We start from the raw sequence: 72,089 nt of genomic DNA on the forward strand, positions 1-72,089 counted from the left end.
TAATCCTATTTCTCTCTCAGGTGAATCTCCACTGATATCATAAGCATCCCGCCCTGCTCCCCAGTGGAAGAAACAAAGAGTATTAATACACATTCCATTTTATTACTGGTACTCTCCTTTGCTCCGTAAAAATAACTGAGGTAACTGCCATCTGCTGGGCATGATAGGACACTCGCGGGCTGTAAGCCCTTAAAGGTGCAGTGTCAGTTATTATGACTACAGGGCGGGAACCTATATGTCTACATTGTCCAATTCCTTATTCTCCATTTCTTTTACAAAAGGTTTATGAGGGATATTTATTAAGAAAAAATGACGCAGCTCATGAAAATATGTCTTATTTTACTAATGATATTTTTACCATTTTAAATACAAATTTAAGTAATTGGCCAATATAGCCTCCTTTATAGGCTACAAAATGTTTTTAACAAAATTATGTCCGAGGCTTGGCCTTCCTGAACTAAGGAGAATGTCTATTCTTAAGAAGATATATTTTTAAAAAGTTGTCTGGGATCCCCACACCTGGGTGAGACTATTCAATGCTTATGATTATCAATGGAGATCTCCTGAGAGAACATAATTACCAATCCATTACTTTTTTACAACTTATCAATTTTTCCAGTCCTGTACCAGTTTACTTTCTCTATTCCACCATCCCTCTTCTTTTACCCTCTTCTCGTCCAAGACACCTTGTCAGACACCCTTTACACTCCAGTCATACACTGGGATCTGACTGTCCATTCTCTCAGGAGCTCAAACGGTGAGAGCCCAGTTATGCTATTCTTCATTGTGCAATATGTCCACACCATCTAATTGACATATTGCTTCTGACTCTCACTCCCTTCCAAGCCAAGTAAATAATTACCTTCCGAACTATACTAAATGTCTCTTGGAGACCATTATCCCTTGGATGCTATAATGATATAAATGTATGTAACTTAGCAAAGCATCCTTAGTTTTTCTGATGTTAGTAGAGAGCAGTAGCTACTAGGCATTTTGGCACCCACTTTTTACTAAAAATGATTTTCAAGAACTGTAAAAATGTTTTTGTAATAATTTGTGCCACCGTTTCTACCTCAAAACCTATAATATATTAGTTAGTCAACACTAAGAGACATTTACCTTCCTCTTCACCAAGCTAAATAAGACTTATAAAGTTGAAAGCTAATTTTCCCTATTACCGGTCAGGATGTACTATGGATAGAATTAAGGGGCATAACATCAAGGACCGGCGATAATTATCGCTAAGCGCACTTAGCGCTAGAATAATTATCACCAGGTAACGTGGAATTTTATCACTGAGATAGCGTGCTATTAGCAACGCTTATCTCAAAAGCGATAAAATTCCAAGCGCTAACTGCCAAATGTGAGATTATCACTGGAAATCCAGCGATAATCTCACGAAGTTTGGCAATAGCTTGATGATAGGGCAAGGCATACTTAGCCATGATATCCACCTTCCATAGGATATCATGGCTAAGTCAGTCTTGAAGCAGGTGTAAGGAAAGTAGCGATAACAGGGGTTGCTTGTCGCTCTGCAGGTTAGCGTGCCCATTGATAATTGGAGAAATGTCGCTTAGAGACATTTCTCCAGTTATGTCAGGGCAGGAACGCCCACTTTGCATCTCATTGGAAATGCAAAGCTGGGCGTTCAGAATACAGGCGCTAATGCAAGGTTTCACGCGATAGCGTGACCTTGCTGATTAGGCGATAAAATTATCACCGCTATTCGTCCGAAAACGGACGCAAAAGCGGCGATAATTTTTTATCGCCTCGTTGATGATATGCCCCTGAATATGTCATCTCATTTAATATATGCCACATATACCCTTGTCACGTTTTCAACACTTGTTCAAATCAGGCCACTTAATGTCATTTGTTACCCTCTTCTTGGTCTTCCACATCTCTAAATGCCACTTTTTACCTCACTTGATTGTCCAAAAAGGGACTACTTTTCATTCTCTCCACACAAAATGTTTCAATCTGTAACACCTTATGAGGAGAACCTTCCCAAATCCAACTTTTTAGTGCTTCATCTTCTTCACTCCCATGCTTGCTTTCAGAGAAACACCTTTACCTAAATGGCACTGCTGTACATGTATCCCTTTCAAAACTCTTTCCAGTTCCACTGGCACGTGCAACAAGAAATCTACTGTAACATTATTGGTTCATATAACACATTCAAGCATGTAAGAACATTCCTGAAGACACACTGACCACATGCCCCGATGCTATCAACATTGCTTTTAATGTCAACAATTTGGTCAACGGTTTATGTCCGCTCCTTATAACTAATTCAACACACACATGCACACTCATTCACACATTCACAGACAACAGAGTTTTTTTGTAGAACAGATTACATTTCTTCTGCTTTTATGAATGAAAGTGATGCAAAAACTGTCATATTGTCCATTTTACCATCTTTTTTCAGATAATACAATGGATTTTCCCTTATTTCAAGCATCATTGGAGATTGGATCTTTCAATTTTAGAGTGTATCCTTCAAAAGCCCCTCTACTTTAAGTGATCACTTGAAACTTCAAAGTTTTTTTTTCTATTTGCATTGTCACCCAAAGTTGTAATTTTTTTATGTTTTTTTAATTCATTTATTATGCATTGAAACGTATTTTTATATATGTTGCACAAAGTGTGTTGACACAAAAAGAAAACTGTTAGGTTGTGTGTCAACTTCCTGTCCCACTGCCAAAGAAATATTCCTCACATTATACATTGGTAGCACAGTATCATCTGTTAAACAAATATGTTGCCCATAATACTTCAACATGCCAATAGGACCACTGAATGCCTTTGGAATTTCCTCCTGAACCCCATTACCCACTTGTTTCACTCCTAAAACGGGTTCCTCTCAATCAACATCTCCTCTTGTCCTTAACTTACCTGGTTTCTCCATTCTAGCTTTGAGGGGCCACTATTCCCCTATACTTTAAATTCAAACCAAATTATCATAAGACAACAAGTTTGATAGACTGTCCACTTTGTCTATTAGGGTTACCATTCATGGGAACTAAGCATTCGCTCATGCTTCCCCGAAACACATTTTATCTTATCTTATGCACATTTGTAGAGCGCATGGGTACCCTTGGGCATCCGAGCACTAGAAACGCAACACAGATTACACTACAATGCGTAATGGGGCATGGGAAGTTTTAGTTGTCAAATATCTAGGTTTTTGAAGATATCCGAAATGCCAGTTCATTGTCCATTAGCTGCATGTTGTGAGGAAGGGCATTTCATAGCTTGGCCACATTGTAGCTGTATAAGCGCCAGGCGCGCAACACCCATTGGACTCACAGGGCTTCAGCCCCCCCGTCGTGTGTGGCAGCCCGGGATGAGACAGCTTCCCGGCGCACACACAGCTGCACCCGAGCGCTTCACAGGTCTTTAAAAGACCATTTGCATGTTAATGAGGCCTCGCTGTTGTTTCACCCCTTCTAAGAGCCCCTGCAGCTCCACTCTGCCTATGGCTTTAAAAGATTTAGCCCCCCCCAAAAGAAATTCTTAGCCCCCCCCGAAATTTGGCTCCAGTTGCGCCTCTGATAAGCGCCCTCCGCTTCTTGCTCTTCTTATAGTTGGGACTGTGGTGAGTCTTGCATTGGTAGATCTAAGAATTCTTCTGAGGGTGTAGGGTGAGAGCAGAGGTCAGATGATAGACCGGCCTGTAATTAAAATGCCCTATGTGCAATGCATAGGGCCTTGAATTGGACTCTCTGCTCGACCGGGAGCCAGTAAAGAGTGGCTAAAGCCTTCCGGGCGGAGTTGTGTCTAGGGATGTTGAGCAGGGTTTGGGCAGCAGCATTCTGTAAAACCTGGAGTTTTTTGGTTTCTACTTTTGATGCTCCTAAGTATAGGGAATTTCCATAGTCCAAGCAGGATATAATTAGTGCCTGGACCACAATCCTTCTGGAAAGAAACAGAAGCCAATGAACTATCTAACAGAGCATTCTGAGGATGCCGTAGCAGCTGGCCGAAGGTTTTGTTGCCGGAGTTTCCATTGTAAGCAAATTGTCCATTCATACTCCCAAACTTTTATAACCATCTTGGGGGCTGGAGGCGTGCCCAGACAATCCGATCAACCTAGGCTTAGGAGAGGATTGAAGTTGTTGCTTATTATCATGATCTCAGTCTTGTCCCCATTTAGTTTGAGGCAAGACTTAGCTATCCAGCTTGCTACTTTCTCTAGACAGGGTCCCAATGCGGGGGAGTGGGGATCATGTTCAGGGATAAGGGAGAATTCCAGTTGAGTATTATCGGCATATGATACAAAGGAAATGCTGTATGATGTCTGTGAGAAGGTGCTTGTATAAATTGAAAAGTGTTGGGTTCAGTGAAGAGCCCAGCGGGTACTCCACAATTTAGGGAGAAGATATTGGAAGAGCAGGATTTATCAAAAACCTGAAAAGATCTATCTTTCAGGAAAGAGCTGAGCTAGCTTAGTGCAGAACCTCAGACCCAGATACTGTTGGTCCTTTCAAAGAGAATGTCATGGTTTCCCTTATCAAAAGTTTCACTTAGATTGAGGAATATGATGGCTGCTGTACCTCCTCAATGTATGACATTGTTCTGCATTCTGTCCATCAATAGTTCTTTTTGCATTTGTCACCCCGAGTGGAAAGGGTATGCTCAGACGTGAGTCCCGTGCTCTCCATGCCACTGGAATCAAGCTATCCTGGCTGAAGAGGGGTGAAACCCCGAAACCAGTCCTAGGATGCTTGTTTCCAGTCCAGGGAGGACCTGGCTTGGCAGTTCGGGCTGGACTGTTCCCATGGGGCACAGGATCAAGACTGATTTGCATATGGCTGGGTTCAAACTGGAACGGCATGGTGGGCAAAAAAACGATGGATTTAGGCCCAGATCTCTGTACTGGGGTGAATGTATGACATTGTTCTGCATTCTGTCCATCAATAGTTCTTTTTGCATTTGTACCTCCTCAATCAGGCAGCATTTTTTATTCATCTACATCCGTCATAAGGGCTGTTTCTGTGCTGTGTTTCAGACAAAACGCTGTCTGGGTGGGGTGAAGAACATTGTTTACCTGTAGGAAATGTGAAAGGTACTAGTTTATGGGTTTTTCTAGTACTTTACTCAGTCCAGGAAGAAGAAAGATCAGTCTATAGTTTCCTAGGAAAAGAGGATCTAGATTGGGTTTTTTCAAGAGGGCTTTTACCAAGGCATGTTAACACGCTGGTGGTACTTATCCCTCTGCACAGGAAAGATTAACGAGTTCTAACATGCTGGGAAAAATGCTATCAGCCACTTTAGAGAGAACATGCGGCAGAGCTGGGTCCCAAGGGGATCTGGATTTGACTTTGCTCAATAGGGTTGCAGCGTTCTCTGGGGTTAGGAGGGGGGAGTCTGTGAAAGTGCTTACCTCCATTCCCTGCTTACCATTAGTTGAACTGGGGGCTGAGTCTGTATCTAACTTGTGGAATGCTGAATAAATGCAATTGACTTTTCTTTTTTTTTTATTTGCTAATTCATTACAGCCAGTTTGTGTGGGCCCAGGGGAGGAGCTGTCTGAGGCGATCTCCCATAGTGATTTCACTATTTGAAACATTTCTCATGGGGAGTTGTATGCACCATTAATTTTAGTTTCATTATATGCTGCTTGGGCTTTTTTTTTATTTCAGAGTTGTAACCCCTCAGGGACTCTCAGTACTGTATTTTACTAGCTTCCCTAAACTCTTTAGTCCACCTCCTTTCTGCTTTTTTGCCCTCTTTTTATATAGTTAGGAGGTGAAGGGTATAGCAGGGGCCAGATTTATTTTTATTACGTTAAATTAAGGTTTTTATGGGAATAGCTAGGTCAACATCGTACCATACCTCTTTTGACAGTGTGGTAAACTGAGAGCTTAAATCTACCACCATCTCATTTTTTACCCCAGCAATAGTCACACTACAAACCACAGTCTTTTTCATGCTTCCTTCTCTTCCACATTTAATAAAACATTTCCACTATCACTTTCCATGGAGATAAATATTGATCTAGAATTTTGCACTTTTCAATCTCTGTCACTCCTGCAGCCGTTTACTAAATGTCTACCATTTTTATGTGGATGGCATTGCACCTTACTCTAAGGACATATTTTACTATTTGCCATATAATGCATTCTTTCACACTAATAGCACAATCACTTGTTCTCACACTGCTCCTTTATTCTTACTTCTCTTCCTACTTTTCTATTATTCCTTTAATCTATTTTTTGGGATTACAAGCTATTTTCTCCAAAATTCCTTAGGAATCTTTCTTAGCTCAGTGGGTAACATTGTCTTAATGCAAGTTCAGAAGTAAATTTTTATATACGTACAGACAAAATGGGGAGAAACTTTATCATAATCCGTAAAGAGCTTCACTGCGGTCCCACTCCCCATCAGTAGAGTAGGTTTGTTTTAAAATATTGATTTTGTGATGATTACACCAGTGTCAACTGCCATTGTTAGTTGCAGCCCAGTTCTTTTGAGGATAACAAGATTCTTTACAATGTGTTAAGTGTAAACAAATTTAAATTTGAAGTAAAACATTATACAGTTCTGAAATTTCTCTGAAGATGAACAGAAGTAGTTCTATAAAGCATCAGTGATGTTCAGTAACTTTAATTGTCATTTGTCTACTATTCTGTAATTCGTTTTTTTTTTTTTAGATCCAGCTCAAATGAAATGCCTCTGAAATTGAGAGAGTTTGTACCTTCGGAGGAATTCCAGAAACACTTTTCCAACACAGATTGTCTTTACAAAACATTGTTGTGCTTTGGATTGAAGACAGATAACAGGCAATTATGGAATGTGTGGGGCTTTGCCTATAACAACCTACAAGGAGAACATGCAGAACATCTTGTTTTAAAAGAATTGCAACAGTATGTCAATGTAAACATTCCTAATCCAGGAGCAAAATTCAAGGTCTCTTTTTACATCTCGTATAGTCCCTGCGACAGTTGCTGCAAAGAAATATCTGAGTTTATTTCTAAGAACGGGAACCATGTTGAGTTGGGTATAAACTGTGCAAAGGTTTACAAATGGAATGATGAAAAGATTCCAGTAGGCCTGAGGAGGCTTACTAAAAATGGAGTCTCTATTAAGATAATGGACAAAACTGATTATGAAGAAGGTTTTTATTTGTTTGTTGACCCGCATGACAGCTTTGCGCCATGGTCTGGCTCAGAACTCATCAGTAAGAAATATACAGAATGGCTTTGTGTTCAGCTTACAGAGGTATGGTATTTCTTCCAATTATGCAAAATTAGTTGTAGGAAAGAAAGAGGGAAGCTTCTTGTAGATCTTACGTGACACATAAATGCACATGCTGGTTCTATTATGTTACAGCTCTAGGGGTAAATAGGTATTTTAATGTAATAAACTGTTGTGGAAGAGATTGAGGCGACCCAGAGCTATGGTGAGCTACAATCTAGTTGGTTCTCAACTGATGAACACGAGAAAATCAAGAAAAACCTGTAGACATGTATTCTATGTGATCATTTGCTCTAACTGTAGATCACGGTAGCATTGTGAAGAGTTCAGTAAAATGGTGAGGAGGTCACACCAACTGCTCGCATGCCATAAAAGGGTTCCAGAAGTTTAAATGAGTCACAAAATTGAGGGCACATAAGTCAATTTGCAATAATTTATCCATCCACATGTTCAACAAAATGATCATAGACGTTATTATCAATTTGTCAAATGTGTGGATGGCCCTGTGCATGTCCCGCAGTTTGTTGACTCATTAAGTAACATCTTTCGAGACATCTTTAGGAGACCTCTTTCAATTGTAATGGGACCGGCAAAATTTGCATGTTATTCCCCAAAAGGCCCTAAGCTACAGTACTTTTACTCTGTGGTGAGATCAATGAGAGCCCGTACGAAAACAATTTTACAATTAGATGTAGAGCATGATAATGTTCTCAAGACATTTTTAAGAAAAAGAAATAGGACAGCTGACTATCTTTGGCTAGTCTTCATAAAAAGAGTGGAAATATTTCCTATTTCAATAATAAAGGACAGCACTGTGGATTGCCACACGTGAATTCTTTTACTTATAAATCTAAATCTCTTTGTGATCACCATAGCTTCTGAGTGCTATCTTTTGCTTGAAATTTTTTTTTTGTATGAACCTTGTCACAATGGACCCACATTTTTGGCATTATTCTAATCATATTAAATTGGATTATTTCATTCACTCGATTGTAGCTCTTGAGCACATGCATGTTTGGGTATCAAGTTGTCATTGGCATTCAATTTACCTTTGCAGGAGCTCATTTGTCTTTTTCTTTCGCAGTTGACTCTCTGCTCTTGGATTTCCCCTTAAACCACTAACTAATTTGTTTTAGGTAACGTAGTCTGAATTAAATTCAGGACTATGTAGACTGAACTAGTGTTATTTGAGTTTATGGTTTAGGGCGAGCTTAACTCTTGAATGCAAAGACTGAGGTGGAGAAGTATAGGAATAATTAAACTAATGGTACTTCTGGTGCAGCCTGTTGTGTAGTTGGCTCTGCCCAAAGCACTGCAATAGATCATAACCCAAGAGCTTGTAATGACCTACAGGAGGATAGAGAAAGAGATGAGGTAAGATGGCCCCTTTGTGTGACCCTGTAACTTTCTCCATTATCAAACCAAGAGCTGACGTGAAGGTTTAGGGAGATGATGCCTTGGCTTCAGCAGTATTCGAGATTACAGGGATGTTTTATACTTAGACTTTTTTCCCCTAAAAGGAGGTCCGTAGCACCCTAACACTGTTCTGGTGTGGCTATTGTTTCCCTTAACTGAGATAAGGTGGCAAAAATATTTTCCCATTCACTGGGTATCTAGGTCTGCCTGTCTGTATGGCAGGGTGCAGGGGATTATCGAGGCTGAAGCTGTCTGGTGTGTCTAAGGATGGACGGCCAGCCATGCACTGGGTCACCTTCCAACACCTTTACGTACCTGCTGATGTAAGGCAGGCTATACGTCCTGGGTGCAGGTTTGGAATACAGGAAGTTAGATGGATCAATTGCTCTCTGAACCTGTGCGTGGTAAGCACATTTGCCTCCATCAAATTGCTTTAAATACTTCATCATGTACCATTGCCAGTGGTAAATCGGGGATATGCAATTTGCACTCTAACTGGTTTGCAAATGGGAATGCAATTTGTGATGTGACCTATGAACAAATAGGTTGTATTGCAAAATTTCTATTTGCAGGGTGTCGCAAAATAACGTCCCCAATTAATCATAATTAGGCAGGTCGTAATTTGCAACCACGTGTGAATAGCTGTCATGGCAGGGATACTTGCTTGCAAGAGACAACATTTGTTTTCTGAAACGGGCAACATTTCAGACTGTGCCCAATAAAGGCACAAAGAATGGTTTAAAAAATGTGTGAAGACAGCAGGGGAGGGCAGACAAATAGGCAGAATGTATACTAACTAAAGTTGCAAAAAGAGTAGTAAAACTGTCATAAAAAGACTAAGGGGCATATTATCAAGGGGTGGCAATACAATTTTCGCCGCTTTAGTGTCCGTTTTCCTGCGAAAAGCGGCTATAATTTTATCGCATTATTTACAAGGACAAGCTAGCGCGTGTTTATATTACTTAGCGCCTGTTTATGGCATGCCTCGCATTGTATCGTTAATGAGATGCAAAGGAGGCGTGCCTCACAAAACATCATGGAATAATATCGCTAATGGGGCATCGCGATATTTACAACGAGGCCCAGTCCGGCATAGCGATAATCATATTCGCGCTAACTCGGCCTTAACGCTGCTTTCTAACGTCTGCAAAAATCATGACTTATGTATACATTACATGGGGGGTGGATTATGGTGATACGACCACAGGGTCGTATCAGCAAGGTTATCGCCGTTTTTCATGCAACATCGATGGTTTTTCAGCGATGATGGCCCAATTCCCCCGCTATCGCTGGAATATTTATGGCCATTGCGCTATGCGTTGTTAATACAGCACTGGCATGGCGATAAATTCCAGCGATATGAAAATTCGCGCTAAGCGCGGCCAGTGATAATTATCACTGCTGCTTGATAATATGCCCCTCAATATTTAGTGGCTCAAAGGTCACCTTAATTGCACTTGTCCACTTTATGCTGGAATTAGGAATCTTTGAAAATATCAGATTCAGTTACTGGTGGGGTGATGTATGCTATTAAAAGTTGTGAATTGGTCACATCTTTACTGTATAATTTAGTTACAGCAATCAGCAACACAGTTCTTAGAAAGATATTTGAAAAGTAGCGACCTATGGCTGTTTAGAGGTGTGAATGAGTGTCCATGGGGGAACTTCTTCAGGTGTCAATGAACAGTTGAGATTACTAGCCCAAATTTATCAACCCGACCACTTACCACTGGTGCCCAACACTTTAACCTTACTCTTGGACCCAAAACTGACCACCAAGCACACCTCTTTAGCACACAACTCTCAGGGTAGCAAAGTCAAACAGTTCAAAGTTTACTCAGGGGGGTGGGGTGGAGCTACTGTCTCAGCACACAATAATCATTGGGGCAACAAGTAATAAACCACTTTGCAGACAGAATTTTCTTTGTAGGAAAGAAAGCACTTTAATTTTATCACGGGCAATAAAGAAGAAGGAACAGGTACACAGTGTAGCAGAGGGTGGTTAAGGGAAAACCAATGTGAGCAGAAAGCTCGGTATGTTCTGGATCCGTTTTTTAGGTCTCGCCTGACCCAGCGCATGCGCTGGTCTGGCGAGACTTATTGAAAGGGCTTCAAAAAGTGCTACCAGGCCAGCCTAGACCTACAGTGCATGTGCGCGGGCGCGCGCGCCGCGCTTTACCGCGATTACTTTCACTTTCGCGGCAGCACGGCCGCTTTGATGTTTGATCGCGATGGCGATCACTTTTGCGCCCGCACGCCCGCTTGGCATAGCCAATAGGTCTCGCTTTTGGGACCTTATAAGTATTTAGTTATGCAACTGTTGCATGGCTAAATACTTATAAGGTCCCAAAGGCGAGACCTATTGGCTATGCCAATGCTTGTTTCTGATGCAGTGCCTTGGCCCTTGTCCTGTGTGTTGGGAGCTATACCGGGACAGGAAGGGGATATTGCATAGTGCTCTGGTTGCTCTCAGAAATAGCCAAATCTCTCAGTTAGACCCTACTTGAGAACACTCTCCTCTTCCCCTCAGAAAACAATGCTAGTTACCTTACTTTTTCCAACAGTGAAGTTCATTAAGTGGTTTCACAGGCATTGCCTCTGTTCACCTCTGTTACTGGAGGGAGACCCTTTCTGATGGTGTGCACTCGGCACGGCCCACAAAGCAAATATACTTCATGCGGGCCTCAGCCCTAATGGTGGAGTTTGCCCTTCATATTGTACACCACCTGTAACAAAAGGTAGGTCAAGGCATGACAAGCATAAGACTGATGGAGGTGCACAGGTGGCAGCATAGGTCAGGGTTGCAGAGATCTTGCTTCTTGAGTCTTTCTCGGACACAATATCAACACCCCCCCCTCCCCCTCCCAATCAAGCAGGTGCACACCCGAGGTTGCAGCAGGGACACTCCTTCAGACCTTGTTGGGTTTCCCTCTGCACTCAGAGATTCTAGAAAGTCCAGCCATACTGTCATTCTCAGTTGCCTCTGTGCTTCAGTCCTTCTAGGCGATAAGTCTTACGATTACATTTTTTTCAGGATGAATTTTGGAACACCCTCAGTCATAGGTGTTGATGCAGACTTCAAAAGGGAGACACACCCAGGCTTCTAGATATCGATCACAGCCTCGTAAGAGAAGTCACAACTTGTGTCATTGTGTTGCCGTCTCCTTGCCTGCCCTCGGCTACTTGCAGCCTCTGCTTCTTCTGAGCAGCATCTTCTTCATGCTAGGACACCTCTAGTGTCGTTCCTGAGCAGTCAGTCAGCTATATTCCTCAAAGCAGGGTGCATGCAGCCCTCCTAGCAAGTTCAACAAGTCTTCCCCAGGTTATTGGTGCAGAACCTGGCTTGGAGAATTGCTGGCCAGTAGCCCAACCCTGGAGCTCGGCAAAAGCTCCTGGTCATCACGTGTGTAGGACCTAAGGATTCTGGTCAGGAAATCTTGGTACACTGACGGAAAATGTCTTCCTCATCTTCTTACCCAAGATGCAGAGAGGTCTTGTGTATTCCATCCAGTAGTCCAGCTTTGTGAGCAGTCCTGGGCAGTTCTACACTGTAGGGAATTCCTCACAGGCTGGTCCAGCCATGGTCTTTGTGACAAGTGTGAGCAAGAAGAAAAGGAATAGTTAGGACTCTTCTCTCAGGAACAACTCAAAACAAGAGCGCACCGGCAAACGAGGCTCTCCAGTTTAACTTCCAGTGAACCAGTTGGGGATCGCCTCAACTCAGGGAACAGTGGGCCAGGAAAGGGCTACAAGGTTACCCTCTGTCTCCTGCCTCAGTTCAAAACTCTACTGTCAGACCTTCTGAGAGAGATCCCTGGAACATTCTGGGGAGAAGCCCTGCAATATACATTTGCCATCAGGTCTCTTCCCCCAAGCCTTCATCTTAGGTAGTATATTTAGTATGCCCGATAGAAAATGGAACCCACTGCAGCTGTAGCTTCATGCGCTGTCCCACTCTCCACATACATTTCATAACACGTAGGCAACATACGTACATGCAACATCCACACGTCGGCAGTGTGTGCACATGTAACATCTATTCTTCCTATGAATGGGAAAAGGACCCAAATATAGGGAACAGGCAGAACAGTTTTAAACAAGGAGAGGACAATAGGTTGCACTCCCAAAGCTGGCAACAGGAACCAAGGTCTGACCTGCACAATGATCAATCCTTTGCACCACTGCCTGACCTCTACAGCCGTGGTAGATGACACTAGTCACTCTGCTAAAAGTGGGAGGGGCACTCGGTGTGCCCTCCCGACCACAAAGCCCTGCTTGGGTCTCATTCCACATCCCAGAAAGGCCTTAGTGTACATGCATGGCCGTCATGTGTGCTGATTTGGGGGGTCAGAAAAACTAAAGCATGCTATGGGAACTTCAAGGCAGGGATGGCGCTCTCCAGAGCCATACTACATCCCAATATTCAATTTTAGTGTTTTTTGTAGTTTTGAATTCATTATACTGAAAAACAATATACCCTCTGACCCAAACAAGTACAGAATTCCTTGCCTGAGGTGATAATACATTACATAAAACTAGGCTAATAGAAATCAATAAATGTGTCTAATTTTTCTCCTTTTTCATTAAATAAAAAGAAATTATTTTTTAAATTAAATAAATAAAGTAATTATCTAATTTGCTTATCAATGTTACTCTTTAAGTGTTGCTCCTCCAGTATATCTATCAACATAAGCCCGCTCATGTATTTCAACATCACCACTATTTCCTCTCTTTGGATAACAGGGGCAAAATTACCTGATATCCCAGCAGTCAGTGCAGGCGAGACCTGCATTGCCTAAAGACAGTGCTGTGGAAACATGTTCTGTATGCCTGCTCGTTGTTGTGTCGTCACTGGGTCTCTTACCATTGGACATGTGCTATGGCAGTGACCTCTGCTGAAATTGCTTTCCTCCAGTTTGGAGTTCTTACCCCTGGTGACAACGATGGAAGAGGCCTCTTCAAATGTTTGTACTTCACACCATTAATGATTAGTTTTATGTAGTCGTGTCTGGCTCCGTAGACTAATCATGGTCACAGGTTCAAATCCAGGCTGGTCCACTCAGCCTTTCATCCATCTGAGGACGATAAAATGAGTACCGTTGGGTAACATTAAACATCTGTTATTCAGCGCCAAGCAGTGGTTAATTTGTAAAATAAAAAGTGCCGGGGCTCTCCTCAGGAGGCAGCGCTAACAGGAGAAATGTGCTGGTGCAAACTGTCTCCTGACTAGAGCCCCGGTACTTATTAACCCTTGAGAGTACTTGGCCTAATGGGTAAAGCTGCCGATTTAGGAGCTGGAGAACCCGGTTCGACTCTTGGCATGGCTCAACATCCTGTGAGTCTGGGGAAAATCATGTGCGTTCTAAGTGTGTCCTTAACTGGTGCTAAAAGCCCTGGTGCCGAGGATTATGTGCCGGTGCTGAGCACCGGAAAGCACCGGCTCAAATTAAGCACTGTCGCCAAGAGCCCAATGGGGTAAATGTGAGCTTTACAAATACACATATTATGTTATGTAGTGCTGCATAGTACACTGTAAATACCAATTGCTACTGTTTCTCAGATTTAATGGCTTTCAGTTTACGGACCTCGGAAGGCTGAAATGTCCTTGGCAGGATTCTCACTTGTGATCTGCAGATCACAGCAGCTATTAGCAACAAGCTTTAGCTCGCTAAGCCATCTGTTAGAAAGATTTAGAAGCAGGTGCGTGTTGCCATACAAATGGGATGATTCACTATAGACCGTTATACCAAGGGAGTCACTCTCATATAAACAACGCCTACAGGATTTTACATTTTTTAATATTGACAGTAAGGTATAAGTAGGACTCCAGGTTTCATGGTATTTATTTTTATAACATTTCCATCTGTGTTTATCAATATTTATTTTTTGGCCATCTTATTAGTATTTATCCATATATATTCTGTGAACAAATGAGGTTATAACTTGGATATTTCCGCATTTATTTAACGGATAAACATGCACTCAGTATTTGATGCCTGTCAAGTTTTAGAACATTACACAGCCACAAATAATAATATAACTAACCCACATTAAAAAAGCAAATACACGTTGAGATATGCAGTAATTTAAGCAAATCTCATTGAGCTCTGTACCTCCCCATGCTGTCTATATGTGCAGCTATTGGCCTGAAAGTCATTAACCCTCAGCATGGAGAGTCACTCAAAAGAAGTCAAATCATCTGTATTTTTCCTCTTTTAAAGACATATACAGATAAGGAACATATTGTTTTCTGCCTGTATTTATCTGTAAAAATCAGTAAAAATGGAAAAAGTAGAGCCCTAGTTATAAACCATGAAGATGGAAAGAATTTGCACCAAATGCACAAGAATAAAAAATGTTTCAGGGTCGCGAATAAATAGATCAGGCCTTAACTATTTTAGCATATTGCCACTTATCCAGGCAGAGATAGTCGAAGCTCTTCAGATAGATAGATATGAAGAGATTTTTAGGTCTCGGCTAGACAGCGCATGCGCTGTCTCTTCGAGACATTTTGTTTACAGCTAGTGGGCTACAGTTCAACCATAGGCTTACCATTTGTTAGCTTCAATGTCGCTCTCATATTATTTGCTCCCATTTGTCATGGCAAGCATGCGTCATGCCTCTTCTTATGTTTGGCCCTCCCCTAGAGCATGGGCCAATTACTTGTCTCCATCCTCTGCTCCCGTTGTTAGAGCTACTTTTTTGTTTGTGTCTAAGCAGTCCATATGAGTGCTTGTGATTTAAGTCAACCCTTTCCCCATCCCTGTTGCTTCTTTTCCCTCTCACCCCCTGCCCCTGTCTGTTTCTTCTTTAACAATCGCCCCCTCACACTTGTTCGCCTTTTCCCCTGTCCGTCTCCTTTCTGCTCTCGGCCCCCTCTGCGTTTTCTGCGGCCATGCCCAGCAGGAACAGTGAGGAGCTCCACGTTTAATTTTTTGCAGTTTTCTGTAGTCCAACTCAGCCTGAAGGTGTTGGAGCGCTTTACAAGAGCAACAGTTACATTACACAAGGAAACATTCATTTCAGGTCTCAGCTGCACAGCGCATGTGCTGTCTCTTCACCCCACCCTGTTGGATTCCTTATCCCGCCTCTCCTGCCACACAAAAAAGCGCTATGACGTGGCCAGCGCTGCCTCGTCATAGCACTTTTTTCCAGGACTTTCAGCTGTGCTGGACAGCACAGGGGCTGCTATACACCTTGGTTAAAGACATTTACATTGACAACGCCAGTAATTCTCATATTGCCTAGAGTCTACCTATTGGCTTTGCCAATGTTTGAAACAGAAAAAGGGCAAGACACAGTTTTCTTCTGGGTTGAAGTTCTGAATTCATAAATATAATCAATGAATTGTAAATGTACACTCAGTAAAGAAAAAAACACAGAGAAACGGATGTCAACATCGGAAGCCCAATAATTATCATTTAATAACCAAATAATCTCCCTCAAAAATTGATCTCGTCCCCATGAATAGAATGTTGCATATAATTCGTGATTGATAGATTTCCCCCATTCAACTAAGGATAAACAACTGGGTCTTAGCATTCAGATCCATTTTTACAAAGACTGTAGTTTACATTGCCTATGTCAAGCTTTTGAAAACTATGTCCGCTATAAGGCCTGCTGTTCCTTGAAAACATGTTTTTAAGTCTTTTCCATTTATTTTCGATGGGAGAACTGCATCTTCTCTGCACTTTACTCTTTCCACGTACCTCACGCAACCCTTTTGCAAACTTCCCCCCAGTATTGGTGCTTGCTTTCCTCTTGTGCCCCTCTTTTTTTCTGTCCTGTATCACTCTTTTTACATCTTCCTGATTCTTCCTTCTCTTCCATTTGGAATGCCCCCATTTTCATTTCAGGTTCCCACACTCTTTATTTCATTCCCATACCCTGCAAATTTTACTTTCTGCTCTCCCCTTCTCTCCCTCCCTCTCACCTTCCATTGGGTGTCGCTCACATTAGTGCAGCAGGTGCAGTGGCACTGAACCTGAGGGGTCCACTGCACCCCATGTATGTCTGTCTTTTACTTCCCAGCTGGGAAGAAGGTGGGTCCTGAGTTATAATAGGGCTGCAAGTACCCATCTTATGTCATTTACTCTTTCCCTGAAGTGCTGTGCTTTTATCGTTTGACTATGTTTTCCCAAACCCTTTTACCCTACATCCATCTTCCCCTTCGCCTTTTCCTCCCTAGATTTTGCTCCATCATGCACTTCTCTTTCTCCTCCATTGCTCCTCTTTGCAGATTCATTCAGCTCTAGTCAAAGTAAAAGTTAAACAAGCATTTGCAATGCAATAGGTCTCGCATTTACGCGAGTTTAAGCTATTGGCATTGGAAATGGCAATGCCTTTTATTTATGTTTTAAAAACCAAACCATAAAAAAGGCATTGTCATTTACAATGCCAATAGCTCAAACTTACGTAAATGCGAGGCCTATTGCATTGCAAATGCTTGTTCTCTCTGGAAGCCGTGGAGATAATTATTTTTTGCGCAGGATATGAATGTGCCGCACCGAGAGAAGGGCGGACATTAAACGGGAGGGGCACAGAAACCGTGATGGCGAGAAAGGTTTTGCTGATTAGAGAGAGACGAAGTGAGAGGAGTGAAAGGACACGAGGAAGTGGAAAGATCACGTGAAAATAAAAAGAGGTTTAGAGACGTGCACAGAAGGGAGTTACAAGGAGAAAGAAGAGTTGCAAGAGAAAGCCAAAGAGGAGAGTGAGGGGAGGCAGGTTAGCGAGTTATGGGTGTGATCACAGTGGTGAAGCCAATGCAATCACATGAGAAGGCGAACAGCAAATACATCATCGGCAGGAACAGGAGAGGGTGGATGTGGTGAGCCGATGGCTGGGGCTGCAGTGGTGAAAGCAAGAGAAGGGGCAGCAGAGGTGAGAGCAGGGGGGAGCTACAGTGGGGAGAACAGAGGGGGCTGCAGAGGTGAGAGCAAGGGGAGGGGCTGCAGAGGTGAGGGGAAAGGGCTGCAGAGGTGAAAGTAATGGGAGGGGCTGCAGTCGTGAAAGCACAGTGAGAGGCTGCAGTGGTTAGAGCAAGGGGGCTGCAGTAGTGGGAGCTAGGGGAGGAGGGACTGCAGTGGCTGAGAGCAAGGGGAGGAGCTGCAGTGGTGAGAGTGAGGGGAGGGGCTGCAGTGGTGAAAGTGAGGGGAGGGGCTGCAGTGGTGAGAGTGAGGGGAGGGGCTGCAGTGGTGAGAGTGAGGGGAGGGGCTGCAGTGGTTAGAGCAAGGGGAGGGGCTGCAGTGGTTAGAGCAAGGGGAGGGGCTGCAGTGGAGAGAGCAACAGGGAGGGACTGCAGTGGTGAGAGCATAGTGAGAAGCTGCACTGGTGAGAGCAAGGGGCGGGGCTGTAGTAGTGAGATTAAGTTAATGGTTGCAGTACAAGTGTAAGTAAATATGCAACATAAAACAAGCTGATCGCAACAAAAAGAAGTGGATGCATGTTTGTTTTTGCTGTCAGTTCCCCCGGGGCCCAAGCAGGCATCCACTTCTGTCAGGACAGCTGATCACAGCAAAAAAGACAGAAGTGGATGCCTGCTTGTGCCCAGGGACTGAGTCGGTGCTGAGCGATTGGTGTTTCTGTATTATTTTTTTTGCAGGTCGTGTCGGTTTTCGTCTCGTTTCTTACGCATGTCCAGTAACATTGCGATTTTCTCTCCACATTGCTAGGATGTGTGCTGTTTTGTAATCGTAGTTCTGATTTTCAAGGAGCTCACTTTGTGAAAACCAGTGCACGCACATTCTGCTCAATTTGTTGTATTTAAAAAATTGTATTCTTAAATTAGATGGAAGACTGTTTAAACTTGCGCCATCTTAAAATCCTCTTTATTTCAAATAACTTTTATTTTTATATAGCGCTTGCTACCGCAGATTGTGAAGTTTCTTGCACCTATAAATAACCCTTACGGTTAACTGAAGGATAATCAATTTAGCAACTTTTGTTTGAAGAGCAAGGTTGAATTCGTTCGTCCAGGGATTGATGAATGTAACGTGCAGCTGAGTCTAAACTACTTTGCATGTAAAACAAGCAGGAAGGGGGTGGCAAATGGTGTGCACTTTCACGGCGGCTTTGATGTCCTCAGTGGCCGCACGGCTCACTGAGGACATCAAAGAGGCCGTGAGTGAAAGTGATCACGCAGTGCTTTTCAGGCTGCCAAATGGTGTGCGCGCCCGGCGCACATGCACTGTATTTGGAGGCCTGAAAAGCACTAGTTTGCACTTCCAGATCTCCCTTTAACAAAAGCTCTCGCGAGAGCAGCGCTAAAGCGCTGGCTCAGACGAGACCTAAAAACACAAAATGTAGATCCTGTTTTTTTTTATTATTCTGAAATATCTTTTATATTTAAGAATATTGTTTAATTTCAACGTCCTATTCTTCAAGTAGTGTTAGATATTTTCTTATAGTTTTATTTTATTTTACTTTTAATCAGGCCCAGTATTTATTTATTTTTACGTAGTTTTATATAGCGTAAACTTGACCCGAATCGGGTATCAGAGCGGCGGGTGTGGTTTTAAATAATTCGTTGAAATCTCGTCGATGTAGCATCACCTCAGCAAATTGAAGATTCTGCAGTCTGATTTGAGCAGACTGAGCTCCTCCAACTCAGATTTTTGTTTTTCTGTTAATTCAAGTTAACGAAACATCTTGTGTTTGTATTTTGCCATTAGATTGATTGGTTCATTGTCTCATTAACAAAATGCCGTGATAGTTATGCTATTATGGTGCCTGATACAGTGCTTCATTTGTAAAATATTAAGTGCCAGGGCTCTGACCGGGAGGCCACTGCAGCTTGCACAACCCATCGCCCTTGTCATCGCTGCCAAAACATCTACTAATCATCTTGAATGTAAATACGACTGTTAAGATTATTCCAGGTCCCAAAGCTAAAGGAATGGCTAGGAGGCAGGTAATTAGCAATTTTAATGTATATTGTATTTCTAAACAACCGTTGTTCTGCTCATCTCTAAATTAGATGAGCAGCGCCACCATGTAGTAGACTGTTACTGTTCTATGTATGGTGTTGACAATTAGGTGCCGGAAAGCACCGGCTCAATTTAAGCACTGTCAGTATAGGATAATGGGGTGACCCAGTTACGCGCAGAACCTGGGGATTTGTACAATTAAAGGAACAGTGGTTCCTCCACCTAATCGCTTCAAGGGAGCGTGTAACCTTTTTACAATTTTATTAAAGAGGGACAAAAATTGTAAAAAGGTTTCACGCTTCCTTGAAGCGATTAGGTGGCAGAACCCCAAATTAAGCACTGGCCTGATGTACTTTAAATTGTTTTTCCATGCGTTGTTATCATGGACCACTGGAGGCAAATGCTTCAGTGGCATCTCTGTGAAGGTGGTTTACTCCATAGAAGCAACTGTGTTTTGTGAAAGAACTATGGTTTTGGCCTGAACAGGCATATTTGAGTTAGTGAAGTATAAGTAAAAAATTGCTGTACTCTGTAAGAGGGCTAAATATTCCAGCAAGAAGCGTACATTTTTCAAATAACTCCAACCGCTGAAGCAGAATTTTATTATATAAAACAACAAACACACTGTTCTCAGATGATAAGATATTCAAAGGCAGAAAAATTGACACAAAATTCAAATATCAAACCAACAAGGGAACGCTTAAACAAAATAACAGTTTCAATAATCCTGCTCCAACACAGTTCATAATCAATGCAGCTGATGAATAAATATTCAACGTGTCCTCATACATTAAGTGCAAGGGCTCTCTATACACCTGGGGCCTTATTATGAAAGCACCCCGGGGGCGCAACCGGCATTTGCACCTTCTTTGTGCGCCCCCGGGGCACTTTGGTATTACAAATGGGGCCGCAGACACTTGTGTGTTCCCTTCAGTAATACCGACAGTGCTGGCATATATAAAGCGCCAATGCTATCTTCAGAGGGCATGCCCTCATTTGCATGGGGATGTGGCTGCATGCAAATGAGGGAATCCTTGTGCCTCTGCGCCTGCACCGTGTTATAAATGCAAAAGACACACAACTGATGGACGGAATGCAGAACAAATCAAAACATTCACCCCTAGTCAAGAGATCTGGGTTAAATCCATCATTCTTTTGCTCACCATGCCACCCCAGTTTATACCTGGCCATATGCAAATCAGTCTTGACCCTGTGCCTCATGGGAACAGTCCAGCCCGAACTGCCAAGCCAGGTCGGCCTAACGGCTACGGCGGTCGACCCCTAATATGGGGAACTGGGTTCGAGTCTCCGCAATGACGCTGAACATCCTGTGATCCTGGGCAAATCACTTAATCTCCCGGTGCCCAACAAAGATGAATGTGTCCTCATGTAATGCAACTGGTGCTATGTAAAGTGCTCTGATACCCGATTCAGGTCAAGTTCGCGCTATATAAAACTCTGTAAAAAAAAAAAAGGTCCTCTCTGGACGGGAAACAAGCGTCCTAGGACCGGTTCCAGGGTTTCAACCCTCATCAGCCAGGATAGCTTGATTCCAGTGGCACAGTGAGCCCAGGACCCACGTCTGGGCATACCTGGCACACTTACGGCGAGAAAGCAAAAGAAACACAATTTATGGACGGAATGCAGAACAAATCAAAACATTCTCCCCCAGTCAAGAGATGTAAGTTAAATCCATCATTCTTTTGCTCACCATGCCACTCCAGTTTAGACCTGGCAATATGCAAATCAGTCTTGACCCCGTGCCTCATGGGAACAGTCCATCCCGAACTGCCAAGCCAGGTCCTCCCTGGACTGGAGACAAGCATCCAAGGACCGGTTTCGGGGTTTCACTCCTCATCAGCCAGGATAGCTTGATTCCAGTGGCACAGTGAGCCCAGGACCCACATCTGGGCATACCTGGGGCACTTAGGGCGAGAAAGCAAAAAACACACAATTGATGGACGGAATACAGAACAAATCAAAATATTCACCCCCAGTCAAGAGATCTGGGTTAAATCCATCATTCTTTTGCTCACCATGTCACCCCAGTTTAGACCTGGCCATATGCAAATCAGTCTTGACCCCGTGCCTCATGGGAACAGTCCAGCCCGAACTCCCAAACCAGGTCCTCCCTTTCCCCTGAGGAAAACCATGAAGCCAGGCACATGGATTGCAGTCCTGGATATAATGGGGCTTAGGGATGTTACTGTACTTGCCTGCGGTTCTACCCCATGGAAATGTGGCTATATCGACCACCCTGCTACCCACTGCCCTCCGATGGCCAACAACAGATTATCACAGTTTTTTGCCTCGTTTTGACCTCTATTAGAAAGTTTACATGACCTTGCAGTTTGAACTCTAGAAATGTGACTGTAAGATTCTAGATAATAAACTAACCAGTATAAATGGATACTGGCAATACAGAAGAAGAATCGAGTGCAATGGGGCACAAACCTTTTAGAGCAGTTGGATTGTACCGCAATGGTACAGATAAAACGGCCAGCCACCGGACACCACTTCCGGTCAGGGAAGGGGCTGGGGACAGTGCCAGGCAAGCAGTGAGGAAGGAGGATGTGCCTGCGAGCACACGAGACAAAAGCAAGAATAAAGAAATAGACAACTATACCTGTGTCCTGGTCTTACTTGGGGGCTGAGGATTATGCGACACACGACACACCCTTCATGCCATATTGTGCTTACAACTTTCCTGGCCCAAATTGGAGGTTCCAACAGTGCGGCACGTCCATCTATCAACAAGTGTTGCCCAATGCGGTTTCTCACCCATTTGTGGCAATTCTGTTCAACGTGGGCAAATCCACATCGGCAGCCAGTATACCCGAAATCCCCACATCTCTCACCATATGTCTGGGTTCCTGCTCCACTCTGCTCAGATGTGACAATTAGTTACTTTGTTTGACTTGCCTAGTGACCCCCATATCTTTCCCTACAGTTGGCGTGTTGGGAAAAGTTACTGACATGTTTGTGTAAAAATGCACAATTAAAACTCGCTAAGTTGAAATGCTTCTTTAATAAGAGTCCAGCAACAGCGGTCAGAGTGATGCCAAATATGAATATGGACTGACCAACCAAAATCAGGCATTTCACACATACAACTAGTAGTTTTTTAAAAACATAGGGCCAAATTCACAGAACTAACTTAAGACAAAATCCTAAACTTACTACTTTTGGTATTCACATAAGTTAGGATTTCGTCTTAAGTTTGTCTTAAGACAAACTTAAGACAGACTTACGACAGACTTAAGACAAATTTAAGACAGACTTAAGACAGACTTAAGACAGACTTAAGTTTAGGATTTTGTCTTAAGTTAGTTCTGTGGATCGGCCCCATATAGCTTGCTTGTCTGTTTGACTAATACGCTAAGAAGAAAGGTTTACATAGGATAATGAGACTACCATGTGATGTGAAGCCTACTGAAAATACAATTGCAAAGCAAATACAGCACTTTTTTTTCCTTTCATGTATTACTTATATTCATGGAAATTAACTTTTTTTTAAACTATTTTACCAGGCTTTCTTATGTTCCTTTCTTCTGCTTTTTCTCCTTTTGACCGACCCAATGACACTTAAATTGTGCTCCGCTCCTTGCCCTGTTTTTACCACAACTGTTGATGTGCTCACATCTGGAGCCTTCAACAACTCAACAAAGGTCATTTTCCATAAACTCTCCAGGTAAAGAATCAGGACTCTTGTTACACCTACAGTCCCCTCAGGAAATAAATGGCATGCTTTTGCCCATTAACACGCATGAGCCCCGGCTCCAGCACAACTGATCAGGGCCTACACTTATGCATCTTGACCATTTACCCAGGCCACACCAGCTATAAATGCAGGCAAACTGCCTTGCATAAGACCGTTTTTCCTTTCTTTCGTAGGAAAACAGCTATCAAAAAAAGCATTTTTATTATTTATTCGTGTACATTTATTTATCCATTTCAAGGGAAATTGAGAATATGGCTTTAGGCCCGAGTGTCTAGTTTTGCCCCATCATCAAGCTGCAATACGTATTAAGATGTTTTCCAAGCAAACTCCATTTTAGAATTCTCTGACCTCACCACGCACTGTAATATGTACGCAGCTGACTGTGTGGACACTGCATCCATCGGCTGGGGGAATGACAGCTGAAGTCACAGAGGGCGTTTGTGCTAGAAAGACATTCTTATGCTCTGTTTTCCTCCGTTCCTCTCAGTTGCGGCCTTGTTTCTCGGTATTGGCACAGCGCCTAGCTGCTTCCCTAGGGCTGACATTTGATTAAATACATTTGCGGCTTGGCGACTCTCCTAGCGCCCTGGGAGAAGCCCGAAACACGGGGTCACGGAGCTCCCAGCCGGGCTGAGGGATGCAACATTTTAAAGCTATTCTCAGCGGAGTCATCAGTGCGTTTCTTAAACGGAAAACAGTTAAAGACTCCAAAAATTCCTTGTGAAGTTTTCTCACTGAAGTTAACGACGCCCTTGGGCCTGGTGCTATCATGTCATTGAATCTTATTAACGTTACACGCTCTAACCGTGTTGGTAAATTAGTATCATAAAACACTTTTTACTCTGCACAAAGTCCATCGACTTATCTGGACATCAAAACCAAATAACTGAAGAACAAGGAAATGGACAAGAAAAAAAACGTCATCCCATGCAAAGTGGCGCCAGCTCTGAACGTGAGACTCAAGAGTGGGCATCGCTCAGTTAAGGAAACTGACGTGTATGCCGTGATGACGTACAAGTGCCACGCAAATTCCACCTTCACCAGCTCAGGTGCCTGAGGAAAAGCAGGCCACAGCAGTGCTTAATTTGAGCCGGTGGTTTCCGGCACCGGCGCTTAATTGTTTACACCGACATTTGTGACAGTCTGCCACAAGGTGGCGCTGTCAGGGATGACCACAACAATAGTTTACTATTAATTCAATATACATTAAAAATTACTATTACCTGCCGCTCAAGCCATTCTTATAGCCTTGGGGCCCTGGAGTAATCCTGATTGTCACAGTTGTACTATGATGGTTAGTAGTTCTGTTGTTGCCAGGGTTTTAACTGGAATGAAAAAACTGTGTGGGGGCTCTCAAAGGGGTGTAGCCAATGTAATTAAGGGTGTGGCTTAAAAACACCTAAGCCAAAAATCTGTGCTTTCCATAGTGTGTCACCCGACTTGTATTTTTGCTGTTTCCATCATTGCATCCTGATATATGATACAACAAGTAACATCATACCTACAACAATTCAGGGCTATTGGCTTTGTCAATGGTTGTTAGTTGCATAGGATAAATAAGCAGCAACAAAGGCTTGTATATGAAATTGAAAAAGCTTCCACTTATAGCCCTGGTGGCACCACGACAATGTTGCTGCTCCTGAGTTTCAAAAAGAGAAGGGAAATCCAGGGAGAAAATGACTCTCTTTAAAGGATTTCCCTTCCCCTACAACGCTCACCTGGCATGACGTCAGGCCGTAACTTCTCCACTTGTGAGAAGTGAGCAGTGTGAGCAGCGCACAACGATGCGCCTGCTGTCACTGCAATCCTGAAAAAAATGGACCGCCTGTGCCAGGGCACAAAACAGAGCCCGATAGAGACCCGTTTCGAGGCCCCCTTTAAAAAACTGCCGGTGCTTAACACCGGTGAGACCCGGCCCACTTAAAGCCCTGGTTGTTACTATTATTGGCTGTGTGGAAGGGGCAATGTATGGTTTAAGCTGCAGTGGCCTCCTGACGAAGAGCCCTGGCACTTATTGTTTTACAAATTAAGCACTGGGCCACAGGGAGAACGACTGTTGTTGCCCGAGAAAAGGGCAAACCTGAAAAGGTCAGTCCAGCAACATCTAAGCCCTGCCATTCTTCCTACCACAAGGCAGTGAGGCATGAACAGTTGGACTCCCTCTTACAGTCTAGATGTGACAAAACGGCACTGTATAATTAATACAAATAGACACAAGAAGGCTGAATATATTTGTCTGTCCTTTCTACCTACCCACCCTAGTCTTTTTCCCTCCCCGTGGCTCCACCCAGTCCTAGATGTTACCCCACTCCCCTCCCTGGGTAACGTTTGCCTGGTTTTTCACATCTGTCCTGGCAAATTTAGCACATGTCCTGTTTTTTAGAGAGGGCCTATGGAACGCTCAGGAAAGCTAGATTTAATGTGTTCCTGTACAAAACTTAGTTAGCTGCCCCCAACAGAAAGCAATTTATTTACACAGATTATACTGTGTGCAAAGGTTACCCTTGATTTCCCATTTAGTCATCACTGTCTGGGTTTTCTATGTTGGTCATTCTATGTCCCTCGGTCGATGCTCATTTGTTATCTTGCTTCAAGGCTGGTGAAATATTCTGCTTTTTGTTTTTCAACATTTGTTCATCCTTTCTCTAGAGAGACGTGATGGAGGAATTATCAAATCGTTTGGATTTTTCTATGTGCAGAAGTGCATACCCCTCAACTCATGAACCTCTCGAGGGTGCCATATGACCTGGAGAGGAGTCTCACACCCTTTCACTCGCCAGCCTCCCTTCTTCACCACCTGGGTCACCTTGTTGTTTTTTGCTGCACAGTGCTTAATTTGATCCAGTGGTTAACGGTGTGACTCGCACTGTAGATCTGAGGCTCTGACATGTCAGGCCAGACTGCCAAATGACTGACAGTTTTAGTTTTGGGCCTTATTTAGATCTCGGCAGATCAAATACTCCGCCACAAACATGACTGATATCCCATCCGCCGTATTCCGATCTCTATAGGATATAATGGGATCGTAAAATAGCAGACGGGATACCCGTCAATTTTGTGACAAGTATTCTCCTCCATCTCACAAAAGGAAGAGACAAGGGAATGAGCCTTCTTTGACTCCCCTACCAAAACTACAAACTCACTCAGGAGAGAAGGACTGAAAATAACTAAAAGTTACCCACCGAGGACGGGGAAGGAAATTCGTCCGTTGTCAGACCTTCCAATAGGATAACTCCAAAATTAAATACAAGAGGCAAAAGGAGAAGGAAAAGACATAGCTAATCTTAATACTGCCCTCACACACTTTGCAGTGTCATGCTTCATCATAGGGCCGCATCAAACGTCCAGGCGCAGACCAACACACTGTACGGAGCGCGATTTTTTTATGAAGAAGAGTGGTGAGGGAAGTGAGAGAGGAAAAAAAAAATAATACAGAGGAAAGAGTGTTCCCTCAAAAAGGGAGCAAGAGGTGCAAATATATGTGGTTAAAACTATCTAAGGGGATAACCACAATTTGCCTTTATTCATGTGTGCCCTTGATAGGGTTAAAACTTTAGAATTGGGATATTAAGGGGAGGTAAATGCCCCTATATCCCCACTGCAGGAACCAACATGTTTCGGCCCGTGCTACGTTCCCATCCGGGTCACAATGGCCTTCGTCAGGGTTTGGATCCCTTGTCTTTCTGGTTTTCACCCCCATTCGGGTGTTTACATCAATTAAAAGATGGAAATTCTCTGATTATCCGCTCTCCACTAATTGCAGAGAGGAATCCTTTTTACGAGTTCAAAAGTACTTCTCTGAACCCGGGACCTTTGTGGAAACGTGGTCTTGTAGATCATCGGTCGACTGGCGTGCGAAAACGGACACTGGTGGTTCTTTGGAGTAAGTGTGACTACAAGACCAGGTCTGATAACGGACGAATTCCCTTCCCCATCCTGGGTGGGTAACTTTTTGTTATTTTCAGTCCTTCTCTCCTGAGTGAGTTTGAAGTATTCTCCTCCACCAAGATCTAAATCAGGCTCTTAGTTTATGCAACGTGGAAGCCTGAGAACCGCAGCCAAGGGTCTTGGATCAAAACAGTGGTACTTTCGCAACCTCCCTACGAAATATCTTTAGCAAAGGCCTGTGCGCTTTAAGCACACAGCTTTAAAAATAATTACAAAGGTAAGATAATGTCATATTAGATTTAAAAAAAGTTTTTAAATATTGGGATTCTCCCACCTTAAGACAGTACTGGCTAGACGAGAACACATCCTGAAAGCTCACCTGCCAAGCTGCTACAAAACGTTGAGAGCTGGCGTATGGAAGTACAGACCACACCCCTACAAATGAGTGTGACCTTTTCTCCATTTGGATCATCAGAACTTGCTAAGTTTGATTAAACAGCGTCTCTTGCAAAACATGCTGGACGGGGACAGGGTGGCAGGGGAGATGAAAAATTATGGCATGGGCACCATCTGGGTGGGGAAAGCCGGTATGGAGTTTGGTGTTACCTGGAGGGGCGTAACCCAGGCAAGGAGGAGGCAAGATTGAGGTCCCCCGGGGCACAAGTTGGAGGTGGAAATGGATTTATGGTGACGGAACGCCCTTACCCGAGGCTGAAGGAGGCTTATAGGTGCCACCTTGTGCCCCAGCAATGCAGCTGTTTGCATTTTCAAACACTGTATGTGTGAAACCTGGTGTCAGGGTGATTTAAACCCAGTAGCGGCCAGTATTAGGGCATAGTGGCAGTGCGGGCAGGGGGGGTTAGGTAGATAGACAACAATACAAAAACAAAAAAAGAGAACTTACCTGCTCTGCTGCCCGCCATATCGCCGCTCTTCAGCTCCTCACTGCAGCACAGGCTCCCATCCTCCCCTGCGGCCAATCCTGACACTGCTCTCATGTAAAACGCTCTGATACCTGATATCTTCGGGTATAGATTGCGCTATATAAAACTCTAAAACAAAAAAATTATGATGTCACAAGTGCAACAATGCAGTAGATCGATAGGGCATGTTTGAACATTTAAATAGCGTGCAGAGAAAGTACTTATTCAGAGTTAATTCTAGAATGGAGACTACATTCAAACATGCCCGCGAGACAAGGGTGTGGAAAAGAGTTCTACCCTTCTCGGTCAAGGTTTATCTTGCAAGTTGGTGTTAGGAAAGCGGAATAAACCTTAGATGCATCTCCAATTTCCCCTGTTAAAGAAGGTGCGTGGAAGGATCAAAGCCTTCATGAAGGAGCTGTAGAGGCAAGAGATACAATTACAAATTGTCATCTTTTTCCCATTTTAGCAAAGGAAGACGCCAGAGGAAAGGAATCAGGTCCCAAGGCTAGGCATGTGCTTTACGCGAGGTTGGATTATGGGACATGTCGGAGAGAACATAAGATTCCCCGCAACAGGGGAAGACCTCATACAGGGAGGCGAGCTATTTCGTCAGTACGATCAGCGGCATCCTAACAAATTCAAGTTCATAAATCAGTAATGAAGGTGGCCACAAGAAAGAAGCAGATTCCTAAATAGACTATTCTTGCAATATTTATAAAAAGAGGCCCCTGGCTGAACATTGGAAATCTGGCTGGTCAGAAATGAATCAAGGGAGCCAACTTTTTTCAAACTTGTCAGGCATGCCATCGATGGACACAGCAGATGTATGTATTGCATGAAGATTCAGTAGACAAGAAAATAAATTTGACTTTGCAAACCACATTTGGGGCCTTATGTAGGTGGCCTGGCATTTACCACTTCATAAATACCGAATCATACCGATTCGGTATTCATGAAGTGGTAAATGCTATGTAGGTATTTATGCGGTAAAAATTACCGATTCGTAGAAATTCGGTAATTACCGAATCGGTATTTACCGATTCGGTAATGAGGCATACCTTCCCATTGATGGGAAGGTATGCCTCATTACCGATTCGGTAAATACCGATTCGGTAATGGGGGGAGCACATTAAAGGGTGGCAGGGTGTCACATTGACACCCTGTTGCACCCCTGATACGTCCATGTGTGCACATGTGGCGTACATACATGCCCTAGGGGCATGTATGTCTGCCACATTGCACACCTCACAGTGCACAAAAATGCATTTTCACACATATTCGTCATTTACAGGCCCGGACTGGCAATGCCGGGCACCGGGCAATCCCCCGGTAGGCTGCCAGGGGTGGGGGCCGGTTTTTGGGCCGGGGGCCGGTTTTTGGGCCGGGGGCCGGTTTTGTTGCTCACTGTTTGCTCTGTACTGTCTCTGCTGCGTGACTGCGTCTCCCTCGCTCGGTGCGGAAAAAAGCAAAATTTATGAACACAATTAATGAATTTAGTGCTGACTGTAGGTCAGTGCTGGATAAATAGCGCGGTGCGCTGAAGTCTCCACCGCCGCGTCTGCGCTGCCTGCTCTTAGTCGCAGACTCGCAGTTCACCCACCTTAGGGGGGTGGGGCGGGTGCGGCTGTTGGTGGTGAGTTGACACATGCGCATTGGAGCTCACGCAATAAAAAGTGCGCGTGATCCCCAGGTTCCAGAACGCAGGCTGCAGCAGAGACTGAGACCTTGACGAGTCGACCAGAGGCCCTCTCTCGCCACCCCATAATTTAATTTATTTATAGCCCCCTAGCCCCTGCCTGTCCCAGTGTGTCCCAGTGCCGCCCGCCGCCAAGTGAGTGTTGTTTTTGCATTTTTGCTAATTGCATTTTCAATCAGATAATGCACAGCAGTAGGAGCGCGGGGTCAACGGGTAGGGATCGACCTGGTATTCTCTGATTGTCGTGTTCACCGAGCTCAGGTTTGTGTATGTAAGTTACGTAACAGAGCAACAGGAGAATCCAGATCAGAGTCTGATCTGGATTTTCCTTTTGCTCTGTTACATAACTTACATACACAAACCTGAGCTCGGTGAACACGACATATGGGCAACTGCGTGCATTGTTCCGTCCTATGGTGTGGTGGCACTGTAGTGTCAGGGCAGTGTTCCTGGTGCGGGGGAGTCGCGACTCAAGACCGGGCTGGAGCGGGCCAGAAATTTCAAAAGCAAAAGGGGCCTAAGGAAGTAAGGGGCAAGGGGGCTACTACTAGGCACAGGGAGCGAGGTGGTGGCTGGCCTCAGGCCTGGCACTGCAGCCAGCACGGGTTTAGGATTATCGCCTACTGCCTGACACGCGACGCTGCTCCCTGACACTAAAAGCCGCAGGACTGGGTGACTGTCCAGCGCTGATTGACAGTCTAGTTCACGGTGCGATGTGCGTCCCCTGTCTCATTCCTCTCCTTTCTTTTATGTGCTCCCCTGTGAAATGGATCCAAAAAAAAAAACACTTTTGTTGGAAATGTCGTATTTTTCTGTTATTTTATTTCCAAGGTGCAGCTTCGGGAATAAAAGGTTAAAATATGATAAAATAACTAAATAAAGTAAGACAGAGTGGTAGCAAGCTGGCCAGATTGATTTTATTAACACCCAAACACATTAGCGTCACTTTTACAGAGTTTGCCAGTGAAGCGCTATTTTTGTTTTCTTGTCTTTGTTTTTCCTGGGCTTGCACCTAGTGCACCAATCCTGGAGGTGCTGCAATGTGTGGATTGGAGAAAAGAAATGTGTACTGCGGCTCTGCGTCCAGGGATGTGGTCTTTTTTACCCTACTACTGCTTACATTTTGTAAGGATATAAGCAATGGACGTTAAAATGGGTCCATTCAGGGCCTTGTTGTCATGTCCTCAACTTTTCAGGCAAAAGCACTCACTGATTTCTGAATAGTGAGTGTAAAAGCGCTAAGCTAACCATGTTGTTCCTGCTTACATTTCACATGGTTTGCTAATTTTGCATTCCCTTTGAGTGTTTGCTTTTCCAGGATGTTGTTACTATTTTTTGTAGGCCACATATTGCTCTTGTCTAGTGCGTCATTTAAATTGAGCCACATCCAGGTGTTTATAGCCGGCAACAATTGGGTTGTAATTGAAGGTAGTGTGAGTTTTTCTCAGTGGGGCAGTATGGTTTTCAGTGGGGGAGAGGATGTGGCACTATGGCCAGAGCTGCTGAATTTGGAACTGGTGAACCAGGTTCAGCCTTAATAACCAGTCCATTAGACCACTCTCCTGAGTGAGCACAACCCATGCTAGACCTTAGAAGGCTTCGCAAGACCTTAGAAACTCTGGTGTCTTAGCACCAGCAGGCGGATCCTAGCAGTGGCAAGTGTGGTTTAACCTTCAAGGCTTGTCCACCACAATCCATACTGAAGTTCACCTCCAGTCTTGCGGGCAGGCCTATGAAGCAGCACACCCTAGAACAGTGACTGTCATTGAGGTCACAGGACCCTTGAAGGGCCAGCTCTAGGGCAGTGCAACCGGTGTGACCGCACCGGGTGCTGACTTTGGGTGGAGGCATTATGTTTGCAAGTATATTAAGATTTTAAAAGCGCTTGCTGCCTCCTTCCTGGCCTCCAGCAATTTTCGGCATCAATAAAAATGGCATGATGAATCTGGTGTTGAATGTTCTTCCTAGAGAGAGATCTGCATATTGTTTAGTGGAAGTTTTGACTTATGGAAAGGTAGCTCAGAGTGTTAATGTGCCTGCTGCAAAGAACATGTACCATGCAGATCACAAAGTGCACATAATGTAAATAGGTCAGTGGGCTACTGCTTTTGTCAGAGAGATCCTATTGTTACTTGCAGTTAATAAGTTAAAATCCTAACATAGAACAGTGAGCTATTAATGCAAAGGGCACCACCAGTGCTAAGGCCGTCCCTGGCCTTGAGGGCAGTCTTCCTCACTGACCTGCCTGTGCCTGAGGCTGCGAGCAAGACTCCGGCTATGCTAGCAGGCTGCACCACTACCTACCAGGCCCGGTTCTAGAGGGTGGGCCAGGCCCACCAAACATGAGCCTCCTTAGCCCTCGCAGTCGCAGTGAATCTGCCACCGATGTACAACAACAATAAAAACTGTTAACTTGTGATTTACGATCCTGCTGCAGAGCAACCATTTGTCGGTTGGTAGTTCGTAAATGCAGATAAACTGAATTTTATGGGAATAGCTCAGTGGGTTACTACCTCTGTCACAGATATCCTTGTGTTACTTGCAGTTCAGAAGTTAACATAAGACAGTGACCAATGAACTGTCATAAAAAAACTGCATACAAACTTCGCTTTTTTGTGTTGTGATGTAGTTAGAACTTCTCCATTCTTTCATTATTCTAATGTTACTAATAAGAGTTTGTTTGGGCAGTTATACATTTTTATCAGTAAAGCCAACCCTGACCACTGGAGTACTCTTTAAATCCTGACTTTGTGCTTCTCCGAGTCCCGACCAAACCCCTGTAAAATATACTGCCCACCAGAATGGATGAAGTGATTTCTACACCTTGTAATCCTCATTAGCTTATGTGACATTTCGCGTAAACTGATTTTGATTTATTGTCTCTGTATAATGTGTGCTGCTGTTATGTAAAGTACTGTGACACCTTACACTGATATGAGTAGTGCTATACAACGAATGGAATGGGTATGAGAGGGGCAACGGAGAGATAAGGGGCACTAGTGGAGGGTGGCAGTGAGGGAATACCAGGAAGAGGTCATGGGGTGGGGGGAGCTACAGAGAGATGAAGGGTGTGGGTGGCAGACAGTGAGGGAGGGTGGCAGTGAGGGAGTCAGAGGAGGAGGTCCCGGGGTGGGGGGGAACTACAGAGAGCTGAGGGGCACTAGTGGAGAGTGGGAGTGAGGGAAACCGAGGTGGAGGTCATGAGGTGGGGGAACTACAGGAGAGATGAGGGGTACTAATGGAGGGTGGCAGTGAGGGAAGCCAACGAGGATGTCATGGGGCAGGGGGAACTACAGAGCGATGAGGGGCAATAGTGGAGGGTGGCAGTGAGGGAATCTTATGAGGAGGTGGGTCACAGGCTGGAAGGGAACTACAGAGAGATGAGGGGCACTGGTGGGGGTGGCAGTGAGGGAATCCGAGGAGGAGGTCACGGGGTAGGGGGGGAACTACAGACAGATGAGGGGCGCTGGTGGAGGGAGCGGTGAGGGAATCTGAGTAGGTCATGGGGTGGGGGGCTACAGAGAAATGAGGGGCACTAGTGGAGGATGGAAGTGAGGGAATCTGAGGAGGAGGTCATGGGGTGGGGGGGCTACAGAGAAATGAGGGGCACTAGTGGAGGATGGCAGTGAGGGAATCCGATGAGGGGGTCATGGGGTGGGGGGAAACTACGGAGTGATGAGGGGTGCTGGTGAAGGTTGGCAGTGAGGGAATCTGAGGAGGAGGTCATGGGGTGTGGGAGCTACGGAGAGATGAGGGGCACTGGTGGAGGGTGGTAGTTAGGGTGTCTGAGGAGGAGGCCATGAGGGGGAGTGGCTACGGAGAGATGCTTTATTTTAGCACTATTTACAAAACTCAGGATATAAAAATCATTTAATGTTTGCACATTGTCTTGTACACTTTTTACTCTGAACCTTTGCACAATTGTTTGAAGTTAAGTGCGTTTTTAAATGTCTTTATGCTATTTTATATGAAGAATAAATTGTTTATATTTATATTCATGTTTTGTGCTCGACATTTCATTTTTTAGTGTTCTCTGTAGGAATGTCTATGTTTTATGACTGTGTATCTTGGTGCTCCTTAAGGTAATCATTTACTATGCTTTAAAAGTTAATACAATCCAATATAATATGTAATGAAAAATGTGTTGAAAAATACTTTTTTTTTTTGGCCTTTCTGTCTCCCAAATTTCTTGTGTGGGGGGGACAAGTTCAACCCCCCCAAACTCCCCCTAATAGTGGTTGCTCACTGCGCTTGCTCGTTACACACCATGTGGGGGCTGGTCTCACTTTTATTTCTCTCTGATTTACTACTCGTGCCTATTTTTGGTGCTCTCTGAAAGAATGTCTATGGGTACATATGACTGGGTGGGTAACCTGGTGCTCTTGAAGGTCATCATCTACTATTTACTGTGGTTTGAAAGTTGATACAATTGAATATGTAATGAAAAATGTGCTGTAAAATTCACCATTTTGGTCGGTTGTTTTCCAAAATTTTCTTGGGGGGAGAACCCCCCCAAACCCCCCTAGTAGCGGTCGGGCTCGCTCGCTGCGCTCGCTCGCTACGCGCTGGACGGAGGCTGGTCTGCAAAATTTGACGGGGGCTGGTCTGCCAAATTTTGCCAGGGCTGATTTCAGTTCCCAGTCCGGCCCTGGTCATTTACCACCAACTATTAGTTGGTGGTAAATAACGAATCCCCACACCCACCACACAGTCCCCCTACATCTCATTTCTGTATTCGGAATTTACCGAATCGGTAAAATTACCGATTCGGTAATTTTACCGATTCGGTAAATTACCGAATACAGAAATGAGCCCCCTACATGTCAACAGCCTAAATACCGGTCGGTAACGGTATAATTACCGAAAATCGGCCGTTACCGACTGGTATTGGGCTACGTACATGAGGCCCTTGGTGGCTTATCATTGATTTTGAGATCCACTCTTATGCTGCGTACATGCAATTGCGATCCTTCAAGAACATTGTATAGAAGTATTATGTGTAACTGAAACCTGGCTTAAACCATGTATGGAATCTTTTATAAATAAAGCAACCCCTCTTTTTTTAAATACACATGGTCGGATAGAGAACTGAATAAACACATGGAGGAGTAGCTACTATTTTTGCAAGCTCCAGATTCCGGGTGTCAGAACCCCTTTCTGAGGGCCTCGTGATAAGCAGGGGTTACTGGTTCCAACCATAGGGAATGTGGCCTTTTACTCCTGCTGTCTCTGGGCCCAACCTACCATGGGTGCTGAGGCACTTGAGTTTAGTGTCATCAGAGGTTAGGAAGTCCAGGCTTTATGAGGGGAGAGTTAGACGTATAGCATACAAAGGCATAAGCTTCGAACAGTAACAGCTATAAAATGATTGTGCAGTCAAATACTTGTTTTTATGGAAAAAAGGAGTAATGTAACCACAAAACATCGAAACAACAACAACACACTAAATAACCCCCACGGCCTCTTAAGGTCGGCGCACTAGAATTGTCCTGGGTGAAATCTTCAAGCCACTCTTTCCAGTTTAATAAGGTTGGTTATTCCCCATTCGACGATGAAGGCAACTTCCAGATGCAGCCCACGCTAGTCCTCATGTGACAAAGTCTAGGTTTGGCCCTAAGAGTCAATGTTAACATTGCTAGATGATACGTTTTTGCAAGTCCACAGCGGGCCTGACAGACTAGTACGGTCCTAACTAATCCAATGGCTGCCAGCAAGCACAGGAGGACTAAAGTGCTTCTTTGCGGGCCCGGTCTCCCGATGCTAAGGGCTTGTGAGCTTTCATGGTCTTTCCCCAATGATGCATCAGGATCAGTATAAGATGGCCGAAATCTGTGTCAGATGGCCTCTCTCAGCTCCTACGGCAATCGGCAAATATTCTCTACAGGATCCTACGCACAATCCAGGGAGATAGCCTTATCTTCACTGTGGCCTCCTCCCGGTCACACACGGATCACCGACTTCAGCTCACACACAGCGACAGACTTATCTTCATGGTGGCCAACCCTGGCATACAGGGGTCGCCAATTTTAGCATGCACGTGGGCATCTGCCCTGCCTTCACTGCGGCCAACTGCAGCCATACGGGGCAAGCCAACTTCAGCGAGCACATGGGCAGCAGCCCTAGCTTCACAATGCCCCCATCCTGTCACACGGGGGTCACTGATCTCAGCTCTCACAAAGGTGACAGCCCTAGCTTCCGCAAGGGCAGACAGACGACCTGCACTCTTGCAATGGTCCCAACCGGGTCAGATGTCTCACACTTCGCTCACTGGGATCCACTCAGCAGGATCCCTGCCTGGCCTCTCGCTCTCCAGGCACTCTCCTCCTCCTTACAGGATCCACTGGTCTTGGCAGGCAGGCAGAAGGATTGTGCTCCAGGCTCAGGGTAAGTGGTCTTGATTTCCTGAGAAATGGCTCTTCACCCAGGAAGGAGACTAGCAGACCTTGGTCCAGCAACTATAAGTCTTGGTGATCTTCTCTCCAGTTGAACTCGGCTGTAGAACAGTGCTGTTGAACAATTTGTGAGACTCATGCTCCCCCATTTATAGACCAAATCCAGACATGGATGGGATTTAGTATCTAGTCCTTTGAAATTTCTGTTGTGATTGTTGACTTCTTTAAAGGGCCCTCTTTCCTGAGTAACCGGGTATCACATCTGGCTTTCGGCTTCCACGGAAATATGCCTCATAAAGGTTCCCAGGCCTAAGCCTTCCCCTCTTTCACTATTCCACAGAACCTCAAGTCCCAGAATTCAAAGAAAAAACCTGAAATGGAGAAACACATCACACATGGACCTGGGAAACTTGACATCTAGCCTACTGACCAGTAATTCTTCATGGAATCAAAGAGACATTTGATTTGCTCAGAGGAAGCTCTCCTCTCCTTGCTCCGGTGTCTGTGTGTCCTCCCCAGCCCCCAGGAATGTCAGCGGTCCACATCACCTGTCTGGGGTTGCAGTCCAAGCCTCCTCTGTCCTTTTCAGGCCCTGTGCTTCCAAAATGGAACCCATACCAGTGCTTAATTTGTAAATTAACAAGCGCTGGGGCTGCAGATTTTGCTCAGGAGGGCACTCCAGGTTGCATCTTTGATTGGAACGGCTATCACTGCCACATGCCAGTATTAACGCTCCCCGCTAAACATCATACTCCTTTAAATGTGACCGCTTGGACAATTCTCAGCCACCCAAAGCATTAAAAATTGCCTGGAATTTGCTGTAGGAATATTTTTTTGAATGTCTTTTTCATTGTTAAACTGATGTGCTGTGTACAGAAGTAGACAGTGCCACCATGTGGTGGACTCTCATAAGTAAGTGTTGTTTTTAACAACTAAGTGCAGTGCTGAGTATCGAAAAAGACAAATGAAACACTGACCCACAGGCCTCCATGTTGTGTGCCTTGCAGAGGCACACACACATCACATCATGCATACACAAGTATCAAGTTGGCGGCCTCCCTTGGACTCTCACGCTGTAATATTAAGAAGAAATCAAGCAGAGTGTTATAAACACTTAGACAATACAAGAACTAGCTCAGTTTCAAAAGTTCACTTTCTCACAGGATTCTTACTGCTCCCTACCTGCAAAACAAATTCTTTAAATTATTAAAGAACTAATGCAGACCTCTCCAGCCATTACTCCCTCTCCCATGTTTCTGGTGAAGTGCTCGGTAACTTCTTTTTATCACTAAAGAGGGTAAACTTAGAAACACTTGGGCTTACGTACAAGCCCCATGTGCTGCCAGTACGTCTCATTTTCCCATATTAAAAGTGGCGTAAGGGACTTGTAAATAAGCCCCTCTGTCTCCTAATCTACCTATTCTGGGCATTATGGCAATGGCAATTTAACAACTATGTCAGCGCTTAAATGGTAGGAGTTTGCTCCCATTCCTAGTGATGATGTGGCATTGTGTGGTAAAAAGACTGAAGTGGACGCGGTGAGTAGTTCTGGAAACCTTTATTGTAGGCACAGATGAGACTAAAGCGCACTCTTCCAAGCAGGAGAGAACAGTAACTGCTTTGGAACAGAATGCTCATAAGCAAGTACAAGCATGGCATGAGAATGCAGGTACATTCTTAGAAACACGAGGCTGAGTAGCAAGCAAGGAATGTACTGCACATTGCTTATTGGTAAGGCTCCCAGTTTTCCGTTTTTACTGATCTTTACAGATAAATACAGACACAAAACAGTGCGTTTCCTGTCTGTATTTATTTTTTAAAGCAGAAAAATACAGAAAATTGTGTGTAAATGTCAATGTACTTATAGAGCGCACTGTCACCAGACAGCCACCTTGCGGTGTCGCCTTTTGCGGTTTCCTGGCGCTGATACTCATACCGTTGTGGAACCCCTCCTGGCTTTCCCTGTGAAGTGTCCACTCCTGGGAACCCCGAGGTTGAAGCCAAGCATCCTTAGCACTGTTGGGGCCGGTGTGGAGGCTAAGCAAGATATTGCCCAGAGTTGCAGCGTGGGGCCCGTGATTAGAATAGGCACCGAGGCGAGAATAGACAGGTCCGAGGAAATTTAGCCCGAGCCCCGCCCTGCTTCAGGGTCTGCTGCTCTAACCATTGAGCCACACTCCTCCACTGGCGAGTGACTTTCGAAGCTGTCCTTCATGAATTCCAAGCCAACATCTGAGCAGATAGATAGCATGAAAAGTTAAAAAACAGGATGAGATTTACTTAAATGTAGGCACGTGTCAACATATATTTGTATATATTGCTAATATGTACATGTGGGTGTAGTGTTCTGCTATATTGGCTGCTGAATTTGCTAAAACACAACAGGCATCAAGGTATGAGTGCATATTTTCCAGTTCAGGAAGTGTGGAAATACCCCATGTTACCATTCTATTTATTCTTAAACACAAAATAAATATGCATAAATACAAATAAGATGGCCCAAAAATACATATAGATAAATACAGGAAAAATACAAATTAAAAAAAATCCCAGAAAAAAGGAGGTCTACTTATCGACCAATGTAGATCAGGGTCTCCAATAGATCCTATTCCTATCAGGTTTTTCTCCAGACTCGTGGTTCTGGCTATGCTACAGTAGTGGGTAATGGAATCTTGGGCTGTCAAACAATTGGCTCTTTTCCTAGAATCACACGCCATCTTAGACGATTCTCTGGTTGGGTTCCATTCCATTAGAAGCACAGAACTAACCCTTGTGGCTGTTTTGGACAATCTATGGTTGTGTGCAGATGAAAACATCTCTTCTGTCCTGAAATCATTAGACCTTTCCACGGTATTCAACGCCATCGATTATTACATCTTGCTTCAACAGTTGCAGCAGATTGGTATTGGTGGGCCAATTGTTAAGTGCGTTTTGTATCTTATAATCAGTATTTCTTAGTGAATGCTAATTGACCAACAGCTGTTGATGCCAAAATAAATCAAATACAGTGATTATCTGTTCTCCCATACTTGTTTAATGTTTACTTGTCTCCTCTTGCAGCTCTGGTTCATTTCTGAACTAGAGCCGTGCACTTAAGCCAAAGACATCCACTACTTTAAAAGCTGAGTGCCCCACCCGCCATCCTTCATCCATTCAGAGCTGCCTATTGGCAGTATCCTCCTAGAGGAGCCACAAATGGCTCAAATTAAACATGGATAAAACCTAGATCCTTATTGCTGACCCTTGGGCTATTGCAGTTACAATGGCCATCTACCTGTGGCGCCTGCCCTCCTGTCTCTGTCAAAAGCCTTGGGGTGAAGAATGATGCCGCTCTTCATATGGTCGCTCAAGTTGCTTTAGTTACCTTATCTTGCACCTTCCATCTTCGGCAGCTTCAGCCAATTTTTCCCTACTTATCACCTGAGGGAAAGATGAAGTCACTCTGATATGGTGGGCTTTATACTTGAGTACTGTAACAGCCTCTATCCATCTCAATATCAAGACATCTTTGTTAGATCTGCTGCAATCAATCCAAACTCAAGGAGCTAGAATGGCAGAAGGAGCTCCAAAAAGTACTTCACCCTCTAGTATTTTGAAGACCCTTCACTGGCTCCCCATCTGTAAAAATGTTATCATTAGGGTCTTGTTAGTTGGTCATTATTCGATGTACGGATCTTCTCCATCCATTTCCCAAAGACTTGTCGACCTCTTTACGAAGAGGACTCTTAGCTCCTTGGAACGTTTTCTGTCGCAGATTCCCAGATTTCGCAAGCTCCAGCTGGACAGCCGCAGTTTATCTGTGGCTTCTTCTAAACCCTGGAACAATCTTCCATAACATCTTCAATGTTGGCCAAACCATTTGTCTTTTAAAAAGCAACTGAAGACAGATTTGTTTTGTAATTCTGCTCCTAATCAATTAGATTTTTATTATGTTTGTTGCTATATCATAAATGTCTAGTAAATCATTTGTTATGAATTACTGGACATTTATGATTTCAGTGAAATGGCATGAGCGGATGTACACGCAGTTTATATATTCAATTGAATTTCTCTTGTTCAGCAAATTGAAGTTTACTGGGGGCATACTACATATACATAAATCACATATTATCAGCAAGTAGATGGGCAGCACTGTGGAGGATTTTGTTGTAATATATGACAGATTCTTCATCTATTAATTAAATTCCTATTTTTTCCTCTAGGGGGAGAATAATTGCAATGGCTCCAATGTAAATGAAACAAAAGCACAACCCTCAGGTAAGATTATCACTTGGAAGCTGGCTATGTGGCAGTGATTCACCCAAAAAATGCCCCGAATGATTAAATGCCCCGGATGATACTAAAAACGTGTAAGCAAAGTGCAGCGAAGGTCATGTCGCCCCCCCCCTGGTGAAAAGGCCCCTTCTGAAATGGAACGCGATGTCACTGAAGTAGCTAAGTAACTTTATTTCAATTATTCTAGCATACATGCCAACATTTCGAAACAGGAAAGAAGGAGATATTGAGGATAAAATCTGGGGAATTTGTTTTCCCCATTGACTAATATTGAAATGTTGCACTTTTTATCAGGGGACAGCTCAAATAAAGGCATTTTGATCTTTAAAAATGATTATTCATCATTTATTTTACACTGTGCCCCTCGGGCACAACGGGCATGCACACCCGCTTTGTGCACCCCCGGGGCGCAATGGTATCACTGAATGAGCCGCACATGCTTGTGCATCCCCTTCAATAATATTGATAGTGCTGGCGCACATGCAGCACCGGCGCTATCATGAGAGTGCATTCCTTCATTTGCATGGGAACGTGGCACCAAGCAAATAAGGGAATCTATTTGCCTATGCGCTCATGCCATATTATAGATGTGGGTGGCGATGCAAACAGGCCCTAAGGAGATGCGCTGACAGTGTGCCAAATAAAGGGTGGCGCACTGTCAGTGGTCCTTCTAATGGCAAACCCTAATGATGGGTTTAAGGGGATACCATGAACTCCTCAGACTGCCCCTACAGACAGATGCAGTCACTCACTACACCCGTCTGCAGGGGGATATCTAAACCCTTTGTAGAGTGCAAGCGAGTTGCTACCTGCAGAGAAAAACACGGGTCAGCTTTGAAGCAGCTGCTCTGCATTTCACTGAATGCGCTGCCCTCAGGGCAGCTTGAGTTCGCAGCTGCCCTTGGGGCAGCCCATTCATTATATTAGGCTGCACTTCTTTTGTTTGCACCTTTTGAAAAGTGTTTTGTGGCACAAACAGGGAAATTGTGCCTTGTTCATAATAAGCACCTTGGAGTCTTGCACCTGAATCATGTATGATATAATAAATTCACAAGCTGTATATTATTTCAGAATTATATTTTACATACTGAGGCAAAGAACAGTTAATTTATTTTATGAGAATTAAGATGTTTAACTGTGTGCCAAGACAGGGGTTCGAAGCCAGGTCCATTGGTTCAAAGTCAGCTGTTCAGTCTGGAGATGCCACAGAATGATGTAACTTTGTGTGACATTTAGCACAGTATATCACTAAAATGCTTTTGGCAGTCTGTTTCAGTGTCAAATAGGAATTCAAATAAATGCTCAGGACTAAGAGACATGTTGTTGCCAAGCGACCTGTTGGTGTACGTGCGCTTTATAAATACTCCCTAACATAACATAACATATAGAAAGAATAGATGAAAAATCACCAACATGAAGATATACATGAAGATATACATGAAATGCATAATGTGCCACCTCTAAGTAGAGTGCTGTGCTGCAGTCTATGACTAGATGGCACCTGTGGTAATGGGGCCCGTCTTCTTTACCCCCTCAACAGAGGGGAGCTGTAGCCTGAATCATGGGTTATGTCATGTAACTCATTCTCTCCCTCTTCTTGCCTATCTGACAGGGATGTACTCATTTGTAACCTAGCCGTATTTTTACCACCATAACCAGTACTGTAATGCCCTGGAGGGTACAAAACATAGGAAAATCACCTAAAGCCATATTTAAAATAGCAAACATAAGCAGATAGCACTTTAAAATGTGTTTTAGAGGTGCCTTAATGATCCTTGGCAGATAGTTAAAGTAAACAAAGAAAGCAAAGCCATGTTAACAATAAATAAGGAAGATTTTGTATAAAGTCCTAATTCGGTATCAAGCTCAGGCCTTTGAAAAATCTTAAACAATTTGCAAATGGCTGGTATTTTTTTTTGAGAAAGGTGGCTCCTCTACTCAGGTAATAGGTAAGGCCTCAATGAAATAGTGAGAAAAATAGGACCATAGGTGCCCCCTAGGTCCCACAGCGGAGGGCCTGGGGGAGAGGGACTGTGCTAGGGGCCTCCAAAGTCATCTTCGGACTGCCTTTCCATATCAGAAAGACCGACATGGAAAGGCTGTCAGAAAATGACATCATAATCCGACGGCGGAGCCGAGGCTGGGTCTGCCGCCATTAAGGGATCATGAGCATTTCCGATGCTCCGACGAGCTCTTTCAGCAGCGGACGGTACATCCACCTGGTGACTCCGCCCGCCGCATTGTTATGCGGCAGGAGGACCTCAGGGGCAGATGTCGGGCGGGCTGCAACCGACAGTTGATCGGTTTGTGGTCCGCCCGACATCATAATCAGCCCCTTAGTCTCCAAAGAGATATCAAGACTCCACATTCCACCACCCTCCATTCACTGACCTTTGCACTTTGTTCTGCTCCCAAAGTGATGCAGGCTGAAGAGTATGGGGCACAGACACGAGGCCATTAGATCTGCTCCTCAGAGCTAATGTCAGCCAGACTGTTTATGCCCTAGCCACATCTACAGGTCTAGGACCATGTCTGCATGTATGTATATAATCTGGAATTCTGCCACTTGGGTCTAAGATGCTATGTTGAGTTCTTATGTCAGAGAGACCAGGTTGAGTGTTTAAAAAATCTGGGTAACTGTATGATAGCGTGCAAGGGGTTTGAATGCTAACTCGGGGGGAGTGGGGGGGGGGGCATTTTAAATCAGAGCCTGAAATGACAATGTTGTCTCAACTAAAGACAACACAGTAGCTTGGATTTGCTGGTGACAGAGCTTACTTCTACGGAGGATGGCATTATTAGGGGTTCATTTGTTATGTTTGTGTCATTGTTTTTACAAACATGTCTGAATCACTCAATAAGATGCACAACTGTCAGGTGGTTGATTCCATGACTGTAGTCCCCGCTGCCTATTGCTCTGTTCAGGGGACTATTCTTGTTTTTGTTTAACTGCCTGGTCACTGCTCCCATGTCATAAAATGCAGTTTAAATTCCTTGGTCGCATGAACATTCATGCTCAAGTCATGAAAGGCCAAAAGTAGTCAGAAGAAAAGAAAAACACACATAATGCAAGTTAACCAAAAGGTAGAAAGCTTGAGTCCGGGAGAAGTTTATAATGTGCTCGAGTTTTTATGTATTTACCCATTTTTTAGCAGCTTTTGTTTAGCAATTATTGGTCGATGTGTTGATCCCATGATATACTCCCTTCCTTCCCACTGGCACCATGTGATTGGTCGTATGACTTTTGAATGAATGTGGTTATTGACAAACGACCAGCACGCTGTCCAAATAGCTCCAGAGGCTAAATACCCCCCCCCCACCCCCCTCTTCACTCCCTTACATGAAGTATAAGCAGGAAATACATGACTATGTTAAAGATCTGTAGGCATAGGTGAACATACTGAAAGTTCCACCCACAATCTATATAGCATCACAGATCACACTATATGTCTGATCACAAAACTAACAGTTATTGGCGCGAGACCTGTCCTGTGCAAGTTGTCCAAGTTATATGTGTTTTTTTTGGACAGATATATCTGTGTCACATATGCAAAATGCTCAAAGCATTCCCCAGCAGGCACCAGCCAATCATTCTTTCAGCATAAACCAGAACCACTGAAATTATGCGATTTTGTAGCATTTCCCACTTAATTTTAGTTTTACTGCATTCGCACATACTCCGTCATCTGATACATAATCTGCAGTTTTTAATAAAAAATGTGGTGTTTATAGCTCAAACGGATCAAAAATCACTAAAAATGCTGGAACATATGTTGCAGCGCAGTAGAAGTCCCTGCGCAAAAGTTGATAGGTCATCTTTCAGTGCTTGTTGCTGTATTTGGTTCTTAAACGGGTTCTAATGAGGTGAAATCTTTGCCCGGACAATGTTATGTGTAAAAGTGGGGAAATATTGAAGTGTACTATCACAAAATGTGCCGCGTTGTGCCGCATAATTTACTTTTTCTTGACGCATAATTTAGTCAACCGTGTCGCACAATTTGGTCCTACCCTGCCACATAATTTCACTGAGCCTGGTATAAACTCAATGTACGGCAAATTGGGCTTCAACGGGAGAAGCTAGAATTATCAGACAGACCTTGGGTTTGCAGTTAACAAATTAACCACTGACACATATCTGCCTTGAGAAGCGAGCTTTAGCTATAGCGTGATAAATGCATGCACCTTGTCTATCCAAAATATGTACCAGGTCTGGAATGATTTGATATTTTAATTTCTTTCTTTCCTTTCAGGGGATGTCGCACCCCCGCCTCCCTGTGAGACGGGTGATAAGGCTGAAAGAACTCCCTCCAGGAGCCCTGAGTGCACACTGCTGGCAAAGAGAGAGGGTGAATCAGGGCCCGAGACACCTCAGAAACCCAGCCCTGATGGGGATAGAGCCCGGCCGACAGCCGGCGTGAAGAGAAAGCTGTTGCTCCCCGACGACTGCTGTTCATGAGGTTTCGCGCGCATTGTTCCAAAGACTGTGGGCCCGATTCACAGAACTAACTTAAGACAAAATCCTAAACTTACTACTTTTGGTATTCACAGAAGGCATTTAGTAGTAGTAAAGTTAGGATTTTGCCTTAAATCTGTCTTAAGTCTGTCTTAAGTCTGTCTTAAGTCTGTCCTGAGTTTGTCTTAAGTCTGTCCTGAGTTTGTCCTAAGATTGTCTTAAGTTTGTCTTAAGACTGTCTTAAGTCTGTCTTAAGTCTGTCTTAAGTCAAACTTAAGACAAAATCCTAACTTCACTACTACTAAATGCCTTCTGTGAATACCAAAAGTAGTAAGTTTAGGATTTCGTTTTAAGTTAGTTCTGTGAATCTGGGCAATGTGTAGAATGCTGGTCTTAAAGGAGCCACGCAACGTAGAGAAAAAAACCTGTTTTTTTTACCCAGTCCTGCATCTTTAACAATTATCAACAAGAAGCATTCTTGAGAGTTACTTTGATGATGTCAGCTCTGGGGGTTTGATACATATTGTGACATCATTCACCAGATGGCCCCTTTAATATTAATCACGCAGAAAGTTCCAGATTAGTGTAAATCATGACAGGAGACTCAAGGCACTGCTTAGTTAGCAATCTGTTCACCCAGCAGCCTTTGCTTAAAACTTAGTAAAACAAAGCAAATTTCATGCTAGTGTATCACGGCTGGTGGTAGACCAAATCTTGGAAAACATATATGAAATTTTACTGAAATGCTTTCACATTTCTGAGGGGGCTATATTCTGCAGGAAAAATCTCAGAAATCTCTAGAAACAACAAATACAATGTTGACGAATATTTCTCAGTTTGGTTTAAAAAATAAGTACACCCACCAGTTCTCACAGTTCTTCTTCCTTGAGTGCTTTGAAAAAAAGCGAATTGAAATACATAAGGCCTCGGTCCCCCACACCGTCATCTGTCTTATGCCCCTCTTTATGCGTCCTGATGTCAGTGTCTCTGTTCCTCGCCCACCCACACCTGTTGTCTCACTCTGTGCTGATGCCCTGGCCTTCTAAGCCCTTACAGACCTCGACTCTGCTCCCAACCCCCGCCCCTCCCCCACTCAGGGCCTGTGCCTCTATGTGCCATATTCATTCAGTGGTCTGAAAGGTTTCCCTGCTAGAACTCACTATGCAGGTGCCTGCTACTTTCTCAGCCTGGCTGAGCTGCCATTACAATAAATCTGTACTTCCAGTACTCAGTTTCTGCAGTGTAACTAGTTTTTAGGTTGCACAGCGCTTATGCTGTGCTTGCGAAATCTCTTGTATAAAAATAATAATCTTTAAAGGGGCTTACAGCCCGCCCAATACTTACCAATGGTTGGCTTTGAGGCCACTCTAATTTTCTTGCTTCTCATTGGTCAGAAGCATCAGATTCACTTCCTCTTCCTGGAGTTCGTCTGTTTCCTGGAGCATGGTCTAAGTACAGTTTCCTGTTGGCAGGCAGTGTCCTTCCACTGGCCGCACGCTTCTGGAGGTACTTTTTTTTTTAGTTAAGTTCTAGCACTCCATAAGACTACACCTATTTTCAAACCATCTCCCCTCCTCCCCAACAACCCTCCCGAGGCATTGCTTGCACCCAGACCCCACCTCCTTCACATCACTGCTTGCACCCTCCCCCTGTCCAGGTCGTTTCTGGCACCAGCCCCCACGCCCAAGTAATGCGAACGCTTGCGACTGCTGCGGATGTTTACAAGCATTATGCAAATATCACCCTACTTTTTGTCTAGAAAATGTGACCGATGTGGGACTGCAGCGTGACTATGAATTTTAGGAGCTAACATTGTACGCATTTTACACAAGTCTCTCTAGTGTGTTCAATGTATTTTATTGGGTTGAGTTTCTACTCTCCGTTTTGCCAATCACCCAAAGCTGGTGCTCACTGTGCAATGCCGTTTCGTCTCTAGCTACTGAACTACAATTCCCAAACTGCTGCTTACGCATGTGCGACAAACTGTATCAAGATGACAAGAGGCAGAGTCTCTCACACTCCTTACTGTCTTCCCCCGTGTTGCTTGGCGCCCGCACCCCTGTTTTTAGGTCTCGCCTGACCCAGCGCTTGCGCTGGTCTGGCGAGACTTTTTGTGAGGGCTCAAAAAAGTGCTACCCCTGTAGCCTAGAGCTACAGTGCATGTGCGCGGTCGCGCCTCACTTTTGCGGCCGCAATGCCGCTTTGATGTTTGAACGCGATCACTTTCACTTTCGCGGCCGCACGGCCGCTTTGATGTTCTCCATGAGCCAGGTTTTTTTCCTCCGGTTTATTACTTCTATGTAGTAATGGTGACACCCGTGCGCCGCCATTACTACAGAGCAGTAATAAACAAAAACTAGCATTGGCATAGCCAATAGGTCTCGCTTTTGGGACCTTATAAGTATTTAGTTATGCAACTGTTGCATGGCTAAACACTTATAAGGTCCCAAAAGCGAGACCTATTGGCTATGCCAATGCTTGTTTTATTGTTTACCTTGTTGCACAGGAGCACCGGCTGCTGTGCAACATGGCTAAAAGAAAAAAAAGCACAATGCTGGCTGTGTGATAGCAGTTTTTTTTTTACTTTAAGCCATGTTGCCTAACAGCTCTCAGTCCTGTGGAACCTTTTTAAAAAACAACGACAAAGCCATTTGATCTCGCATACGCGAAACCTAATATCTTTGCCAATGCTTTTTGTTAGTGGCGGCACAGTGGCCCCACTTCTCTGCCCAACTATTTATCGTTCCTCTCTAATGATTCTGCACACTTTCTCTCAGCCTGGAAAATCAGGCAGAGAAAAAAACCTGTAGAACATTTTTAAAATGTAAAAAAATCTTCAGTAAAGTAAGAAACTAGACTTTCACGTCCCTATATCCTTACATTCCACTCAGGCTTGCCTTCTGCAACCTGATTCTCCCCTTTATTTCGTTTTTGTTTGTACTTTTGAAAGGGTTGTAAGACAGCCTAATATGTAACTTATGGTTTTATGCAAAAAGTGATCCAATTACCTCTGGATTGACATAGATTTTCATTTTGTGCAATCACACAATTCATTTACTCACATAGGTCCTGTACACAATGTAGGCCAGGGCCTGCCACTGCCGAGCCTTAGCAAAGTAAAAATAAAAGTGCATTAATCCAGGGCCTTTCGGGCCTTCTATTTCAGTCATTCACTTGCCGAAGACAAAAAGCATCTGTTTGTCACATGTCGACCTGCAACGCAGCTTTACCGGAAGTCTCTCTTGTGACTAGGAGGCAAAATGCCATGGAGGATATTGGTGTTTACCATTTGGGTCCCGGGGCCTAAGATGCTATTTCACTCCGATTGAAAAGCCGAGTTATGGCTTCTAGCTTGGTGTTTAGATTTACCTCAAGTGTGTTATTGCTTGCAGGCCAGGATAATGGTGCTATGTAAACTCTTAAATGAAAATCTTGTTCCTGCTGTTCTTGGTTCTCCTTTGTCCAGTAAGAGTCTATGAATTTGTACAGCATATTTTTCTACTTCACATATATTGGCCTTGCCTATATGGAGTTTCCTTAGATCCACTGCCTAACCATACATCCTTGCCAAACCTCCTGTACCCTTTTGAATCAGAGGCCGACTGGCTATTAACATACTAGCACCAGTGGTTTGCTCACTGAGGCCCGCGTGGAAGTAGATATGAATTGAGTTTTAAAGTCAGTTCAGACACGGATCCCTCCAATGGTTGTTGGTGGCCCCCCTGTGTGCCCCCGACCATGACTGACTGGTCAGCCTTGGTGCTTTTCTACATTCTCACTCAAAACAGTGGTGGATGTTGAGTTAGTGAATGGACCAATTAAATACAGACCCTTTACACCCGGACTGGCCTTAGCGGGCACTGGGCGTTTCCCCGGTGGGCCGCCAGGGTGGGGTCCCGTTTTTTGGCCCCTGGGGGCCGTTTATGTTACCAGGGACCGGCAAAATCGGCCCCGGTAACAAAATCGTCCGAAACCGGCCATAGCAAACAGCTCGGCCGCACCCCGCCTCCTGGGCATTGGTGGTTAACAAAAGAAATATCAGTAAGGTATTTATAGATGTTTCCTTCACACCAAAAAAACCCCTCACTTCAAGTAGTAATGGTATGAGTAGCACAAACACGATACACTTCAAACTCAACCTATAAAATAAAGAGAAATGCATCATTTCTGTAATCTTACACTCTGAGTAAGAAAAAAAGAATCCTCCTTTAGGAAAAAAAACATATTTGTTACTGGTGTTAACAGTGTGCTGGAACGGAGATTAAATTAGAGAACATTTATTTGGACGTAGAAAACAAAAAAATGTAAACATCTTTGCAGCCGATGGATTGGTTGCCGGGTTATTTATTTATTATGTTGGTATTGAAAGACTCCCAATGTCGCCAAAGGCAAAGCACATGGAAGTGGTGTCAAATCGTATAGCGACACGACAATATAAAAGATAAAATTGCAAACAGCACTACACATATATACAATATAAATTGTCTCAGACATAATCGCCATATAAAACAAGTATTGGCATAGCCAATAGGTCTCGGTTTTGGGACCTTATAAGTGTTTAGCCATGCAACAGTTGCATAACTAAATACTTATAAGGTCCCAAAAGCGAGACCTATTGGCTATGCCAAGCGGCCGTGCGGCCGCGAAAGTTAAAGTGATCGCGATCATGATCAAACATCAAAGAGGTCGCCCGGCCGCGAAAGTGAAAGTAATCGCGGTAAAGCGCGGCGCGCGCGCCCGCGCACACGCACTGTAGCTCTAGGCTGGCCTGGTAGCACTTTTTGGAGCCCTCTCAATAAGTCTCGCCAGACCAGCGCATGCGCTGGGTCAGGCGAGCCCTAAAAAGTTAATTAGGGATCTCGGATAAACAAGTTGGTGCTATTGTGTGTTCACCACTGTATGAAAGGGAGAGACAAGGCAAAGACGATGGGACCAATTCACAAAAGTATTTATGAGTATGGGAAGTAGTACCGCGGGAGTAATATTTTACATACTCTTACCTCCCTTTGCTAATCAGCCCCTACCAATTGAACTAGTACATAGTAAAAGAGCTTAGATAGAATAATCCTTTATATTTGTTCTAATTGTCTATAAATATTCTCTAACTATTCCCATTGTTTTACAATGTTAAATATTTTGGGACTAATTCACAACGACATATAAGAGTACTTAACAGAATACTACAGGAGTACTACCTTTGCACCATCTAGATTTTAAGATAGTTTATTTAAAAATATTTAGAGATTAGTATAGCTTAAAAGAGGAGATTTAACGTCTCTGAATGAGGAGGGAGCAAACATTAAATGCATTTTATCAAGATGAGAATAAAAAACAGGACTCAAGTAAGAAATGGCTAGATAACATGAAATATTTAGTAAGAACGCTACTTATGTGCAGGTATATAACAAATCATCCATGAAACCTGGTCACATAGAAATGTCCACTTGTAAATAAGAAAAGGAAAATTTATTAATTGTAAATGCCTTATTCTGTATGACAAAGGGAAAAAAAATAATGGCCTATGTTGGATGAGCTCCACGAATGAGTGAAAGTAAGTAATTTTTACCACACATACAATGTGCAATTTCAATGAAATATTATGCAAATTACATTCTGCAGATTTCTGTGTCACAGATTATGCTAAATATGCTATTTCCTACAAAAGTCAGGAGATACCTGCTCATTTTGTTTTTAAATGCAGTTCTAAACTCATAAGACAAACATCGCTAGTGCATCACTTGCCTTCGTGGGGCACGTCCCATGCTCTCCGTAGCCATTTTCTGCTCAAATGAATCTCCTGCAAGTGAAAATCAGACATAAAGCTTAAGAGGCAGAAACAAACATTGGGTCACATATACTAAACACCCCATTGAAAAAGGTAAACTGAGATGAAATTCTAACTTTACGGCTTTCGATATTCACAAAGGGCATTTACGAGTAGTAAAGTTAGACTTTTGTCTCAGTTAAACTTAAGTTTTGGTCTTAAGTTTAACTGAGACCAAAAGTCTAACTTTACTACTCGTGAATGCCCTTTGGGAATACCAAAAGTAGTAAAGTTAGACTTTCGTCTCAGTTTACCTTTGTGAATCAGGGCCTACGTTTTCATGCAATGCAGTGCAGTCACTTTGGTTGCTGCACTGCATTGCGTGAAAGGGAGAGAGCAGAACAGAGCCATATCTACTAAGATAAGGCACTTTTAATGTCTTCCCTAGGACTGGCTCACTTTAGCCTGCCTTGAGGCAATGCAGACACTCACTTATTCACCAGTGTTCAAGGGTGTGTGCATGATGTCAAACATAGGTTTTGTACTGGAAAGGTACCCTTGCAGAACAAACTACTCTGCGTTGACAAGATACCATTGCAGTACAAACTACTATGCATTGACAAAGTTTAACACTTCCCACTTTGTATGTGTGCTGTACAGTATTGAACTCATACAAAGTTGGAAAAGTTTGGGCATAAAGGCAACTTTTTTCCAACGTTACACCTGCGTCAAGGAGGTGCATTTTAATGCAAATCTCTGTTTACCAATGCTAGTAGGTAGGGCTTTGCGTCAAAACCCCTGGATGGCTGCATGGGAACACAGATGTGTCAGCCATGGTACGCCTTCTTGACGGAGAATAACTTTGCATTGCTTTATGGCTGCTTTCCAGCACAAAACAAGTTTTGCGCTGGAAAGTAAATACCTAAGCAACACTTTTAAGACACAAACGCATGCAGCGTATTAGTACATTTTGGCCATTATCCAAAATTGGTGGACCCAATAATCAGGAATTCAGCAAGATTACACTTGCCTAGACCTACTGTGCTCCAAGATCGAAGGGCCGTGGAAGGCTGACATAGATTGCATTATCTGAGGAGTCTCCACTAGACTGTCCAGCACAAACCACCTCTGTGTTGTAGTACACTCAAGCAATATTTTAGGCCTGCATTAAGATGTGCAGGCATTAAACATGTAGTAATCCAACTTCTTAAGTCAGGGAAAGATAGAGCTATTGTACTGGGTCTCCTCGATCATACTAGAGCTGCTGAATGCACACAACATGGTCGTTTTAGGGGATGTCACTGTCTTAGGCGGGATCACTGTTATAAATTGATGGCTAGGTGTAAATGTAAAAATGTACTACTTTTACATTTTGTATCACTTTTTTAAATTAATCAATAAATTATGTAATTCGTGATTTTCTCAAACCTTGATGTGTTTTATGATATGTTTATTGTGGAGTTTTTTGTGAAATCAACAAAGATGCTGAACGTATACAGTTTAACTTATAAAATAGAAACATTTAATCTGTATTTTGAATGATAAGATTGAGTGATCAATGAAGAAATCGGCTATCTTTTCTGGTAGTTTACGTAAAAATGCTTAAATAATGATAGGCCTTAATTGGACCAGCTCAGAATAACTGTGGTTCTATTTGCTTTAGCCCTAGTGTTGATATACAACACTTTGAAAGTTCTTCCATGTTGTTTCTACGCTAAACTATAATGTGTGCAATGACTACTTATAACCTTTCTGCAGGCTGAAGTGACACAGCCTCCAGGAAGTGGCAGTCAGAGCACAATGCCTTGTTCCATGATTTCTTACAAGTTTTCTTGAATTAAAATAATAAAACAAGGAGCCCTGGTGAGAACTGGCTGTTATGCACTAAATGTATGAAGAGAACAAATATTTTTAACTAGATTTCAGAATTTGAAAGAAACATGTTTCCTGTTGTTGTCTTTAATTATTAAACACAATGAGGGGGGACCTGGGACAAAAAAAGGTCCAGCGTATGTGCCCCCAAGCAGACACTTATTCAGCAAGAGATATGTAGTTCCTATAGAGAGAAGGAGGTTTCTACCAGGTAGAAACTAGAGGGGAGTGCTCCATTTAGGAGCAAGGGCCCTCACACACCGTGTAGGGTGTCATGCTTTATCATCGGGCAGCTCCTCGTTAGGTCGGCATTGCAATGTCCAACCAAATGTCTCTTTGCTGGAGTTCTTTTTTTTGCCGATGATGAGTTTGGGGTGTGATTTGAAGGGAGTGTGTGAGTGGTCTGTAGAGTGGAGGGAATGTTCTATATAAATAACTATAAGAACCCAATAACCCTGATTTAATCGTTGGGTGCCTATGTTATGATTAAACACCTTCAATTATCGCGAGAAATGGATCTAATGGTCCAATCTGGCGCAATCTAAGTAAGGATGTGGGTCGACATGTTTCATACCTAATACTGTCTAATAATACTGGGAATGCAGGGTAGGTTTGGCCGCAAATACCGAGCATCGACAACTAATATCAGAACGCCAGTGAGAGTTTGTTCACGCGGGGGTGACTGGTCCCCTCTAGATCCTAGTGTGTGGGTCTTTACCCTGAAGGTACACTACAGATCTTTGTGTGTTTTTGAGAGGGTATGGCTTTAGATACTTGCACTAACCACCCCTCTGTGAGTAGATAGGGATAATTGCCCTGAAGAAATACCACAATCACATAGACAGTATTAGGCATGAAACTTGTCAACCCACATCCTTACTTAGATTGCGCCAGATTGGACCATTACATCCACACGCTAGTTTTTAAGGAGGCCAGGAGCAATAACCCACGCTTCCTACACGCTGGGAGAAAATAAAGCACTCACTAAACGCTAGATGTGAAAATGAATTGAAAGTATAAAGTGCTCACCATGCGCTAGTTGTGAGGCCTGCAAGGGCCGACCTCAGATTTCCACTGCCAACTCCTGGGGCGGCCCAGTCCCAGCAGAACACGTGGGGGGGTCAGAAAGCATGCGGCAGTAGGCAGGCAGACCAGCACAACCAAACCAGTATTTCTAATGGCGATCTCTCCTGGCAGCACCACAGTGCCTTGGCAGTCAGGGGGCAGCTGGCAGCAGGGCAACAACAGAACAGCAATCCAGTGAGTCCTTTAGGCCACCCAGCAAGTAGCAAGCAGCAGGGAAACTGCAAAAGAGCAGTCCAGATGAGCCATTTAAGCAGTGCAGCAGTCCTTCTGACAGAGATTCAGTTCTATATCCAAAAGTGGTCTGAAAACATGGGGTCAGAGCTCTTGAACTTATACTCAAAACTGCCTTTGTTCAAGGATGAACTTCAAAGGAAACCTTGGAAGTACGCAGCAAAACCTTTCAACCCCATCAAGACCATCAGTGTGCAAATAAATGCAGATGTAACCCTGTGACACCCACCCCTTCCTGTGTGACAGCTGTCTGGAAAGTATGCACAAAGTGTAGCTGTCACCCAGGCCTAGACGTGGATTGGATTCAGGCTGCAAAGCACAAAGAGTCATCAGCACAGAGAAAAGGCCACTTTCTAAAATTGGCATTTCTAAAATAGTAATATAAAAGCCATCTACACCAGTAAGAATAATTTATCACTATCATTCTAAACATACCAAACATGGCAATGCTACTCCTTTCAGACATGGAATTACCACTTAAAAAATATAAGGGAATTCCCAATGCGAGCCTCGGAGGCGAAGAGGAGGCCTCGGAGCAGGGAGAAACCAAATAGTCTGTTTGTCACTAACAGGACCTGCCACACAATAAGGGCATATATCCTACCTTTTACGTACACAGCACCTTGCCTATAGGGCTAACTATGGTGAACCTTAGGGGTGACCTTTATGCAATAATGAGGGAGTTTTAAGGCTTGGAAAGTATTTTTTAAATGCCAAGTCAAAGTGGCAGTAAACTGCACATGCAGGCCCCTGCAGTGGCAGGCCTGAGATAGGTTTGAAAGGCTACTTCTGTGGGCGGCACAAGAAGTGCTCTAGGCCCACTAGTAGCATTTAATTAACAGGCCCTGGGTAAATGGGATGCCACTTTACAAGGAACTTACAAGTAAAATAAGTATGCCAAACAGGTGTAAACCAATCACACCTTGTTTTAGGAGAGAGGGCACATGCACTTTAGCACTGTTTAGCAGTGGTAAAATGCCTACAGTTTGAAGGCCAACACAAAGAAGGTCGGGCAACTAGGAGGAAGAAGGCAAACAATTTGGGAAAACCCTGGTGAAAGGCCAGGGTCCAACAGGCTGTTTGTCACTACCAGGACATGCAAAACATAAAGGCGCATGTCCTACCTTTTACGTACATAGCACCCTGTCCTTAGAGCTACCTAGGGTCTAACCTACAGGTGACTTATATGTGCTAAAAGGAGAGTTTAAGGCTTGGCAAGTAGGTTTGTTTTAAATGACAAGTCGAATTGGCAGTACACTGTGCACACAGGTCCTGCAATGGCAGGCCTGAGACAGGTTTGAACAGATACTTCTGTGGGTGGTACAATCAGTGCTGCAAGCCCACTAGTAACATTTAACTTAAAGGCCCTAGGTACATGGGGTACCATTTTACAAGGGACCTACAAGTAAATTGAATAGGGCAATCAGGTATACACCAATCACAAGCATGTTTAGGGAAGAAGCACATGCACTTTAGCACTGTTTAGCAGTGGTAAAGTTCTTGGAGTCCTAAAGCCAACAAAAACATGGAGCTTCAAAGCAAAACGTTTGGGGGAAGACCACCCCAAGGCTTACAGGTGTGACACATGTCTTCCCCCCAGCTGAAAGTGGGTTGAGCTACCCAGTGTCTAGGGAGTTCTCTTCACTAAGGCAGAACAACCTAGATAGGTAATCAGCATTGGTGTGGTCTACCCCTGGTCAATGTTCCACCCTGAGGTCCATACCCTGTAGGGAAATGGACCACCTCAACAGTTTTGGATTCTCACACCTCATTTGCATGAGCCACCTGAGGGGCCTGTGGTCAGTCTGAATCGGGAAGTGAGTGCTAAACAAGTATGGCCTCAGCTTCTTCAACACCCAAACTACAACAAAAGCTTCTCTTTCTATAGCACTCCACCTTTGTTTCCTGGGGGGATAACCTCCTGGAGATAAAGTCTACAGGTTGGTCTAGGCTCTCCTCATTAAGATGAGATAGTGCCACCCCATGCCATGCTCTGAGGCATCAGTCTGCACGATGCCCTCCTTAGGGAAGTCAGGAGCCCTGAGCACAGGAGCTGTGCACTCGGCTTGCTTCAGAGAATCAAATGCAACTTGGCATGCCTCTGTCCAATTTACATTCCTGGGCTGCTTCTTGGAAGTCAGCTCAATCAAGGGGGGCACAATGGTGCCATAGCCCTTGACAAACCTCCTATAGTACCCGGTAAGGCCCAAAAGGCTCTGACCTCAGTCTGGGTTTTGGGGGGCAACCAGGCCATGATGGTTTGTATCTTGGCCTGAAGGGGTTGCCCCTTTCCCCTGCCCAACAGGTGTCCTAAGTGCACCACTGACTCGTGCCCTATCAGGCACTTACTTGCCTAGTGAGGCCAGCCTGTTGCAGAGCCTGCAGCACTTCCTGGAGGTAAAAAAGGTGGTCCTTCCAGCTGCTACTGAAGACAGCTGTGTCATCCGGATAAGCAGCAAAGGCCTCATTACCAGCAAGGACCTGATTAATAAGCATGTAGAAGGTGGCGGAAGCATTAATCCAAAGGGCATCACCCTAAACTGATGCTGACCTCTCCTTGGTTCCTCTCCTCTCCGTTAGGTCCCTCACCTCTCTGTTAGGGCAATTTATTAGTACCCTGATGTAAGATCAATTGTACTGAGATACTGGGCAGCCCCTAACCGGCCAATCAGCTCATCTGCCCTAGGGATGGGATAAGCATTTGTTTTAGACACAGAAGTTAGTCCTCTATAATCCACACTGTACCTCAGTTCCCACCGGGGCAGCTTTTGGTACTAGAACACAGGACTGGACTATGGAATACTGGAGGGTTCTATCACCCCCAACCATTTGGACACTTTAGCCATAATGCTGGGCCTCACCTATCTGATGACCTGTAAGACTTATTCTTAACAGGGAGAATGCCCCCTGTGTCCATATCATGGGTACAAATGTGGGTAGTCCCAGGGGTAAGGAAGAACAATGAGGTGTACTGTACCAACACTTAGTAGCAGTCTCTCTGTTGTTCTGGAGTTTGAGTGGGAGAAAGGATTACTCCCTCCACAGACCCATCTTTCTCCTTACAGGCTAAGAGGTCAGGGAGAGGTTCACTCTCCTCTTCCTTCTCACTATCCATCACCAGCAGCATGGTGACCTCGGACTTCTCAATGTAGGGGTGAGGCAACTGACTTGCAGCACCCAATAGGGTAGCCTAGGGGTCTTGATATCCACAAAGGCGGTGGTCTCCCCCTTCCTCTCAATTCCATCATATGGGTCACTCCAGCAGTCCTGGGGAGCTCTGGGCTCCACTGGCTCCATTACCAACAATTTCTGACCAGGCTGCAAATCCAGAGTGGTAGAATGTTTGTCATACCACCCCTTCATGAGAGCTTGGCTGGCTTCTAGGTTGCTAGTAGCTAACTTCTACAAAACTTAGCCATTTTGCTCCCGAAGGCTGGCATGTTGTTCACTACATCCTAGAGATATTTCCTGGGAGATTTTTCCCAGCCTTCCTTGACCAAACTCAGGGGTCCTCTAACAGGGTGCCCAAACAGACGTTTAAATGGGCTAAAGCCCACTCCCTTCTCTGGTACCTCCCAGTAGACAAACATCAGGCATGGTAGGAGGATATCCCACTTTTTCCCCAAGACCTAAGGTAGGCCTCTAATCATGCCTTTAAGGGTCTTGTTGAACCTCTCAACAAGCACATTGGTTTGTGGGTTGTAAGGGGAGGAGTACTTGTAAGTAACTCCACACTCCTTCCACAATGTCTGCATAAATACAGCCATGATGTGTGTGCCACTGTCAGCCACAACTTCCTTGGGAATCCCACTAAGGAAAAAATCAACATCAGGGCCTCTGCCACTGGCAGTGCAGTCACGGTTCTCAGAGGGATTGCCTCTGGATACCTAGTGCAAAAAGAACAATTGATTGACAGAATGATGAACAATGTCAAACATCCACCCCAGTACAAAGATCTGGGCCTAAATCCATAGTTGTTTTGCTCCCCATGCCATTCCAGTTTGAACCCAACGCTATGCAAATCAGTCTTGAACCTGCTCCCCATGAGAACAGTCCAGCCCAAACTGCCAGGCCAGGTCCTCCCTGGACCGGAAACAAGCTTCCTGGGACTGGTTTCAGGGTTTTATCCCTCATCAGCCAGGCAAGCTTGACTCCAGTGGCATAGAGAGCACGGGACCCATGTCTGGGCTTGCCCGTCCCACTCAGGGTGACAAATGCAAAAAGAAATATTTAAGGAAAGAATGCTGAACAATGTCAAATATTCACCCCAGTAAAGAGATCTGGGCCTACATCCATGTTTTTTTTGGCTACCTAGTGGCATGATCCACCAGAACCAGGATGAACCTGTTGCTTGAAGCAGTCTGGTGATCCATTGGTGCTAAAATGTTGATGCCCACCCTCTCAAAGGGTGTGCCAACCACTGGCAATGGGTTAATGGGGGCTTGAAGTCTCTGTCCTGTATACCAAATAGCCTGTCAGGTCACACAGGTTCTACAGAATGTATCTGAGGAAGCCTTGAGCCTGGGCCAATAATAGTGGGGGGCAAGCCTTCCAAATGTCTTGTCTTGGCCCAGGTGTCCTGCCAGGGGAATCCCATGAGCCAGCTCCAGTAGGAAGGCCCTGTAGCATTGAGGGTTCACTAGGACCCTTGTTGTCCCAGGCACAGGAACATTAGGTTCACTGTAAAGGAAGTTGTCCTCTCGGTAAATATAGAAACTCGGGCTTCAGCCTGTTGCATCAGTCCTTCCAGGGCTGGACACTCTCTGTGTGCCCTACAGAACTTCTCTTTGGTGAGTCTTCCTTACACATGCCATCCAGCAAGGACAGGCAGGTTACCAAGGGGAGCGGTGCCCTCTTCTGTGGACTCCGAGGGGGCAACTGCAGGTGCCCCATCCATCTCACTAGAGGCACATTCAGGGGCATGCTTCCCATGCACCCTGCCTTTCCCCTTCATAGCAGCTGGTTGGGACATTTTTCCAGGCTCCAACTCTTTCTGACTCCCATCTTGGGGAGCCAGGCACTTTGTCGTAGCAGAGATCCAATCAGGTAATCCTAGCATCTACACATAAGCCTTGACCTCCATTTCCTTCCAGGCAGTGTTCTACAGGTCATTACCTAACAAACAGTCCACAGGCATGGCAGGGCTTAAAGCAACTTTCAGAAGATCTGAACCCCCCCCGCTTCCCCACTGAAATGGAACCAGAGCCACAGGATATTAGCCCTCTCTGTTGTTAGCCACCACAACCTGGTGGGATGCATTTGGGAATTGCCTGCAGTGGGGAAACCAGCTGACTTCTTCCCATAGTCATACTGGCTTCTGTATCCCTCGGAGCATCCACTCTTTCCCATTAAGGGTGACGCATTGCCTCCTCTACTTTCCACTATTAGAGGGCACATGGATCTCAGGAACAATCTCTCTGTCACCCAGGTACACTAGAGTAACCTCACTAAACTGCCCCACATTAACTAGGACAAACTTCTCCCCCAACACAACACTGCCATCACTGGAACCTTTCCTCTAGTGGGAGGTTGCGCTCTTTTTGGACACTTGGAATTCCCCTTGTAGTGTCCATACTCGTAGCAGTCATAGCACTTAACAGGCTTGGGCTGCTGACTCTTGTCAGGGTAGTTTTTTTTGGTGGCCAGACAGGCAAAGAGAACCAGTCCCTTTCTCCTGTGAGTTGTTTTGGGGGCCTTTAGAGAACTCTGTCTTTTTATCTTCCCCCTCCTTCTTCTGCTTGGAACCCTGACCACCTTTTTGGGAGTCCCGCCCCCCGCTCCCCCACCTGCCAGATGTTTTCTTGGACACTCTGATGTCCGCCTCCTCAGCATGCTTCCTGGGATCAGTAAGCTTACTAACCACTAGGTGTTGGCGAACTCTGTAAAACAAATATCAAGCATATGCTCTTTCAAAATGAAGTTGAAAATTCCTATATAATCATTTATTTTGATGCCCTCACCCAGCCCTTCTGTGCCTTACCAGCATAGTCAAAACAATCAACTCAGTTCTGTGTGGATAACTTGTGACTTACAGAAGGAAACACAAGCCCTTACACTTGATACAATGCAACAGAGCAGTATTTCTGATCCAGCTCCTGGGACACATCAGGGGGCTGCTGGAAACACATTTTCCTTCTTCTTACACTATCTTTCTATTGCTCCTGTAGAAATATAGTTGAGACTTGACAGGGGGTAACCGATGTTGGAAGCGTTACCGCTGTGATGCACTCGATCTTTCAGTCATGCTAGGTCGGAGCAGAGTTGTCGCCAATCGATCCCAGCAAAGCGCTTGGAGTTGAGCCATGCCAGATGGCGAACCGGCTCAGGAAAGTTGTAGATACGGGATTAATGCCAGACTCCTTGTAGAGTGGAGCACCACAGCAGGAATTCTAAGTCTTCGATGGCCATGAGACTTCAGGGAACAGGGAGCAAGCCAACAGGCCCTTAGTGAGCACTTTGGACGGTAACAAAGCAAAAATGTAGCAAGCTGGCACAGCAAGGCAGGTCGCAAAGTTGCAGTCCCTCTTGCGGCTCAGCAAGCAGAAGGCCAACACAGCAGAGCAGTTAGCAGAACAGCCATTTTTCCTGGCAGCACAGCAAACCTTCTGGCAACTGTGCCGATGTAGAGCCAACGATGTCTGGATAAAGGTCCAAAAATGTCTGATTAGATGGGGTCAGAGACCCATTACTTATACCCAAAAGTGCCTTTGATCTGGGGGTGACATCAAAAGAACTCTCTGACGTGCAAAGGTCTCCATTCAGCCCAGTCTTGTCTGCCAGCCTAGCTATGGGGGGGGGGATGGGGGGGGGGGGGGTAAATCAGCTCCTTGTGTGGAGACAGGGCACTGCCTATTCAGGTGACGTGTTACCTCCTCTCCTTCCTCCTGCCCAGGATGACCTATCAATATGCAGATGGATGCAGATGCATTTGAGTTGTGTTTTGGCTGTCTTGAGGGAATGCACAAATGTAGCTGTCACCAAGCCCAGCCCAAATGTGCACTTGAGACAGGCTGCCAGGCACACAGGGCAGCAAGTGCAGATACTTGTCCACTTTCTAAAAGTGGCATTTCAAAATAGTAAAGTTAAATCCAACCTCACCAGTAAGTGGAATTTATCAATACCATGCCAAACATATGGAACATCAAAAAGCTACTCCTCTCTGATCAGGAATTACAGCTTAACCCCTTCAGTGCCACGCCCTTTCCCCGCCCTGTGCCGGGCGTTACATTAGCGGGCGGGGTTCATGACGAGATAGTCTCGTCATGGGCACAGCGCAACCGTGCTCCATGACGAGACTATCTCGTCATGGGCACAGAAGAGGTTAAAAGCTTATTAAGGAATTTTCAATGCTACCCTATTAGAGGGGGAGGCCTCACAATAGTGAAAAACGAAGTAGGCTGTTTGTCACTACCAGGACATGCAAAACATAAAGGTGCATGTCCTACCTTTTACTTTCATAAATCCTGTCATTAGGGCTACCTAGGGCCTAACTTAGACGTGACTGATATATACTAACAGGGGCGTTTAAAGCTTGGCAAGTAAGTTTTAAATGGTACGTCAAAGTGGCAGTAAACTGTGCACACAGGTGCTGCGATGGCAGGCCTGAAGAAGGTTTGAAAGGCTACTTTTGTGGGTGGCACAATCAATACCGCAAGCCCACTAGTAACATTTAACTTACAGGCCCTAGGTTCACGTAAAATAAAATAGGTAAATTAAATAGGCCAGTTAGGTATATACCGATCACAAGCATGTTTAGGGAAGAAGCAAGTTCACTGTAGCACTGGTTAGCAGTGGTAAAGTGCTCATAGTCCTAAGGCCAACAAAAAGATACAACAAAAATGTGGAGGTCCAAAGCAAAAGGTTTGGGGGCAGACCACCCTAAGGCTGACAGTGTGGATTATTTGAAGATCGACACAGATCAATCAAACTGGTCTGATCCAGCAGGAAGTGTGAAGAGCCCATCTATCTTCTATTTGTGTTGATCCAAACCAGGCACACAATAAAATAGCTACAACACCATGTGCAGGGGTCAGTGCTGGGAATGGTCAATGGAGCCACCTTAGCTATTAATCAGCTTCCGCCAGTCATATCCAGGCTAGGCATTTGTGGACGGATTTCATTCATTTAGGTGTTCTTTGGATGAACTCCATCTCCAAACGTAACCAGCTCCAAAACAGTATAGTACTTCCTAGGGTGATTCAGAAACATTGAAATGAGGAGCAGGGTGCTACGGGGCTACTACACCAGGCATTTTCCATCACACTGCCCTGATGAACTCAATCCTATTGAAGAAATCAAGGTGGATTTAGGGCATTCACTGATAACTCAATGGTTTTGAGGTTAAGAACTAAGCCATACTAAGCTTCCTCAGTTGACGTAGCTCGAATGAGACAATTGTCCAACTAGTGGTAGTAGTGGATCCTTTGCTGCCACTGGAGTCAGAAGCTTTGTAAAGACATGGGGTCTGTACTGGGACAAAAACGGCAGTGTCCTGTACTTGTAGTGTTAGATTCCAGCATCAAACAGAAATCTTCCAGTGTTCCTCCAGGGAAGGTGTGTGGAAGTAAGCATCCATCAGATCCAACAACTACAGTCAGTTGTATTTTTTTTACATTTTGAGCATCTAGGCCAAAGTCAGCATTTTAACTTCTGTAGAGGGAGACCTGGTTTTCATCATAGACAAGGAAATGGTAGGAGTAGTATTGCTGCTTTGTTTTTTGGAGTTGTTTAACTGAAGAGCATAGCCAGTTTTTACATTTCAAGGAACCATGTGTCTATAGTAATGGTAGATAAGATAAACTTGTTCTATCTCAAGCAAAGTGAGTCTCCAAGGATGGTGCCTAGGAGGGCAGCTGGTTACTGGGTCAGTCATTGAGACTTCTTTGCCTTTGAGCCTGGGAATGCAATCTTGTAATTCTCAATGGAGTGCTCTTGTTTGGCTCCTGTTTGTGTATTGAGGAGGAAAAGATTCCTGATGGTGGTGTGGAGTGAAAGGAACCCCAAACCTTAAAAACTGGATGAGGCTGGAAGCGGAGAGTTGCAGTGGCAGTACTGCTTTGATTAAACTCACTGAATTACCAATGGCCATCCTCTACTGCTGTGGGGCCTTGTTCTTTTTGAGATCAAGGTAGTTGTTTAATCAAAAGTAGGTAAATGACGTTTTCCTAAAATCTGGCATATGGCTCAAAGATTTAAGCCACCTTTGCTGCACACGGACAGACCGGAATTCCTGGTTATGGAGACAGTATCAATGTTATCCTGATGATGCTGCAGTTTTTGTTCTGCAGCTTCTTTGCTTGACTGACCATTCATGTATACTCCTCTTAGGAATAGTCTGGATAAAAGGATGTGTACCTGTCAAACATGTACTAAAGATAAAGCCCTTAGCTGCCGATGATGGTGTTGTCTTGTTTCGAGGAGAGACCATAGGTCTGTACATATTCTTGCAATATGTGTCAGGACATTTAGCCTCCTTGTCCTTGTTTGAGGATGAAGCCTTACCCTCAAGATTTTTATTATTTGTTTATTGAGATTTACAAACAAAAGGAACAGAACAAATGATTACAATAAAAAGAAAGAAACAATAGAATTCAGTCACAGTATGCATAGATAAGATTCAAGGAACATGCATGCTCTCAGTGTACAAAGGCAAAGGGCTTTACAGTGAGGTGGGCGGCAAACAGCCTAAGGAGGTCCTTTACAATCATAGTTGGGGAGGCCTGGTGATAATACAGGGTTAACTGTATGGAGACAAATTCCGGGATAGGGCCCCAGTAGCGACTTACAGCAACAATGAACCTAGACAGCGCTTGGAACCAAAACCCCTAAGGGGAAACCGATACTACCTTACCATTGCCCCCTGATGAAACCCCGCAGTGAGGAGGGGGAACCAGTTCCTCAGATACCCAATTTACTCCTTACCCGCTAAGTAATCCTGGTATAGGCTCCAGAAATTCTTGGGGCGGATTTGGGGGGGGGGGGGAAGTAGTTCACTGTATAATTCGGACTTCATGTTACAATATAACATGTCATGAGACCATTGCACTATGATAGGGGGGGTCCTCTGGCCCAACGTACTGCAACCACCCGTTTAGCTATTAATAGTCCCATCACGACAAGGCACCTAATGCCTTTGCGTAGGTTTGGAAAAGCCAAGAAGAGTCAACAAAGGGTCCAGGTTCAGAGATTCTCCGGTAATATCACAAAGTTTCCGAAAAATGACTATCCAAAAGTTGGCTACGTCTGGGCACAGCCAGGCCATGTGAATAAACCCTGCAGGTTCCATACCACATCTCTCACATCTCGCTGTGTCTCGGAGGCCATATTTGTGTAAGAGGATCGTGGTATAATATACTCTATTTATAAATGTGAAATGTATAAGACGGTGTTGTCAGTTCAGGGAGACATGCCGTGTAGCCTCACAACAATAACGCCATGTGTCATCGTCTAATACGATGTCTAGATCGGTTTGGCAGTCGAGCCTGGCTTTAGTGAAGTGATTCTTCCTATAGTCTTGAGCTAGAGTGTAAATACTGGAGATTATCTTCCGGGTAGACTCTGCTCGCAACAGGAGGGAGAAGGGAGCAACCTCTGGTGGCTCAGTCAGTTCATCTCCCAACATATCGCGGAGGGCGTGTCTGACCCTATAATAATGAAACGTCACCAGAGGGGTGACTCTTGCCCGTCCGAAACAAAGTCTTCCCATGCCCGTCCCACTCCATCCTCAGGTCGCCTATGCCAGAAATATTAAGTGTCGAAAGTGCGCGTAGGACCTCCGGCTCGGTAAGCTCTGGCAACCAAAAACACAGTTCGACTGGAGTAAGTGGAGAATATAGGATAGAGGCCACCTGCCGCTTCAGAATATTGTACCATGCTTGTGTAGGGGCATTAATGGAGTCAAGTGTGCAAGCGCGTCTATGTGGGGCTCGAAACAGAAATGTAGCCAATGGAGAGGGCGCCGCGGAGACTTTCTCTATATGCAGATGGGGAGGGGGTGTTTGTTGATGCAGCCAATAAAAAGTAGGCAGACATTGCCCTGCGTAGTAATAGAGTTCCATGTCCAGGGCACCTAGGCCACCCATGGAGTATGGAAGTGTCAGAATATCCCATCGGACCCGGGGTTGTTTACCGGCCCAGGCTAAGTGAATCAACAGGGGCCTAATACGCTTAAAGAAAGGAGCAGGGGGAGCCATCGGTATGTTACAAAACAAGAATAAAAACCGTGGGAGGACCACCATTTTCATTAAAGAGATGTGACTCATGAGGGATAGTGGTAAGCGCACCCATCTGTTGACATCGTCTTCAAGTTTAGCCATCGCCCTGCCGTACTTCTCAGTAAACACCACTTCAGAATTAGTGTGCACCTGATGCCCAAATACCGCACAGAGTCAGTAGTCCATTGTAGCGGGAACTCTAGCTCGATAGGCTCCAATGCTGGCGTGAGTGGAAAAGTTTCGGATTTGATCCAGTAGATCCGAAGACCAGAGAACTCGCCGTAACGCACCACCTCCCTCAGGACCGGGGACAGGTTGGTCTTGAAACCTGACAAATCCCCAAAGCATGCTCTTCGTACAGGCCTATCGCACTATTAAAGTGTGATGTGAAACTTTATGCGTTGATACTCGTGGCTTGGTGCCAGCATATCTGGCCTGTCCTCATCACTCCAGTAATCGGGCTTACTCCGTAATAGACAGGCTAACGGCAATACAGGAATGGCAGTCGCACTTATGGAGGCGGCAGAACGGCAACGGCAGCCGATGGCCCTCCTCTCCCTCGATTCCGAGAAGGCGTTTGACTGAGGGGACTAGGCATACCTGCCGAAGGTACTAGATAGAGCTCACCTAGGCCCCAAGATGAACATTTTCATCCAGGTAAACTTTAAAAACCTGTCCGCCAAAATCAAAATTAATGCCACCTTTTTGCCTGCCATTACACCCACCAGGGGTATGCGGCAGGGGTGTCCTTCCTTGTTTTCACCCTGACTAAGGAACCCTTAGTGGCCAGGATCCAGAACCACCCCGTAATTCATGGCATGAGGGTTGATGGCAAGGAGCACAATCTGGCTCTTTTCGCCGACGACATATTATGTTTTGTCACTGATCCACACACAACCATCCCAGCATTGATACGGATGTTAGACCATTTTGCCCAAGCTACAGGCTTCAAAATCAATTTCTTCAAATCACGGGGCACAGGGGTGGCAGACCCACAGGACAGTCTCTGGGAACCTATTCGAGGGGCGGTTTCAAATGCGTTACATCCCCGATAACAAACCTAGCGGTCCAACTTCTGCCATGCACAAGCGCCCTCTACGATAGCAATATCCCTCCCTCTTCAAAGATTTCTATAGGTGGGGCAAGCTGGAGATTTCCTGGTTGAGTCTGAATAACTTCCTTAAAATTAACTTCATGCCCCAATTACTATATGTCCTCCAGCCCTCCCCGTCGCCCTCCCCGTCGCCATCCCCAAACCGACACAGACACTGATTTGCAACAAAATGCTCAGCTTTGTGTGGGAGGGTAAATCCCCGAGGGTGGCGAGGGCATCTCTCTTTCAATCCACGGCCGAGGGAGGCTTGGGCTCTCCCGATGTCATTACATATATCCTAACAGCACAACTCCGTCCCTCACTTGATTAGAATCATGACCCCGATGGCAAGTCTTGGGCACCAGTGGAACAAGCCTTTTTACCGTTCCTCCTGGACGGGCTTCTGTGGCTACCTGTAGCGGACTGGGCGTGCACCCCCCACCCCCCACCCCCGCAATTGACGGCCACACTTTTAGCTCACTTGCGAGTCATGCATGAGAGATGAGCATTTCCGAGATACCATTTTCCACTCACTGCCCTGGCTTAGAATCCAGATTGCTCCCCGGGCGTGACAAACCAAGGTTCCTGTAGTTGGGACCAGGGCCTATCACCCACTTTGAGGAACTTCTACAGAGATGGGGACCTTTGGGCAAGGGGGGATCTTATTGAGAAATACTCCCTGGCCAGAGGGGACACCTACAGGATCAGCCAGGCATTACATTAGGTCGGAAGACCACCAGCTCGCTTAGCTATGCAAAGGGAGGAAACACCAATCGAAACCTTATACCTCAACAATACTCCCCATAAAGGCATCTCACGATTGTATCAATACATCCTGAACCTCACCACCCTAAAAAACATACTCATGAGACACAATGCGAGAGAGAATTGGCCATAGACATCTCAGACAAAACATGGGAAGCTATCTGGCAGAGGGCCTCTAAGTCTTCTATCTGCCTCCGATATAAAGAGAATGCCTAAAAAATTCCGATACACTGGTACATCACACCCATACGACTCAACAAGATGCTCGGGGGCTAAGAGTTGTGCTGAAAGGGGTGCAGGGAAGGTGGCACCTTCCTACACACATGGTGGACGTGCCCGCTGATACAATCATTCTGGAATGAGGTCCCCCCTTTAAACTGAATCACTAGTGTCTCACTGCCACACAACCCACTCTTGGCCCTCCTGGGAGACCCGGGGAAGATATACTCTTCCCCGTGACGACTCCTCAGAGGCAGCGGCGACTCCTCCATTAGGGCGGAGCATTACCGCCCCCAATGCCACCAGCCGCAAATAAAATGATAATGAAACGGGTTTATAACCGGTTTTCTTATCGTTTTCTTATAATCCTCCTGAACCCGCCCCCAGGACTCTGACGAGTCTTGGGGTGGGTCCAGGGGATAACAATGTGGTGGGGGGGGGGGAATAGGAACGTTTTTTCATATATTGTGGGACTGCCCCAAGATTCAAACATTCGGGAACAGGTGGCCAAGGTAATGGCAACTGTGGTGGGTGAGCAAGTCCTGGTAGATGCAAGATGGCATATTTTGGGGGTAATGGGGGAGATAGTCTGGCCTACATGGACCAAAACATGGCTAGCCCTTGCGGGAGCTGTGGCAAAGCGCAATATTGCCCAAGCATAGGGCGCCGAGACACCCCGATGGTGCACGCCTGGACGAGTGATTTGGACTGGTGCCAGCGGGCCGAGCAGAGAGTATACCAGAGTAGGTGGCGCCCGTGCAAATGGGAGAAGATTTGGAGGGCATGGATGGCCTACGGATTGATCCGCCCACACCATAATGTGAACATTGTTGATGTCCTGCGAGATAGGGTTTATGGTAGTGGCCTCGATCACCTGGTGGGAGGAAGGGACAATAGGGGGGTCTGAACTGCTCTGCTCTCAATGCATCTATATATGTTGATTTAAATGCTATGTATGCTGCAAAAGATCTTTGAAGCAAATGTTATGTTTTTGTTTCTTTTGGTTAATAAAAAGAATTTTTAAAAAAAGAATGTGGTGGGGGCGTACACTGCGCATGAGGTGTTTGGCCGGCCGTTTCAGGCTGGCCAAACACCTCATGCACAGTGAAGCTCTCACCAGCCCCAGCTGCCTTGCCTGGGCTGGAGAAAGCAGGCACAGGCTCCCAGTCTGCCTGGGAATTGTAGCTCTCGGACCAATCATGATGCTGCTTTCCTGCAGCGTCATGATTGGCCACAGTGCAGTCTGGAAGCCTGTCCCAGAATCAGGAAGAGCGGGATGGAGCGGACTGCGGAGGCGGCGGCAATCAGGTACGTTTATTTCTTTTTTTAAATGTATTATTCTGTCACCCATGAGTCCCCCCCCCCTCCCTCCTCCGGCCCGACCACTTTGTCAGGGGACGGGCCGCCACTGCTCAGAGGTGGCTATTCTCCCATCTCCTATTGGCCACGAGATTGAGCATGGCCCGATGTGGAAACAGCCACGGGCACCATCACTTAACATGTGGCGGGCGAAGGTGTGGCCGATTTATGCCATGGAAAAACTTAATGCAATTGTTCGAGACAGAGTTGCCAAATTCAACACAATATGACAACCATTCACCACCTACATGCGGAGACAACAGAGAACAGGGGGGTTGCATTTGATGATGTCCAAAACACTTAGGGCGCCAGAGATATGTGTAAAGACCTCCTCTGACACACCGGGCAGCTCACCATGAGCTGCACATTCGTATTGAATGTTACTGTTTGTTATGGGTCCTAAGAGGGGGGAACCGAGAGCACCAACAGAGAGTGTGTTGGGGGGACACGTTGCGACATCTGGTGTTACTAACTTGGAGGTGTGCGTAGGTTCTGTTACCCATATTGTAGTATCCAGCAATATTCAAGACAAATATGTTATGTGTGTCATGCTTCTTCTTTAAAAATGCAAAATAAAGGGGCATATTATCAAACGGCGGTACTGGGCTTGATAATATGCTCTATGGAATTCCAATTGAAGCCCATGTTAGATGTGAAGGACATCTAACATGGGCTTCAATTGGAATTCCATAGAGCATATTATCAAGCCCATTATCGCCGTTTTAGCGGCAGTTTTCTGCCGCTAAAGCGGTGATAATTTTATCGCCTGGCTTGATAATATGCCCCTAAGTTGTTAAAAAAAGAAGAGAAGGTGATGGCATGAGGAGAAGTTCAGGGCGCTCTTCTGTACATCTCCAAAAGCATGCATTTCTTCTTCTTTCAATAAAATCTGCATTTTTTTAAAGTAAAAAGATTCAAGAACAGGTATGCTTGAAGCACTGAGATAGCCACACTCCAAGTAGTCAACAGCACCCCGGGGCATATTATCAAGAACGGCGTTAAAATTATCGCCTCTTTAGAGGCAGGAAACTGCTGCTAAAGCGGCGATAATGGGCTTGATAATATGCCCTTGAGAATTCCAATAGAAGCCCATGTTCACACCAGAACATTGGCCTATTATCAAGCCCATTATCGCCGCTTTAGCGGCAGTTTCTTGCCTCTAAAGCAGAGATCATTTTAACGCTGTTTCTTGATGATATGCCCTCCTTAACGACAGGGGAGACCCCTGCCTTCTGATCCTACTTGACCGATCTATCTATCTAGAGAACTGATACCTCTCAGACGCTTTTGTGCCCTTTTAATCATTCAACCTGTAATTCCCCATCATGTTCTTTTTTACGATACTTTTGATTTTTCTTTTAGCTGGATCCGTGAGTTTTGGAATTATCCCCTTGTTGTTCATCTTGCTTTTTTCATGTTTCCCTCATTTACTGTTTTAGATTTCAACTGATTTTGAGGCAATTTAGGGCCTAATTTATGACAGGCAGGTCGCAAGAAGTGGGTGAAAATTGTGGATTGGCTTTTGTGGCTTGCTTGTATTTTTGCAATGCGATCAATCTACTGATAAGTCCCGTTAGAAAATGCAAAGTCCCAGGGGGTCACATTATTTAGGTAGGTCACTATTTGTGGCCTCCTGCAAGTGGCTGCCCACAAAGTGATGGTGGCCTGCACGGGACTGCAGTCCTCCATCACTGTTTTCGCATTCCCACAGGAAATATGATTTTAAAGGAGCAGTGTACCTTAACGAAGCAGGTGCTGCTTTTAAAAGGGCCACTACTTGCTTACCCAAAGGCCATCTGACATGATTCCCATAGGGGAAGCTATCCTGTGGGGACAGTTTCCACTTTCACATCAATTATCAACCCTCTTAAGGTGTCAGTAACTTTCCAATGCTTTGTTACTGCAATTTGGGCCACAAACCATTGTTACCTATCACTGCGAATCTTTTATACATTTTGAGGGAGTATATTGAGGAAAATGTGTTGAACAGGAAACCTAAAATGGTCAAATTGTGTGAGGTAGGCTACTTAATAGAGAGGAATTTTATTAATGGCCCCTACTCAAGATATCAAAAACAGGTGGGTCTGTATGTCATACCCTGCATGTCTTGCTCGGCAACATGTTTCAGTGCCTTGTATGATTAACTTGCTTACATCACAACTGACCCTCGCTCAGGATGCCTCACAGTGTAAGCTGGCAGACCAGATGACGAAGGATGGCACATTAGGTGGGTGGTGATCTATCATTCTATGGTTATTATTATCATAAACTAGCCATGGGATCAGTGGGCAGCTCACTCTCTGAAGCACTTTGGGGAAAAAAGGCACTCTGGATATTGCTATGATATGTCAAAAAGCGGGTTGGCTATAACTGTTTATACGCCTTTGTATATGGGGGAGGGTATTCGGGGGAGGTGGGTCTTCATGCTGTTGTCCAATGCCATGCTTGAATGCTCATAATGCTTTTGTCATCTGGAAAACTCCTCTATGTAGATGTACACTCATGCTCTGTTGTATTGCATGCACTGGAACCAATTGCTGGTATTGATTGTATAATGGATAAAACAATTAAAAAAAAAAAAATTAAATATCCATGCGATGAATGGGTATTTATGAGACATAGGTAACTGAACTTGTGTATCTTGTTGCTTTTCACAGTGACAAGAACAATCTTAGCAGTGGTGTCTATATTCCCAAATAATGTAATACCAGGTTCCATTGCAGGGAAGGCAACAGCCTCCTCTTGAATCTGTCATCTCCAATATGATATTAGTGAGTGACTGCAAGTCTAGGCATCCATGGCCCCTGGGTGCCCTGAGCAGACAGGTCCCACACCGATTTACAGTGTTGTGCGGTATGCTCCTTTTTGGGGACACCGCAGTGAGATAATTTGCCCTAGAAACATGTATATAGCCTTGATCTTAGTGGAAAAAAGGACACCAGACAGTTTCTCATCAATAAGAAATAGTATGAGAATTAACCAATTGTAAACCTCAAATATTAGTTATCAAATATTTGCCAAATACCCCAATGTGTCCTTTGTTTTTTTTTCAACCAGATTTTATTGGGTTTTCAAATCATCATCAACATACATAGATATTATTCACGTCATATCAAGTACATATTACACAGTGCTGAAACTCTCTGGTACGCTTATCTCAACACCCTTTTAACAAAACAGTCCCCCCTCCCCCCTTGAGTTGCACTTAAATGGACTTAATCTAATCCCTAGATGTTATTGGGTTCTCGTGGGTCAAGCTTTGCTTGTAACGTGATGGGGTTCCTAGTGCCCCTGATCCAAGTGTTCATCTACTCCACTCTCCTGTTCCAGTGCCACTGGTTGTGGGGAGCCCGTTCCACTATTGTCCTGCCTATCCGCTGTCAGTTCGCCTACTAGATTTTCCCACGCCCTGGCCCTATCTATTTTACCTATCCCTCAGCTAGCTTCCCTGAGCAGCAGTCTACCCTCTGCCCCTGGCCATTTCTCGAGTTCTTTTTTCCAGGAAGGGATCCGTGGCCCACCTGGTGCCTTCCAATTCCTGGCTATCTCTCTTTTGGCTAGGACATAGGCCAGGTCCTGAAACTTCCCA

General features: G+C 44.7%; 1 protein-coding gene across 1 annotated transcript; it reads left to right on the forward strand.

Moving 5' to 3' along the window:
• Positions 1–6,675: 6,675 nt before the first annotated feature.
• On the forward strand, positions 6,676–44,901 carry LOC146802555 (DNA dC->dU-editing enzyme APOBEC-3C-like). The gene is made up of 3 exons (XM_085623770.1): positions 6,676–7,227; positions 40,373–40,427; positions 44,696–44,901. The coding sequence occupies exons 1-3, from the start codon at positions 6,676–6,678 to the stop codon at positions 44,899–44,901; spliced, it is 813 nt and encodes a 270-aa protein (XP_085479896.1).
• Positions 44,902–72,089: the final 27,188 nt, after the last annotated feature.

This window comes from Triturus cristatus, chromosome 8 (assembly GCF_964204655.1).
Source record: "Triturus cristatus chromosome 8, aTriCri1.1, whole genome shotgun sequence".
NCBI lineage: Eukaryota > Metazoa > Chordata > Amphibia > Caudata > Salamandridae > Triturus > Triturus cristatus.

Bases quoted from the DNA above. Each gene is read 5' to 3' on its own strand.
- LOC146802555 (XM_085623770.1), top strand. From the start codon at position 6,676: ATGCCTCTGAAATTGAGAGAGTTTGTACCTTCGGAGGAATTCCAGAAA. The intron at 7,228-40,372 runs GTATGGTATTTC...TTTTTCCTCTAG, and splicing joins TTTGTGTTCAGCTTACAGAG to GGGGAGAATAATTGCAATGG. The intron at 40,428-44,695 runs GTAAGATTATCA...CTTTCCTTTCAG, and splicing joins AACAAAAGCACAACCCTCAG to GGGATGTCGCACCCCCGCCT.